Source organism: Neomonachus schauinslandi, chromosome 10 (genome assembly GCF_002201575.2).
Source record: "Neomonachus schauinslandi chromosome 10, ASM220157v2, whole genome shotgun sequence".
Lineage (NCBI taxonomy): Eukaryota > Metazoa > Chordata > Mammalia > Carnivora > Phocidae > Neomonachus > Neomonachus schauinslandi.
In genome coordinates, this window is record NC_058412.1 from 78,768,570 (window position 1) to 78,840,658 (window position 72,089).

Genomic DNA, 72,089 nt, shown 5'->3' on the forward strand with positions numbered 1-72,089 from the left:
CCCACCATGTCCAGGTAGCCACTTGGGTCATAGGAATGCAGGGCTCCACTGTGACCTGGGGATTTTCCTCCAGGCCACTGATCCCCATTTTGCAAGTTCTGATGCTGGTGCTTTCCATCAATGCCTGTCCAGGCAATGGCAACTAGGTCATGACCATTGCCAAAGAATGTAAGATGTCACTGATTGCAGGGCTAAATTTCAGAAAGGTTAAAATAAAAAAGAATGTGTGTTGTGAGAATTATGACAAATATTGATTAAGTGTGACAGGTAAATATGTTTGTACATGAATCTCTTGATATGAAAACTCTGCTCTAAGTCCAGCCCCCTCATTTTGAAATTATCATTTAATAACTCAGGAGGGCAACAGGCACACAGCCCCCACAGCATCCCCATCAAATAAGACTAGAGTCTTTTTTATCCTGAACCCGTAAGGACAAAAATAATAGTGTCCTCTCCACAAATGGAGGAGGTCATTTACACCAGTGGGGTGGGGGTGGGGATGTACAATCCTTCCTTGGATGACTGCCAATCCTAAGACAGGGAGGTCATTCTAGTCATTCATTGAAAAACAAGGCCTATATGGAAGAAACACTGAAGGTCTCTTTCAGCCATGAGGTGGCAGAATGGACATTGCATGTGCACTGAAGAGATTTGGTTGTGTCTCTGATGTGTGATACGGTTCTTCCTTGGTCTGGCAATGCTTCTGGAAAAGGTTAACCCCTTAATCCCTCCCTGTACTGCTTTCTGGATTTACTTATTGTGGGGCAGAATCATAAGTGTGCAACCTGGGACTTATCAGTCTGAATTACTCCTGAGAAGTTAGAAGGGTATGAATGAGAAGGTAGAAAGACCCAAAATGATCATGGAAACAAAGAGAAAGATCCCCGGAGAGGGAAATTCAGAAAATTCATTAGACTCACTCAAATTTTTATCTTTGTCATTCACTTAAATTTCTATAATTGGAAAATATAACACACAGAGATGAATAGAAGTGCATAAAAATAAATTTGCAGTAAACTGTAATTATAAAGCCACTTAAGTCACTAACAAGAAGGTAGTTAGCACCCTAGAGACCCACCCCTGTGTGCCCTTCCCCATTACCTTCCCTCTTATCTCATCTTGTACCTGAGGCAGCACCAGCTTCATGGGTGCAAGACCTGAGCAATCTACAGAGCCCCACATTCAAATGGGTCTCGGGCTTAGGATCTAAGGCTCTGCTCTCACCATCTTTAAATTCTTAGTAACTTTTTGAACTTGTGTTTTATAAGTGGAGTCCAATGGCACATATGCACGAGCAGAGGAGATACATGTAAGAAAGGAAAAACCTGTACGTTTAGTACCTTTAATGATACTTTTCTCCTTCTTTTCCAACAAAGGGCCCTATAATATTCAGTTTGCTTTGGGCTCCATAAATTATGTAGCTGCTTTAGGCTATAAGAATACTGCATACCTTAAAAGGAAAAGAGAGAGAGAGAACTATATTCAAATAAAAATAATTCAAATAATAAAATTAAATTAAATTAAAAAATAAAGAAATACCAAAAATCGAAAGAAAGAAAACAAATTTAAAAAGTTAACTGGCAATTCTTGGCACAAAACCTCCAGGTATTTCCTATGTGACCCAGCTAGAGGTCAGCCTCTAGCTGTTCTCACAGTAAAGGAAGGAATACACCACACCGCTCAGTAACTGACCTCCTTCACTGAACAAACACTGAGCCAACCATATGAAAAGCACTGTGACAGACTAATGAAACCTGATTCCTACCTTCAAGGAATCTAGAGTTTCCTGGGCCAAATGAAACATACATGTTCCTCCCTGACTCTAGGATTGCCTGATTCCAATCATTTATCTTCACTGCAGCAAGGGTGATCCTTCTAAAACTTAGATTTGAATATGACACTTGTCTCCTTAAAATCCTTCAGTGGCTTCCTACTCCCCTCAGAATAAAGTTCAAACTCACTGACTTGGTGATTCACTTCATACACTTCCTGCAGTAATTATTAAACAATACAACTCAGAAGGGGCCAACAATAAGAAAATGTACTACCTCACATAACCCGAAGTCCCAGGCAGAGAAGCTTTAGACCTCTGGTTAATTCATCAGCCCAATGATCTCATCATGAATGCAGGATCTCTCCATCTGGCTACTCTTGTCTTTCCAGCGTATTGATTTGTCTTCTGGAGTTGGTTTTCCTTTTGAACTAGGCTATATCCACAGGGAAAAAGGGGCAGTTATGCTTGCCTCTATGTGCCTCTCTGAATGAGCATTCTTTCCCCACTATCTCATCAGCGAGAACTGCAGTCTTGCCAATGCTAAACCAATCCTTGGAAAGGTAATGGGATTATCATGCTTAGCTTAGACCCTGGTCTATGGAGAGGCCTGGAGGGGCATTCACTCCTCTCAATCACATGCCGCCTAGTAGCTAAACAACATAGAGATTCCCACAGCAAAGAAGGATGGCTAGCGGTGAGGCAATCAGCAGTGCCCACCCACCAGACCTATGAGGCTCTTCATCATCTGGCCCTGCTTATGTATCTGGCCTTCTCTATTACCACATCTCTCTCACATTCTATTCTTCAGCTACACTAAATTTCTCAACCGACCAGACTGACTCTGTTTTGGGTATCCACTCATGTTGTTCTTTTTACCTGGAACCCTCTTTTTACTGAAGCATCTGCCCCCTGCCCCCCAATACACACACACACACACACACACAGGATTTTTCACCTGGCTAACTCTTGCTCATTCTGTGGACCAGGGTTTAGGCCAGGAGTGCAAAGCTGGTGGCAGCTGGTCTATTGACCTATTTGTTTGTTTCCCTTAGTATTTTTATATTTTTGGATTCAGTGCGGACATTGAAAAATCAAAAGCCAGCCTTTTCACTTCCCTTAAAAATTGGGAAGAGACACTAGCACCACACAGCCACAGAAGTCCCTTCCCTCGGGCTGAGGGCAATGGCGCACTGTAAACGGACACGCTCCCTCCAGCTCACGCACCTCCCACCTGGCTGCATTAACTCATCTCTGTAGCCTGCCTAGCCCTGCAGGCATTGCAGGTTGCCAACCCTGACTGAGACTGCCCCTGACGGCCCGCTTCCAATTTGGGTTTTTCTTGGCTGTTTACAAAGCAAGAAGAGAAAGAGAGAGAGAGAACTATATTCAAATATAGTCCCCTAGTCAAAACACTTATCACATTATTGTAACCACCCATTTTCTGGTCAGCTCCCTCAATACTCCCTTAGATTATAAAGTCCTTGAGGGTCATAAGTGCTTCTATCTTGTTCATGGTTCTGTCCCTATCACCTAGCCCAGGGCCTGGCATGTAGCAGGTGCTTAGTGCATGTACAGACAAAAGTGGAAAGTAAAATGTATGTTGTTTGTCTCAGAAGAGCATTTAGGCTCTATTTGTTTAACCTACAATTACATGTTCTTTGAAGCAATTATCAATTAACTGCCCATTATAGGCCTGATAGTGTGCTAGATGTTGAGGGTAAAAGGCAAATAAGTCAGCCTTAGCTCTCAGTGAGGCCATAGTCTAATGGGGAGACCAACAGAAACACAATGATTACAGTGGAGGTGATAAATGGGATCAGAGAAGAATGTGGAGGGGCACTGGAGGGTAGTTGACTGATTAATCTTGGGTGGTAAAGAGGATCTATGTCTGGGTCCCAGCAGGAAACAGAATTCATGCCAGATGGCTCAAGCAAAGAGTATGGTGAAGGGACGAGACACAGAGTTGTGGGCAAGTTAAGGAACCAAGAAGGGCTGTTGTGACACTGGGAAGCCATCCCCTCCCCTGGGGATAGAGGGCTAGAAGAAGAAATGGTGCTGTTGGAGCCAACAAGAGCTGGAATTGGGGGACCTGGCCAAAATTAGAGACCTGGCACCAATGTACAAGGTAGACAAGGAAGAACTATCCCAACCTTTCTCTCTTTCTTCCTGCCTTCCCATTTGCTGCCAGTCTCTCTCATTGGCTCAAACCAACCAGAAACCCACCAGGTAGGGAGTCAGAGTGATTTATTCTACAGAGGTCAGCCTCCTGGGGCACAGAACAGGGTAGAGGAGGGGAAAGAAGGGACCTGGGAGATGGCAGGTAAACAGAGGACAGCTAATGCAAGAGTCTTTCCAGAAGAGGTCATGCTGGAGCTGAGGCTGAAGTTGGGAGGAAAAATACTGTTTTCAAGCTTTTTCTGTTTCACTTAATTTAGGGGTTTTTTGTTGTTGTTGTTGTTGGTTTGGATTATCTGTTGGTTATTTTATATATATATATATATATATATATATATAAATATAGATATATATATATATATATATCTGTTTCTGCCTTGATTGCAGTTATTAGCACATGTAAATGTGTTTGCTGAGGCCGCTACCTTGTGTAGACCACAGCTACACGTTCGTTCACTAAGGCAGAAGATCTCCACTTAAACAATTGGTTTTGGGAATAAAAATCTAAAGAAAAGTACTCAGTAATTTTGGAGTTCTGTTTTGTTTCTTCGGGTACCAGGTACATTAGCTAGAGGGCAGGCATCAGCAATGGCATATGTAACATGTGTTGTTTTTAATACTATAGGAAAGGTTGGAAACTACTTTCATGATCAGTCTAGATTTCCCTGTAGCTCTGAATTAAGAGAAAACGTGCTTAAACGTCCTCATCTCAAAATTTAATTCCATAAAAAGTGAGATTTGGATTGATTAGGTGCTTCTAATTTGCTCATATAAAAGAAGGAACATTTGTGAAGGATGTGGTTCTCCCATCCTTGTAAGAAGAACAGAAGACTTAAGACCTTAAGGGAACGAAGATGGTAGTAGATTGGGAAGGATTCAGGTGCTTGTTATTATTCAGATAATAAGTTCAGATTCAAGTTTAGATGTAAAATTTAGAGCATATTCCTTACTGTGATTTGGTTAGAAAAATCTCAAAGCCTACGTCTACTCTACATGGACCAAAATATCTGTCTGATAATAAGACGAGACAACAGTTGTGCACTGTTTTGCCTCCCCAGTAAAAATCCAGGGGTTGGGTGATCCGTGGCTTCCCAGCCACGGCTGGACCAGCAGACATACCTGGTGACCATATCAAAAGGGCTCAGGGGGTTGCTTTCCACACTTAAAGTGCAGTGAGAAGACAAAGGCATTTAAAGGTCTTGAAGGTAGTAGCAAAGGTCCCCTTTTAAAAGGCTTTAATGGGAGCTTATGCTAAAGTGTTTTGACCTGGCAAATTGATTGATTTCCAATTTTCTGTTGGTTTGTGCTGTCAATACCAGGCAGTCTCATGGAGGATATTCTCTGTATTTTGTCATCTTTACATTTATGGAGATTTTTTTTAAATTAGTTTTTTATCCTTGCCAGGTACATTTCAAAAGGATATTCTTCAAATCACTCCGACGGGATACCTATGTCCCAGGCGTCAGGGTGAGGCCATGGAAAATCCATCAGAAAGGGCGAGAGTAACCTGTGCTCTACCGAAAGGCTTTTGACCCTGGGCAAATGGTTGAGCCTCTTTGTGGCTTGACCGCTCAGTAAATAAACTAGGATGAACATCTCTGCCTCACTTGCCTCATCTGGAGCCAATGGGGACAGAATGAGAACATGTTCAGGTGCTTAAAGAAGCACAGAACATCACACAAGGGAACAGTACCATTCGTCTGCCTGTTTGCCAGGCATACAGTGATACAACATGATTTGGTTCCTGGGGAGCAGGGGCTGGGATGGGGCTGTTGTTGCAAGGAGCACTCACTGCATGTGCCACACAGCCTGTTAGACTGGGGAGGTGAGCTGCTGGCATACTCTGCAGCTAGTGATGTCAGCATCTTCTGGGTCTGAGACGCTCCGAACTCTGCTTATCCACTAAATACAGCGCACGTGAGGAGACCTCTGGGCTACAGACAACCTGAACTGTGATGCTTTGCTTCCACTCCAGTTTTGGTGCCCTCATCTACATGGGGGGAGCTCTCAAAACCACAGCAACCTGAGGGTATCGTCAAGGGGATGTGGGTCTGCTGAACCCTTTTAGCCTGCTATTTCCTCTTCTTTCCCCCAACACACATGCAAAGTCTTTCTAGATTCTTGGCTGAGTTCTGTGGTTCCTCATATGTGCATCTTTTGGAAACTTTCACCTCTGAAGTGAGTCTTCCCAGCCCTCTTCCCTGGTCACTTTTCCCAGCCCCGTGCCTCTGCCCGATGTAGGGCCAGTGACATGGTATGGCCCTTGTTCAACTTTGGATTTTGGCACGACTTGGCCTCCCTTGTTAATGAAGCCCATATGGTCAGACCCCTGATTGCCAATGTTGGGCACACCTCCTTTACATGATCCTGGTCATACCACTGGGTAAGGCAAGGGCTCTCCATCTAACTGTGACTAATCAAAAAAAAATTTAATCATTGACCAGGAAGACTTAGAGCTTTACAGGGACCCTTGTGCTACAGCTCTCCTTCATCTTCTGTTTCAATATAGTTATCTCCTTACCTCTGCCACTTGGGACTTCCTTTTAAATCTTTAGGGGCCGAGTTCAAAATCATCCCCTCCCATCTGTGCTGACTGGATATCAAATTGGAGTTCTCAGGCCCTCAGTGGGTACTTTGTCCCCAACCTGTCTGCTCCCAGGAAAGCTGAGAGGAAGCCCTTTCTTCCCGTCCCGTAAGTGTTCAAGGATCCCAGTTCTGGGGTTGCCATGACACCCAGACTCCTATAAACCTCTCTTTCCACATGGAGAGCCTCGATACATTGCGTTGGACAAATATGCTGTCCTTTAAACTTATCCTGTAGATTTAACTTCAGACCAAGAAAAATATGGAGTTTTGAGCTCAAATGTATTAAGGGGATTTATGCGTGACTAAAAATAGAGAAAAATTCATTACATTCTTTTCTTGTAAGAAGCTGGATTTACTTTGCCAAATGTGTCTCAGAAAGTGCATGGTGGGTTTTTTTTGTTTGTTTTTTGGGTTTTTTTGCTCTTTTTCCTGTCAATAGTTGTATTTGCTGCCATTCCCAGCAGGGCAGACTGTCCATTAAATAATCACAATATAAGGGAATCCTCAATAAAACACAATTTTAGCTCAGGAGGATATAGGTATGCCTTGCTTTAAAGAATAGAGATGTTTCTCATAGTGACTTTTCGGTAAAGCAACTAAGAAATACCAGAAATGCACCAGAAGGGAAATAAAAAATGTGGCTCAGACTCCAGACAAGAGGGGGGGGGGGGTGGGCGGGAGGCCAGAGCAGCAGCCTGGGGGATGGGCACAGCTTGGCCTCAGCCAGGCCGTGAAAGGAAGTCTGCTACTCTGTCGCTGGAACTGTCTGTGGCCCCAGGAAGCCCGAGACCATGCCTGCCCAAGGCGGCCACTGCCGGCAAGGCCAGGGGCTCTCGGCTCCTTTCCCCTCCTCCCTCTCTGCCTGCTTTGCACCATTATCAGCCCAAGGCAGGAACAGCGAGAGATGGGAGTACGCCCTGCAGATGATCCTAGAGCCAATCGGAAAAGAGCCTTTGCTTCATGGACAATTTACGGCAGCTGTCTGAAGCACAGTCCCTTCTGTGATGCAAGGTACAATGGGTACAGCTCTGAGGAAGGCATTTTATGTACTAGAGATGTTCTGTGCCTAGTTTGAAAAGCACACCAATTGCTTATATAACCCACATGTCAGCTGGGGCCTCACTAACCTTGGCGTTGAGGTAAGCTTAGCTTCCCAAATCCTCAGCAGCTTGCTGCTGACTCCTGAACACCCCCAGATTTACTCAGTCTGGATCCTAAATGTCTCATCTCTTGTGTTCTCAGCCTTCATGTGGGGTCAGATGGGAGCTCCCTGTGGGCCCCCCACTGGAATCCACTTACGCAGAAGCAGCACGAGCTGCCAAGAGGGCCTGACTGGAGGTAGAGGTTGGGACACAGTCGGGGGGTTATAGCATACACTTCACTGCTCGCAATTTCAAAACCTCCCCTTACAAGATGTCCTTCGGGGGTAATGAAAATGTTTTGGAATCAGATACAGACAATGGTTGCACAACACTGTGTACTAAATGCTACTTTAAAGCAGTTCATGGTATGTTCTGTGAATGTTGCCCCACTATAAAACAAAACCCCAACACCTCGCCTCCGGGCCTCCCCTCCAGCAGAGCCCAGACTCCCTCGCCTCAGTCCGCCCTCTCCCAGGCCAGCCGGCCCTCCCCTCTGTCTCGGGTGCCCGCACTGGCCTGCACAAAAGCCTCCAGGGCTCCAGCTTTATGGGGCCTGGCCAGAAACGGATGCACCTTCCGTAAAGGTCAGTCAGAGGAAAAGTGTGGTATTTCTCGCTGTTCCATGAACTCAGGTGAGGAGGGCTGGGGAGTAGGGACGTGCATAGGAAGGTTTCTATTTTAATGGGCCAGTGGCAACTGTGGCATCTCAGCCCCTATATAACTGGGCCCCCGTGAATAGGTCTCCCTGGCCCTACCTCACTCCTCAAGCTTTCAGAGAGTAGACATAGGTCATCCACAGCCCAGTGGTCAGGTGCGGGGGCCCTGGAACCAGACTATCTTGTTCAGTAGACTGCCTTTGCCTCTTTCTTGCTCCATGGCCTTGGCTGACCTCTCAGCCTCTGTGCACTTTCGTCCCTTCACCTCTAAATGGGGATCATAATAGTATTTGCCTCATCTGGCCATTGAAAGTGCTGGGTCATGAGAAGGGGCCAGCATGCAGTGACAGTGACAGGAAATGTTAGAGATTATGGTTCATGCCACCTCAGAGTACAGCCAGCAGACTTAGTTGTGTGGAGTTTTGGCTTGGTGTTCCTATGGTATTACGAGTGTATCCACCTTTATTCTTAGCATACTCCAGGGAACCTGCCTACCGTGGGCTCAGAAATCAGGGTTTCTGGGGCTGCAAAGATGCCTGAGGAGTAGGTGGCCTGAGGCCCCGTGCCTAGGCAAAAGTGTCTTGCAACTCAACTGGAATTTGCATGCTTATATTTATATTAATTACAGTTTACAAAACATTTCCACAATAATTTTCTCACTTGTTTTCACAACCGCCACAGGAAGCAGATTTCGTCCCCATCTTTAGAGGTGAGAAAGCTGAGATTCGAAGAGATTAGGTGACTTGCCTATTGTCACACAGCAAAGAGTGGAGCCAAGAGTCAAAAGCAGGCGTTCTGATTCCTGTGTGATCTCCTAGGTGGGAGCTCTGTCCACACAACCAAGGTCTTCCTCAGCTGAGCACTCCCGCGAGGCCAGCACTGGGCTAATGGTTGGTGGGGATGATAAAAGGAAGTCACACATATCCTGCCCCAGGGAGCTTAGTTTACAGGGGACCGTCAAAGTGCTGCAGTTCCCTGTCCAAATGGCCACCGACATGTATTCCTGAAATCCCCATGGCATTTTGTAATGCATTATTTTGTTTTCTTCATTGTGATGCTGAGCTGTGCCCTCTGGTGAGCACGCATATGTCTGCATTGAGCAAAAGGCTATGGCTGACTCTCAGTGGGATGAGGGAGGGAGCCCAGTGGAGAGGACCCTCGGTCCTTGGCAGAGTCAGGAGACCAGTCTCTCTGAGCTTCAGCTCAGTTTCCTCATCTGTCAAGTGGGGATCATCAGAGTACCTACCTCACGGGTTATTTTGAAAATTAAATGACGCAGTGACCAGAATTATCATTATCATCCACTCAAGCAAGCTCTGTTCCACACTGACCATTTTCCGTAGTAGGCAAATTTGACATTAGGTGCTTCTATGTTTTGTGCAATGATTGTGTCCTATGAGATTAACTGCAATTCACTACCCAGAGCTGGATGTCCTTTATTCTCTTGTATGCATCTGCACACAGACTAGAAATCTACAGAGCACTAAAAACCCCACCATAATGAATGGCAGATATCAAAATTATACTCTGAGAGTATTTCTCAACCTCAGCCACAGAAGAAATTTAGGCGAGGAAAATTCAATCATAAGACTCTTTTTTTTTTTTTACATCTATTCTTTCACGTAAATGTCAGATTAGGGAATAGACTTTATAGTTTTTAATAAGTATGCTTGACCTCTGCTTCATACACATGTATAGGAAGTTTTATAAAAGCTACTAAAATACAATAAAATAGATTAAGAAGGTAGAATATCTCTTTTAAGAAAGAGATTTTGAAGAATATATTAGGAATGACAATCTCCCACTCTCATCATTTTGTTTATTGTCCATAAACGTTTTCTGAAAAAAACCACAACCTGAAATAAGAAGATATCCGTTAGTGGGGGCCCCCTCAAACAAACACTGCAGGTAAACTACTCTCACGTGCAATGGCAAGTTAGCTCTGTCACCGTTTTCAATAAAACTGATTCACGACTAGGTGTGAGCAAAATAGGGAAGTGAGTAATCAGGTGGGATTTATGTGATTCTAAAGCTGGAATAAAAGTCTATGGCATGGAAAAAAAAAAGCCTTCGGGGGCTCGGCCAAGTCCTTAAATAATCAGGAGGCTGAGCAGAGAGGCTGCTCTCAGTCATCAGCGTCCAGTTGCACAGACAGAGCCTATTAAAAATTAACAAAATAGTTTGAGATGACTATTTTAAGCACTCTGATTTGGCAACCTGCAAATACCTAGCCGAACAGATGACTGGTTTTGATTCTTAATAGCCAGTTGTAAAGAAAATGGACCACAACGGGCTCTCAGACACAGACGTACCAGTCAGTGCAGAGACCGAGGCCTGGGGTCCATGTAAGTGTAAGGATCAGCAGTTCCCCAGGGAGCAAACAGGAAAAGCCGAGTCTTACTTCGCATCAGTCATTGAGCATTTTCTAGCAAATTAAGGATACGTCTGGATGGAACGGGGTGGGGCAAGTGGGGGGAGATTGCATTGGAGTGGGTCTTAGGAATGGGGGAAGCCCACTAATAGGAGGAGGCTGACTATTTTTGCAGGTTTTTTAGACCATTGTATTAATCACGTTTTTTCTGTATTTCCTGATGCTTTGATACCTTGGAACCTGGATGAGTCTGGAGAGAATTCCTGGGCCTGTGAGGAAGCCTTTCATATGAAAACTAACCTGTCCAGAGCCCTCACCCCCAACCACCTCCTCTTCCAGGCTCCTACACTCAGGACCACTATCCCCTTGCCCAAAGAGTAATTCCAGGGCCAAGTACCAGGCAACTAGGGTACAGCCCCGATGGCCGAGAGCCCCTTGAAATTATTCAAACAACCAATCCACAACTTGCTTATTCTGTTTACCCAGCCTCACCTGTTCCTTTCTACAGGAACCACAATAAAGGCTCTTGCTCACCTACATTTTCCCCCCAATCCCTCTTCCTCCTGACCCACACGGGCTTCCCCATGTTGCTCTGCATAGCATGGCATGCCCCCTCCTCTCAGCAACAGTAATGAACTATCTTTTCAGTGGGTCTCCTAACATGTTGGCCTCACCATACCTGAATAATAATAAAATCTACATTTTAGAACAGTCCTGTCAAATAACCCTGGCATCAAAGGAGCCCCACAAAATGTCACATACCCAGAAAAGGCAAGGCTGAGAAAATGAGTTTGAGCTCCATAATGCAGGGCCTCACATGTCTGCATGCGTAATGATTCCATCATTTCATGGGCAGCAGGGGAACCTCAGCAAACTCCTGAGCAACGGGGAATGATCATAGCTATAGCTGAGAGAGCTCAATCTGGCCTCAGACTGTAGGAGGCACTGTGGAGGCAGGGAGACCAGTGAGGATGCTGGAGCAGCTGTCTAGGCAAGAGGGACGGCCCAGGGCCACTGGGGAGGGAATAAAAAAGGACACCATCTATCAGAAAGGGCAAGATTTGCCAGCTAGTGAAACATGGTGAGTAGAAGAAGAATAAATGACCCAGAGCTTCCAAATGCTGGCCTCTCAAAAGACAGAGAGGTAACAAAAGCAGAAGGAGGAGTGATGAAAAGATGTGAAATTTGGAAGCAGGAAATAATTGACTTTTTTTTTTTTTTTTTAAGATTTTTATTCGGGGCGCTTGGGTGGCTCAGTCGTTGAGCGTCTGCCTTCTGCTCAGGTCATGGTCCCAGGGTCCTGGGATCGAGCCCCACATTGGGCTCTCTGCTAAGCAGGAGGCCTGCTTCTCCCTCTCCCACTCCCCCTGCTTGTGTTCCCTCTCGCTATGTCTCTCTGTCAAATGGATAACTAAAATCTTAAAAAAAAAAAAAAAGATTTTATTCATTTATTTATTTGAGAGAGAGAGAGCGTGCATGAGCAGGTGGTGGGGGGAGAGAAGCAGAGGGGGAGGAAGAAGGAGGGGAAAAGAATCTCAGGCAGACTACTCTGAGCACAGAGCTTGACACGGGGCTCCAGGCGGGCCTCGATCTCACCACCCTGAGATCAGGACCTGAGCCAAAATCAAGAGTCAGATGCTTAATGGACTGAGGCACCCAGGGTGCCCAGATAATTGGCTTCTTCACTCCTGATTTTCAAACAGGGTGCTAGTAATCACCATGGGTGCCTTTACTCAACAAGTATGTATTTGCTGAGTGCCTCCCACCCCCTGTCCTAAGTGCTGAGAAAAAAGGAGCAAACAAGACCCACACAGAGCTTATACTCTAGCGGGGAACATGTTTCAAATCCCATGACTTTTTCTTTAAAGAGCATCATAACTCAGGACTTGCAAGCCAAAGACTCCCACACAAGCCCTTCTCCAGGCACTTGCTGTTCATTTCACCCCAGAAGACACGCTCATCTTCCTCACCCACGTCATTCACGCGGACACGAAGCTGACATCAGGGCTTTTAGCGGACGAGCCAGAGTCAGTTAGGACTAACTTAGAAATCCGTATTTATTTATTTTTCCTTTCGGTTAATCAAATAAGTGTTAAGAAAAAGAGAGGGATACCAGATGCATGTGAGGGAGTCGCTTGGCAGAGGGAGAGCAAGGCCTCGGTGGTTGTCCCTTCCTGGCCCGGGGCCATCTCACCTGACCCTGACCGGAGGACCTCCCTCATTCACCCGGTGCACACTGTTGCTTTTGTTGTCCTTCTGCCGGTGGAATAATCATTTTGTTTCCCATTCCTTCTCTGCCCCAGAGCCTAGCAGTCACAGATCAACCACAGCAAGACCACAGATTAGGAGCAAGGAGAAACGCCCCAATGGGCAAACCACGCAAAGCACGCTGACAACAGCATGAGGGCTCTTCCAGTTGTCCATCTCACCGCGACCTTTGCACTCTTTCTACGGGCTGTACTCCCATCTGCCTTAGTCAGCCTGGGCAGCTATGACTAACAGCAACTTAAACAACAGACATTCATTTCTCGCAGTTGGGGAAGCTGGCAAGTCCGAGATCAAAGTGCCTGCCGGCCAGTTTCCTTCCTGGTGAAAACCTATTTCCTGGCTTGCTGACGGCTGCCTTCTTGTTGTGTCCTCAAAGGGCAGAGAGGGAAATCGCCTCTCTCCTTCGTCTTCTTATAAAACACTAATCCCATCATGACGGCTCCACCCTCGTGACCTACTCACCTCCCAAAGGTCCGACCCCCTAATACCATCACAGTGGAGATTAGGGCTCTGACATATGAATTTTGGAAGGACATGAACACTCAGTCCATAGCACCCTCGCTGGCCAAAATGACATAAATGGGTCTTACAGGTTCTCTCATTAGAAATGAATTTGGGTAGATTAGAGATGAAAAAAAAAAAAGCCAAGGAGAACGTAAAAGGTTTTCATCACTTAATAATGCCAATTTTATCATCACTTAGCATAACTCCTTTCTGACAATTTTATCATCACTTACAATAACTTCCATTAGGGTAATAAGGCATTAAGTAGATGTTGATTGCAAGTAATCTGGTTACATTCACTAATTATATGGAAACTGATTTTTTTTCCCTGTTTATAACATTGCTATTTCCTAAAAACAAGACATATCAAAGTAAGGAGACACACAGGCTGTAGAGATAGAAAATGAGATTTTTGTGCATTTGGCAAGTGCCTGATGATACGATGAAGATAAATGAAGGGTTCCTCTTCAGAAATAAAGAATGTAAAGGGCTCGCTCTAGTTTACTCTCACCTTCTTTCCCTTGGGGTCAAATTAATATGTTTACAATGGATAAACCATTTTATACAGCTGAACATGATGCTCAAATGCCATCTCATGGAGTGGGGATCTCCCCTGAACACAGAATCTTTATAGAGATTAAGTATAAATTGCCAGGCTCTGAATTTTATGAGTCTTCCATAGCTGTGGAGTGCTAGTTTAAGTAAGGAGTAGAGAGGCTTTGGATATATTGTATTATTATTTAAGGCAGCTATAACGTTTTGTAAGGCTGTCCATTATAACTCTGGCTTTCAGGGGGCTGTCATAACTCAGTAGAAATACTGAAACTACTATTATTTCTACTGCTACTCCTACTACAACTACTGGCAAAATGTTAGTTACTTCAATATTGGCATGTATGAACTTCAATTGATAAAGCATTCTTTGGTTATTTTCAAGTTTATAACATTATTAATTTCCTGAGCATCCTAACAAGAGCTGGATTGTCATCAGAGCTGTGCATTTTGGTTCTTCTGGAATTGAACATGATTTTCTTCACAGATATTGTTTATAACCTATTTTTCAAATAATACGTTCAGGTCTTTTTACCTTGGAGTAAGAAATAACTCAGATTTCAATTTAAAAAAATGGCATAGTTTGCACTGCGTAGTGTTTTCAACTGTTTAAAAACAACTTCATTTTCTTACTCCCTCTTTAAGATTAGGAGACCATGTGTTGTTACACTTTGTAGATTAGGCAGCTATTTGCCCTATTTTACATATAAGGAAGTGAGGCTTAGAAAGACCACGAGGCTTGTTCAAGGTCATGCAAGTGTCTACAATAAGATTAGAAGGATCCAGGTCCTAAACAACAACCTTTCAACCATAGCATGAAATGACTATGATGGAAAGTGTACATAATTCTATTCACTAACTTTTTAAAAAATATACACTTTCATCACAATCTCCCTGATGAATGTGCAGACATGTCTGAGGCAGGCAAACTGCACTCCCCAGTGCTTGGGGAGTGAGACAGCAGCGGTAGCCCCGCCCTCCCAGGGCCTTGAAGGCCATCTACTCACTGAGTCTGAGCTAAGAGGCACCTTTCGAGGAGTTCAGTCACTCTGGTTTTCTTTCCTAAAAGCAATTAAAGGTGGGCATAAGTTCTGCCCCCCGAAGGTTTCCAAAAAGCAAGTAAATATTTTAGAATAATTCAAAATCTAAATACACTAAGATCTGAGCTCATATATTCTGGTTACAAACTGCTACCCTGAGGACATATTCATTCCCACCAACATGCTGCTCCTACACTTGATATTTTATTCGGGGAAGAAAAGGTCAAGAAAATTTAGGTCAAAAAGTTTCTAGTCCAAGAAATGAAATATAAGAGTTTTTCTTTTATTGCACTCTCTCCCATCTATGCACAAACCTTACAATTAGAATCGTAGAATCCTAAGTTCCCTGGCAGATCCAGAGTCAAAGGAAGCAAAATTTCTTTATATATTGCTGGGAAGAATGCTCTCAAGCTGAATTTTAAGATGCTTTCTGCCATAATATTCTCCTCCTTTAGACTACAATTCTCATTTCTTAAACTATAGACAGGAGCTGCTTGGCTTCCTTAAGGGTAAAATCACTGAGGTGAGTTCTGTTTTTTTGGTTTTTTTGGTTTTCTTGCCATATGTTGTCTTTGGTGGTTTAAAAGTTGTGGCCCCCACCATCACCCTATCCTATTTATTGGGCAGGCTTTGCAAGGGTTCTAATGAACTGATATACGGATCCTGCAGTCCCAACACCGAAAATCTTTATCTTAACAAGAACATGGGTCTAATTATTCCAAATTCCGCTAAAATAAAGCCCAAATGTTCAATTTCCCATGTGTTCCTCTTAATTAGAAATGAAATGAAAGAGAAAAAGAAGCCATCAAAATTATATAAATAAAAGCAGATGGAATGCAGTATTGGAAGCTCTCTTCTATAATAACATTCCCTTTAATAAAATTCATTGGTTAATTTGGTTGATAAAAGCAGTGTTAAAGTTAAATAAGAATTAACATACACTCGGGTAAATATTTGTAGTTTCCTTCGTGTGCTACCATGATAAAGGTAATTTAGCTTAAAAGCAGTCATCATCTTTCTTCATAACTGATAAAGCATTACTAATTGTGTGTGTTAATATGGTACAATATGGAATTGAATAGAGATTTTATCTTAATAACATCTCCATTAAATTAAAGACAGTGTTGTATGACAGGAAAGATAAGTCTGTTTATTCTGAACTAGCACATCAAAAGAACAACTGTGGAGAGCTGGTGCAGTAGCTCATATTTTCTATACAATTCAGGCTGGCAACGTTACATTTATAGTCACTGTTGTGAACATGGTTTTTTATGTGTTTTTTTTTTTTTTGAGGAATAATCTATAGATAATGTTTCATTGAGAAAAGTGATAAATTATGGTGCAAAAGATACCAATCTTTTCCTTCCTGTGTCTGATAGGATATGTCTATAAACAAGATGCTGGGTGGGAAATGATCCAACTCTGTTGCAATGAAATAGTCAGCCTTTTCGGCTATTTCTCCAATCCTCAGCCTCTGTTAGCATGACATGAGTGGCCAGGGTTTGCCACGAAGAGAACTGTCAAGCTCGTAAGGAGTGAATAGTAATGATGTAACTATGAGAATGCTGGCGTCATGTTTCTAGTTCTTTCCTCCAGACCCGTAGAGGGCTGTCACTGATGTGGCTGGAATGCGCAGGACTGCACTCTCATCCCACGGTATGCTCAGCTGTGTCCCTGCCAGGCTGGAAGGGCAGGATGCCCTGGAGAACACTAGCCAGCTGAAGGCCCCAGGCCTGAGAAGCCAGGCATCCTTTTCCACATGGGCCTAGGCAGCTTCGCCCTGATAAACACATCCTTGCCACATACTGGCTGCCCTGGAGGGCCAGTAGACATTTTGAATGTCGGTTCTTTTGTCTACTAATGTGTTTGTTTTCAAAAGTACATGTCACAAACTGCCTACTCGGAGGCTATGAATTTGCTGTGGATGTGAGACCCTGCACTCTGCTACGTGGACAGGATCCCATGTCACCTTGTGGCTTCCATGGGCAGACAACCCAGCCTGGAACACCTGTGCATAGCCTTGGACGGCATATCCCTTAACTGCTGACTTCGAGCACACACACGTCACACAGACGAGTCTCATACGAGGCAGCAAGAGTGTGAACAGCCAGAGTAGATATCAAGTACTGGCTAAGAAAGTAAGCAGTTTGGGAATAATTACAAACCTCCTCCAAAATATGCTGTTCAAAAAATCAGTCTGCAAAGTAGATGCCAACCCTATTTTTAAACCAACTGGGCTGAATTCTTGAAGCCCAGCAAAAAAGAAAATCATAGTTTCACATAAAGTGGGAGATGTAATAAATAATGAACTGCACGAACAGCTTAGCATCATAAGGAGACAGATGGAAAACTTCTCTCCCGAGATCACTGCTTCCAAAATTAGAGAAAAGGGCTTCTGGGCGTGTTCAGGGTGGATAGTTCAAGCTGGAATTTCAATGAGGTGAGAATACTTTTTAGTATAAATGCAAGGTTTTCATGTCTCCCTTTCAGAAAACACACAAATTATGTCATTCATCTGCGTTGCCCAGAACATGAAAGGCAAAACAGTGAATCTCAGGCTTTTCCAGAATGTTGGATTCAATTAAACACGGGAAGATGCTGCTGGGCTTTGTTTCCTACATAAGTGTTACAATGCCATCATCTGTCCAGGAAAAGAAAGGAATACCCATCCATGTGTAAAAGTTATCAGAAAACTGGAGCATTGGGAATAAAGGAATTATTTCCATGAGAAAAGCACAGCCAGCCATTGGCACATAATGGGCTAAAAGGCCAATGACCCTTTCTCAGAGACTCCCGAGCCCTGGTGTCCAGGATCCACAGCTGCGGCTGAGTCAGCATGGTGCAGATCAAAGAGCAGGGGTGAGGCTGGGCAATGTTGACCAGCTATTTCTGCCCTGCAACACCTGCGAGTGCCACAAATTCTATTCATTTTCATTGCCTTCCTAGGAAACGGGACCATACACATATAGACCAGTCAATGCACAGGTAATCTTGGGGAAGCTCATTTACCACAAATCCTGGTCTATCTAGCTCTCTGAAGACCCTCCTTCCCTAGATACCATCTTCACTGAAGTTATTTGACTATACTTCTTTTTGAAACGTGCACGAGTGCCTATGGCATTCTGTCTACTGGTCAGGAAACTCCCCATCTGGGCTCAGCTCCCTTTGCCTCAATTTCAACGACCAAGGGGGTTCTTCTTTAGACTTTCCTTTCTCAGCTGTTTCAAATGACCTCTGCTGGTATCATCATCATCTTGCCAGTAAGGCTTTCCTATTAGAATGGTTCTAAGAAGTCTTCAGGAGCAAATTTTGCATAAATAGTGTGTCAAAAAGACTCTGATTGGTGTTTGAGGACCTTTCAGAGCAAGTCTGGCAGATGATGGTTTTCCCTGGGAGACCTGAGCCAGTAGGTGGCCTGAACCTTCCCCACAATTACAGGCCATTGCATTAAATAGCCCAGTTGGGCAAAACCCAACTGACTACAAAAATCATGCATTTAAAAACAATGAATGCATGCTCTCTTCTCTTCGAAACACTGAAAAAAATGGGGTGTTCCAGTTTCACCACAATGCTTCAGATGAACTTTTCAACCCATGACCTTAAACACAAATGGACAGTAGGTAGCATGGACAGTCAAGGCGAACTCAGGTTCAAAATGTCAGAAAACAGGAAATCAAGATAAGATTAATTTACCTCTTAATTACAGGAAAGGATAGGAATGATGAAATCAAAGGAATGTTTTTCAAAACCACAGCAGCTTGCTTCTTCAAAACCAGCAAGGGAGTGAGAGACTCCAGCAAGGTGGGGCTACAGTCCTATGTAATGCAACCATCTAATGACGGACATGTAATCATGTACCTCCAGTCACTTTTGTCATAAGCCGGTGGTTAGAAATAGGTCATAGGTCCTGCTCAGTCTCAAGGGGAGAAGATCATACAAGGCAAGAACATAAGAAGTAAGGATCATGGGGGCCACCTTATGTGTCCGTCTGCCATAACATACCATTACCAAATTCAGGACATTTAATATTGATACTGTCCTTCTCCAGGTATCAGCACCTGCTGTCAGTTTGTCCCATTAGCAGTGATATGAATTCTGATCATTTGTTGAAGAAAGCATCTACTAGATTTCTCATCTGTAGTAAGTTTACCAATGTTCCCTTGGTAATTATTAAGTCATAGCCTGCTATTCATCACATTTTCACCCAATAATTTTAACAAAATTGACAATTCTTTGCCTGCATCAATAATTACCATGATTTTTGCAAAATGGTGGCTTTGTAAATTCCATCATTCTTTCCACCTTTATTAGTTGGCATTATTCTGCTGTAAGAAAGGACTTTCCCTCTTCCCTGTATATAAATATGTATGTTACATTAAAATATATTTATTTTTTTAATATACATTTATAGTCACTGTTGTGAACTTACTTATTCTGATGCTCAAACTGTCCCACATTTAGTCAGTAGGAACACTTTCAAGGTGGCTCCTGACTCCTGAGTCCTTTTAAAATGTCCCCTTACTTTTTGGCCTAACAAGATGATCCAGGTCCATTGTTTACCTCCCTGCCTCAGCCCAGGAATCAGTCATTTTTCCAAGGAGCCCTGGTTCCTTGTATCAGAGAATGGCACTTAGAAACCAAGATCAGCGTGCATGAGAGGGTTTCAAGCAAAGATGTGGGCAACAGAACATGGAGAGGCCACTGCAGTGGATGGGACAATGGATAGCCCCTCTACTGTAGATTCTTTAGAGGCTGAGAGGCCAACTGTAGGCGGTATTTCTCTGGAATGCCTGAAGTATTTAAAACCACACTAGGCCCTTAATAGTTCCTCTATAAATACCTAGTTGGTTGATTCATTCATTCATTGACGTATTTATTGTTCAATAATAAAGCCAAAGTTAGCTTATTAGATGCCTTTTCACGGGCTTTCCAAATAGGTAAAATAAAGTGCATGAGCAGCTTGGAGATCATACAGGCCACCCCTTCATTTGGTTAATGAGGTCTCTTGGACCTCAGTGAGGGCATGCCATCTCGAGGTCACATACTTGGCCAGCAGCAGAGCCAGGCCTGGACTCCAGCCCTCCCAGCTCAGAGCCCTCCACATCATATACTTTTCACTAGGACCATTTGTAATAAGATGCCAAAAAGAATCCTTGCCTTTTAACAGAAGAGATTTTCCAAAGCCTTACCTATGACTTCCCCGGTGTGGCTTGGCCCCGGGGGCCATGCGTTCTGTCCAGGCCCACACTGGCACGCTTTCCCAGTACCATGGCTCACAGGTTTTACTACAAGCCTTTCAGCATCACGTTGCCAGATGGCGGCTCTAGGTTAGCATCATACCCTGCTACAGGCTCTGCGAGGTCTGAGCATGCACACTACTGACTCTAAGCCAATCTGTAAAAGTTTCTTGATCATTAAGCCTATCGGCAGGGCACTAGGTTCTAGAGGCAGCCGTGATTCAGGGAGGGGCAAGGTCCCCATCTCTGCCCTGAAGTCCTCAGTGTCTATTTCACAGTAAGGTAAGCACACTTACCTTTACTCGTTAAAAAATAATAAATACAGTTGCCTAAGGAGCTAGTTGCAAGTGTAGCTGCGGGTTGGTTACTGAGACCTTGCTCAGTGCCCAATCTCTTGCATACTTCCTCTATAATCATCACAACCACCCTGCAAAGAAGCTATAGTTACCTTCCATTTTTCAGTGGAAAAACGTGGGGCAAAAGAAATAAGCAGTCTCACCTAAAATCTCACTCAGGGTGTGGAAGGGAGAGAGCTGAGAGCTGCACCCTGACCCACAGACTCTGAGGCAGGAATCTCTCCTCTGCAGGGAGGCAAAGGACATTTACAGACCAAAAGGCTGAGGGGAAGGGGGTTGTGCTCTCATTCTCCTGCTCCCAGTACCTGGGTTGGCCTGTGTTCTCAGGGCAGGGGCATTCTCCTGGCCCTGCCCCCCTTGTCCCTCTACAGGCTTCTCTCCTCCCCCATCAGCCGGCCCTGTGAGGGCTCCTCAGGCAGGGCCCCGAGCTCCCCACTGGCCAGCAGAGGCATCTTCACTGGCTTCTTGCCTCCCTAAAAGGACTTAGTTCCAGTTCTCAGCTTTTAAATCCCAGAAAATCTTCTGGCAGGGCTAGCTCATAAATGTCCCTAACTTGGCTGGAGGCAACAGTCAGCCACACCAGAGGTTTCCCTCTGCACGCCTGGCTTTGGAGTTTTGCCTGGGGCCGCTTTCTCAGGGAGGGCTTTAGAGTGTAGACATGAGCTTTGCGCTGTAGCAGATGTTTTCTGGCATCTTTCCTGGGAAACACCTCTGGGATGGTACTTAGGGTGGAAACAGAAACTACAACTCAGGACTCGACTCAGGGACGTTCATCTGAAACACTGTGAACAAGCAATAATTTCCACTTGTGGGACCAACATTCAAATAAGAATATTTCAATGATTCAAAATAGGGCAGACACCAGTGTTTCCAATAGTGATTACGAGCTTGTGGAGTTAGACCTGGATTGCAACGCCAGTTCTACTCATTACTAGACCTAAGACCTTGGGCAGTTATTTAACCTGATGAGAAACTAGATGTATGTTATCCCCTCCCAAGGGCTAGTCTATCCTAAATTAGTGAAGCTTAAGGTCTTTGTAGTTGTAATTTTGCATCATTTGTTTGAGAGGGCATCCTCAAACTGCCTAAGGTCCAAAGATGTGGATTCATTTCTGCTCTTTTCTGTGGACTAGTTTCCTGTTTGAAGGGACAGTCCTTCCTCCCTAAGGAATGAGTGCTAATAGTGGAATTGAAAGCACTCAGGAGCGGGGAGCCTAAGGCGTAGCCCCAGATTCTTTGGAATGGAAACCCCACTGCCATACTGGCCTTCAGGCCTTTGCTCCAGCCCCTCCCTTTCTGTCCACTTGTCTGGGTCTCTTGAAACCATGTAGATGAGAGTGCTTGCAATGGGAAAGTGCTGTTCAAATGTCAGAGGTAGGTAAGTCCTGCCTTTTCCAGACCTTGTTCTTTAGCACAGCAGATCCCCACCTGGCACACACTGGAATCAACAGAGAGGTTTGGAGAAATTCAAATGTCTGGGCTCTCCCCCAAGCCAATTAAATCAGAGTCCCTGGGAGTGAGGCTCTGGCATTGGCACTCTTTTTAGGTTCCTCAGATGATGTTACTGTGGGAACCACTGCCTTAGAAAGCCATCCTGGGCCTCTCAGGTCTCATGCTTCTAGAATATTAATCCTGGAATACTAATCTTTGCCATTCATTTGATGCTAAGCATTTGCTTTCCTGTACTGTCGTTTGGCGTTTTGTTTCTCCTTCCCAAGGTAGGTGGTGCGTACCTTCATACCCTCTCTATCTACCCTCAACTAGCACTCCTCTGGCTCTGGGCATTTAAGCCAATTGTGGGCAGGAGCAGGTAGCTAACTGCCTACTCTGCGCCCAGGTACAGCGAATCCCACTGGAAGATAGAATAGCAACCGCTTGTGCAGCATTTTATGTGCTAGCAACTTCCATGCCAGGAGCCCCATAAGGAATCTGCCAGGGGAAGAGTTTTTAAGCCCCATTTTTTTATAGACAAGGGGGGTGAGACTCAGAGAGGGGCAGCATCTTGCCCGAGGTCACAAGGCTACCCAGTGCTGGACCCTGATGCCTGTACTGGTCTGTGTGCTCTGAAGCACATGCTTGTCTCTGAGCATGCTGCCCTGACTATAGCTTCGTTGAAGTAAGCACTGATCAGAGAGATGTTTGGGTGCAAGCCTGCAGGCCAGCTCAAGAGGTGGCTAAGAGAACTGTAAAACTGACATTTGAATTTTTCACTGCTCGAGTTCCTGATATGATTCATACTCATTTTGCGTGGCCAGGCTTAGAACTGAATGACTAGCTCAGCTATAAAATTTGGGTGCTTTCCTGAGTTCCTGCTGAAATAAATTAATAATAAGGTGACCTATAAATATTTAATAGTCGATTAGAGGTTTTTCCGTTTTGGGATCGGAATCAACATCCTCTGATAATTGCATTTGAATGTTGCAAATAATCTCTGACCCTCATGCTTTTCAATATAACCTGTATAAATTACCTCTTCAAAAAAATCTATTTGGAGTAAAAGGCCTGGCAGGAAATATGAACAGCAAAACCATTCAAACCTGGAGGTCATTTCATTCTGATGATGTGAGGACAGCCTGTTGGGTCAAAAAGAGGTAAGCTGTGGGTGCTGACATTCTTTTAAATGAGGGTTGAATTTGTGAAAGACTTATGTCCAGGCTGGTCCCTGTCATTTTCCTTTATGCTTGGAAAGGCAACTGCCAAATCCCACACTGCTCTTAGACGACTCAGAACTTTCTGCCTTTTTGTACCTGTTGCTGGAGCCAAGAGCACACGGTCCACCTTCTAAGGCAGTTGTTCTCCTTCAGTGGTTGGAAGGATAATCCTGTAGCTTGTTAAAAATGCAGGCCAGTGGGGGCACCTGGGTGGCTCAGTTGGTTAAGCGACTGCCTTTGGCTCAGGTCATGATCCTGGAGTCCCGGGATCGAGTCCCATGTCGGGCTCCTTGCTTAGCGGGGGGTCTGCTTCTCCCTCTGACCCTCCCCCCTCTCATGTGCTCTCTCTCTCTCATTCTCTCTCTCAAATAAATAAATAAAATCTTTAAAAAAAAAAATGCAGGCCAGTGGGTCTGGGCTCAGAACCCTGCCATATTAGTGAGCATCCCACACTACTCAGGGCTGTGAATCATGTTTTGTGAAATGCAAACTTAACCATCACAGGTATAGGACACCTCAAAAATCAGTCAGTCCAGCTTCCTCCTTTTGTCTGATTCCCACATCCCAGCCCCACTATCAAGGATCCCCTGTGCTCTTCTCTGGGCTCCCAGGATCAACACCTGTGGAAGGGCAGGGCAGGGCAGGGCAGGGAAGAGGACTGGGCAGGGTCAGAAGCTGGGCTGCAATGCAGTCTCAGTGAAGGCCTTAGCCAACCCCACAGGGAGCCCTGGAGCGGGGATGGCCCTGTAGGGTGTCCCCAGCCCAGTGAGTGAACAGACCTGGCCTTTGCAGCCCTGCACTAATTAGCTGTTATTCCTGAAGAGGGCTGACAGCCAAGGGCTGTCTTCCAGCAGCACTCTGGCACTTGGGGGAGTAAGTCCTTTACTCCTGAAGGGAATCTGCTTGGCCCCTCACAGGATCCACCAAAGTTCTCATGACCCCCAGCTCTCATCCCCTTCCACAACTCTTCACAACTAAATACTATAACCTCTTCCATGTTCAAGGGACCATTCAGCTGAGGAAACCTCTAGCCCTTCCTCTAGGGTCATATTCTGCCACTGAAGACATACAGACGTCCAGGCTGATCCCTGTCATTTTCCTTTATGCCCACAAAGCAAGCTCCAAATCCCACACTGGCCTCAGCACTTTCTGCCTTGTTGTACCTGGTGCGGGAGCCAAGAGCACAAAGGCCACCATTAAGATTCTCCCATGTAATGGTCATGCAGATGTTTGAAGGCAGTGACCTTCCTACGGGCCCAAAGCTACAATGTGCCAGATATAGTCCTGTGGGCTTCTCTGAAGTCACTGTTATGACTACCATTCATTGAAAAAATTTCTGTATACCAGGGCGCCTGCTTATTTCACCCTCACAACAAACTCATGAAGTAGAATCTACAAAATCTTTATTCCCATTTTACAGATAAAGAGATTTAGAGCTGCTCAGAGAAATGAAGTAAGTTGCCCCATGTCCCCATGCAGCTGGTAGTCGAGCCTGAATGCAAACTCGGGCCCATCTACCCTGCTGCTCACCAGCGTTAGAAATATTCACTTTGAAAGCTGGGTCTTGGGTCCCATCTATGAAAGGGAGACCAGGTGCAGAGAACCAAGTACTCCTTCTGGAACTGGCATTAGAGGAACCCTGTCTCAGCCATCCAGGATGTCAGACAGCCCTCTAACACGCAGAGTCCTCTCTGTAATCTTACGTACAGCCTCAGTGTAAGGGCTTAGCCATTCTCCCCCTGACATCCTCACACTCCAGCCTTTCCTAAGCAGAAGAGGGTCTTTAGGGAATCCTCCAGATATTACATCGACCAGCCTAAATCTTCCTCATTTTACTGATGAAGAAATTGAGGAAATGATGTCACATAGCCAAGGTTATTTTACATGATTTGTTTTTTTCCACTCCTTGGAAGTCTGACTCTTTTAAGGTATATGTTTAAAAAAACACCCAGATGCTTCAATAAAAACACAATGTCACACACATCCCTTTGTTTTCCAGAATGGCTTTTCTCTAACTTGAATGTTTTAATAAAGGCAGACAGGAAACCCCAAGATCACAGAAAACCTAATTAGCAGGCATGGAGGTGACATCCTTCCCCTCCATCTGTTGTCCTCATCACCAGAGTCCTAACTAGGGTGGAGGATCCCAGGTTTCACCTCGGGGCTCCAATGTACAGAGGTACAGAGATTCAAAATTGCATTGCTAAATGATCACAGTGCCCAGTTCATCCCTTAATAGCTCCCCCCAAACTCAATGTACTCCTCTCTAGGTTCAATGGGCCCCCCTTGCCAGCCAAAGGAAAAGGATGGAAGTGACCAGGGACTCCTGAAATGGGGGTGTGGTTTGTAGTTGCTCATGAAGCCTTGGGAGGTTCTGTTTTATCGAAGTGTCCTATGCTGGGGACTGTGTGTCTCTCAAGGTTGCTGCTTATCAGGAGGAGGACCTGGGACAGGCATGCACTTCCTTATTTCTCCCATCCTAATCCACCGCACCCCACCCCTTACAACAAATGCAGCCGCTTGTTCAGCCACCAAACCCCTGTGTAGCAGAAGCACACACAATTCTGATTCTAGCAGCTTCAGTATCAACTGAGCCCTTAGGTAGGCAATGACCTACATAGTGTTTAATATGGAAATATAAGAAAGTTTATCTTAAAAATATCCCTGACCCACTTTCAGGCCACCAACACAGGTACTCCTGGGTAAGGCAGATTCCTGTTGACTCTGAACAGCACAGATGCTAATATCATTACCATTTCTCCTAGGACTGATAGTAATTCAATCAAAGCCCCTCCTAGCAAGAGCCAGTTCTGAAACATGCCTTAACTCACTTGTCAGAACATGGCTGCTGCATCTAGGGCCTGAATTAAAACCACAAATTCTCAAACACAGGCTCATGGCATAACAATTTTATACATCTTCTAGAGGATGTGGCCTTTGGGGGCAAAAAATGGCTGAAGCATCCTAGTGATGAATTTATAAAGGAGTGCTTTCATTTTTCTTCCCTTCATTTTCCAGTTAATCTAAGAAACTCCTTTAAAATTATTTTTTTAAAGAATTATTGAATTGTATTAAAGAGTACTAGCTATAACTTAAAATCTTTGGGGGGAAAGTAGATAGAGTAGATTCTTTCCACATCAGTGTAGTTGAAAGAACACATGATCTCAAGTTCGGAGACCTGGGCTTAAGTTTTAATGACAGGGTGGCCTTGGGTGGCCATTACCTTTTATGTTCTACTTTCCTCCCCTGAAAATGGGAATCACATTCATGCTTACTTCACTGGCTTATTTATAAAGACCAAATAAGATCATGCACATACTTTATCAACTATAAAACTTTATCTAAGGAGAAGAGATACTCCTTTATTTTTTATTCACTAGTAAAAAGGTCAAAGTCAACACTGAAAATCAGGTTTATTTTTATCATACTTTGATTCCCAGTTTATCTTTTGGTCCTCAGAGATAGCCAATCTCTTCCCATTTTCATCTGTGCATACAACATGTGGATCATAAATTCATTCATACTAAGGTATAAATGTCTCTTGCAAAAACATTTTTCTTAGTCACAAGAATCAAGACTTTATAGTGCTAAAATTCTCTGAGTGAGAGACTGTGGGGAAGGAGCCATACTGGATTCCCAAATTCTACCTGCTTGTGGATATTTAAGGACATCCCTATGGGTGACAAGGGTATGATCTGAAAGTTTTTCACAAGAACACAGAGTAACTCTCACCATGCTTTGAACCTGTTCCACCTCACACCTGCTGAGAATATCACCTTACTGGGCCACTTGCAGCTCTGGTCTTGACTGAGGCTCCTCTCCCTAATGTTAACATCCAAATTCTGAGAAGACAGTGGGAAGCTTTTCTTTTTGATGTTACTGTAAATTGAATTATTTTCAGAATTTTAGTTTTAGGTTGTTTAGTGAAAGTGTATAGATACAACAACTGATTTTTACAGATTGATCTTTTATCCTGCAACCTTGCTGAACTCCTTTATTAGCTCTCATGGTCTTTTAGTGGACTCCTTAGGGTTTTCTATATACAAGATCATGTCACCTACAAATAGATATGTTTTACTTCTTTCTTTACAATCTGATGCCTTTTATTTCTTTTTCTTGCCCAATTGCCTTGACTAGAATCTCTAGTACAATGTTGAATAGAAGTAGTATAAGTGGGCATCCTTGTCTTTCTTCCTGACCTTAGGGGAGATCATTCAGTCTTTTACCATTAAGTATGATGTTTGTGGGGGTTTCTCATGGATATCCTTCATCAGGTTGAAGAAGTTCCCCTCTTATTCTAGTTTGTCAAATGTTTATACAATAAAAGTGTGCTGAATTTTGTCAAGTGTATTCCTCACCTCCACTGATTTTTGTCCTTTATTCTATTAATACGATGTATGACATGGATCAAATTTTGGATGATAAATCAACCTTGGATTCCTGTGATAAGTCATGGTATATAATCCTTTTTATATGTTGCTTGATTTGATCAGCTAGTATTTCGTTGAAGATTTTTGCATCCGTATTCATAAGACATAATGATCTGTAACTTTCTTGTGATATCTTGGTCTGTTTTTGATGTTAGGATTATACAGGCCTCATAGAATGAGTTGGGAAGTGTTCCTTCCTTTTCTGCTCTTTGGAAGAGTTTGTTAAGAATTGGCATTAATTCTTCTTCAAATGTTTGTTTGGTAGAATTTACCAGGGAAGCCATTTGGGCATGGGCCATTCTCAGTGGGTAGCTTTCTATTTACTAATTCAATCCTTCTGCTTGTTATAGGTCTGAATATTCATATTTTCCTGTTCTTTTTTTCTTAATTGGGAAGCTCTTTAAAAAATCAAGTCACCCCACAGAGTTGATACTTACAACTGAGTCCTTTTCCTTCTTCAAAGTAACCAGATTGTAGTCTCTTTGACCTTTTTCTAATACCTGCCTCAGGGCCTTTGAATCTGCTATACCCTCTGTGTGGAAAACTTTCTGCCAGACATCTGCCTGGCTGCTCCCCTACTTCTTTCTGTCTCACTAGTCAGATCTTCTCTGAACACTCCGTAAAATAGCATAGATTCCACCTACCTAACCCCCTTCTATTCCCTTTACCCTGTTTACTTTTCTTCACAACACTTTGGTCCTGCTGACATATCATATGCTTACCTGTTTAGAGTCTCTCTTACCCACCTGCAGGGGAATGTAAGCTCCTTGAAAGTAATCCCTTTGTCTGACTGGTGTACTGCTATATAAACAGTGACTAACACGTAGAAGCCACCTTTTTAACATCTTCTGTATGAATAAAATAATTAATTTATAATAGAATTCATAAACAACTTGTGTCCAACAGCAGAAAAATGATTAAGTAAATTACAGTTTCACTTCTCAATGGAATTTTACATAGTCAATAAAATTGATGGAATCACTCATTGGTATTACTCAAAGGACATGAACAATTTTCAGAAAGACTCCAAATTGTTAACAGACACACAGGGGAAAAGTATTACCCACCTAGCAAGCAAGGAAAAGCAATTTAAAAGAACTACGGGATACCATTTTCCCATTACTAAATTAACACATGTTTCTCTTTAAACGAACACCACCAGATTCTGGAAAGGCTTTCTGGTGCTGAGCTCTCTTCTAGGGAATGTAAATTTAAAGAACACCTTTGGAAAAAAAATTGTACAAAAAATGCATAATATTACATCACGATGTTCATTCTTTTTCATCTGGTAATTCTGCTGGGAGTATCACATAAGAACATGATAAATACTATGGAAATGTATGTATTTATCAGATCATATATATCAGATAATATGTCAGATAATATACCAGATATGTATGTATCAGATAATCTGTATGTCTCATGGTTAAGAAAATGATGATGTATCATTTGAACTTTATAAAGCTGCTAAAATTATGTTTATTAAAGGCTTTATGACTTGGATAAATGTTTACAAAATATGATACTAAATTTTAAAATATCAGCCCTGGAGAAGGCACTAGGTTATCTAGATAAAGAGTGAAATCATCCAGAGATCCTATAGGAACCTGGAGAATTTTTACTTTTGCTCAAAATTACTGACTTGATGTTTTCTCTTTGTGTTTCCAAAAGTTCAATTAAGTGTATATTCACATGTTTTGGCTGAGCTCTTTTCAGTTACAAATAAGAGATAAAGATTCCACTATGCACTCCCTACTGCTATCCTTCTCCATTAGGACTATATATACTATTTAAGTTAATCATGTCAGAGGTTTTATGTTTAATTTTTAAACTATAAAGAATTATTAGCATTTTAGTAAGTAATAATATTTCACATCTATAAATGAGTATTAAAATATATAAACTTTGTTTTATAATAATGCATCAATTTTTCTCATTAAAGCAAACAACAACAGAAAAGCATTACCTACAGGAAAAGCCTCACTTAGAACAAGTTCTCTCTTTTTAGGATTGATAACTGATTGCTGTGTGTATGGATGGTTAGAATCAATGGTATTTGGAAGAGAAGTGACAAAGATGTTTCATCATTATGTTCTCATTTCCTACCACTTAGAATCCAGTAGGAACTGAAGGGACAACAGAGTTGCCAGGTAGGAAGGAAGGAATTCCAAAATCATAAATACTAAACATGAGGCTTTGTTCTCTGTTGCACACATATGCACCCATACACAGAGCCCAGCTTCAGTTTACCCAAAAAACTGAATGGCTCACTGACCTTTTAAAAAACAATTTTAAAATTTTGACATAATTTTATTTTTTATTTTTTTTACAAATGTTTCTTTTAATTTATTTAGAAAAGTATGCTTGTATTACATAAATGCACAATTTTATTAATTTATCTATTTTAAGTTCCTTTTTTGTTTATTTCCTCCTGGTCATATTTCTGTCTTTTTCCCCATGGAGCATTTAATAACAGGGCAATCAACCAGATTTTCCTCATTGACATATATGCTAATATCATATACTCATATAGACATCAAGTTTTTCAATTTTACATTTTTTAGTTTTACAACAGTTGCACTGTATTATTTACAGTACACTACTTTTTTCACTGAAAAATAATTTTTGGAAATTCTATTATCAGCTGAGTAGGTCTTTTACCTTTATCTTCTACTTTTTTTTTATTATGTTATGTTAATCACCATATATTACATCATTAGTTTTTGATGTAGTGTTCCACGATTCATTGTTTGCCTATAACACCCAGCGTTCCATGCAGAACATGCCCTCCTTAATACCCATCACCAGGCTAACCCATCCCCCCACCCCCCTCCCCTTTAGAACCCTCAGTTTGTTTTTCAGAGTCCATAGTCTCTTATGGTTCGTCTCCAAAAGACAACTGACAGAATGGGAGAAGATATTTGCAAATGACATATCAGATAAAGGGCTAGTATCCAAAATCTATAAAGAACTTATCAAACTCAACACCCAAAAAACAAATGATCCAATCAAGAAATGGGCAGAAGACATGAACAGACATTTTTCCAAAGAAGACATACGAATGGCCAACAGACACATGAAAAAGTGCTCAGCATCGCTCAGCATCGCTCAGCATCAGGGAAATCAAAATCAAAATCTCAATGAGATACCACCTCACACCAGTCAGAATGGCTAAAATTAACAAGTTAGGAAACGACAGATGTTGGCGGGGATCCGGAGAAAGGGGAACCCTCCTACACTGTTGGTGGGAATGCAAGCAGGTGCAGCCATTCTGCAAAACAGTATGGAGGTTCCTCAAAAAGTTGAAAATAGAGCTACCATACGATCCAGCAATTGCACTACTGGGTATTTACCCCAAAGATACAAATGTAGGGATCCAAAGGGGTACGTGCACCCCGATGTTTATAGCAGCAATGTCCACAATAGCCAAACTGTGGAAAGAGACAAGATGTCCATATGTCCATCGACAGATGAATGGATAAAGAAGAGGTGGTATATATATACAATGGAATATTATGCAGCCATCAAAAGGAATGAGATCTTACTATTTGCAACTACGTGGACGGAACTGGAGGGTGTTATGCTGAGCGAAATAAGTCAAACAGAGAAAGACATATATCATATGACCTCACTGATATGAGGAATTCTTAATCTCAGGAAACAAACTGAGGGTTGCTGGAGTAGTGGGGGTGGGAGGGATGGGGTGGCTGGGTGATAGACATTGGGGAGGGTATGTGCTATGGTGAGCACTGTGAATTGTGTAAGACTGTTGAATCACAGACCTGTACCTCTGAAACAAATAATACATTATATGTTAAAAAAAAAAAAAGAAGAAGAAGAAGAAGATAGCAAGAGGCAAAGAATGAAAGGGGAGAAATCGGAGGGGTTGACATAATTTTAGATTCACATTCAGAATAACACAGAGAGATGCCTTCATTCAGTTTCCTCCAGTGGTAACATTCTACAATACTATAGTACAATGCCACAATCAGGATATTGATGTTGATACAATCTGATCTTATTCAGATTGCCCAGTTTTACATGTACATGCACGTGTGTGTGTATTGTATTGAGTTCTACGCAATTTTATCACACATGTAGGTTCATGCTTCCACCACCACAGTCAAGACACAGAACAGCTCCCTCACCACAAAGATCCCATTACTGACCTTTTATAGATACACCCACTTCCTTCCTCTGATCCAACTGTCCCTAACCTCTAGCAACCACTAGTCTGTTTTCCATTTCTAATTTTTTTTACTTCAACAAAATTATATAAATGGAATTATATAATGTGTAACCTTTTGGGATTTCCTTTTTTTCACTCAGATCCAAGGAATTCATCTGAGTTGTTACATGTATCAATATTTGGTTCCTATTTATTGCTGAGTAGTATTTTATGGCATGGATGCACCACAATTTGTTTAACCACTCACCCACTGAATGACACTGGGTTATTTCCAGTTCTTGGCTATTGTAACGAAAGCTGCTACAAACATCCATGAGAATGTTCCTCTATGAGCATAAATTTTCATTTTGCTGGGATAAATGTCCGAGTACAATTGCTAGGTCATATGGTAACTGCATGTTTAATTTTGTAAGAAACTGCCAAACTACTTTCTAGAATGGCTGGACCATTTTATATTCCCACCAGTAATGTATGAGTGATCCAGTTTCTCCACATCCTTACCAGAATTTGGTGGTGTCACTATTTTTTATTTTAGCCATTTGGATAGGTTTATAGTGGTTTTAATTTGCATTTTCCTAAAAGTCAATGATGTTGAACATCTTTTCATGTGTTTATCTGCCACCTGTATACCTTTTGGTGTAATGTCTATTCAGGTCTTTTATCATTTTCTGATTGAATTTATTTATTTATTTATTTATTTATTACTATTGAGGGTTTTTTTTTTTTTTTAGTATACTTATTTTTTCAGAGCAGTTTTAGGTTCATAGAAAATTTGAGCAGAAAGTACAGAGTTCCCCCATTATCAACACCCTTCACTAGAGTGGTACATTTGTTACAATTCATGAACCTACATTGACACATCATCATCCAAAGTCCATGGCTTACATTAGGGTTCACTATTGGTGTTGTACATTCTATGGATTTCAATAAACGTATACTGACCTGTGTCTACCACTGTAGTATCATACAGAAAAGTTTCACTGCTCTAAAATCTTCTGAGCTCTGCTATCCTTCCCTCATCTCCCTTAACTTCTGGCAACTACTGATCTTTCTACTATCTCCATAGTTATACCTTTTTAGAATGTCATATAGTTGGAATCATTCAGTATGTAGCCTTTCCAAGTTGGCTTCTTGCACTTAGTCATATGCATCTAGAGGTTCCTCCATCTTTTCATGATTTGATAACTCATTTCTTTTTAGTGCTGAATACTATTCCATTGTCTGGTTGTGCCGCAGTTTATTTATCTATTCACCTACTAAGGAAGAATTAGGTTGCTCCCAAGTTTTGGCAATTATAAATAAAGTTGCTATAAACATCCATGTGTAAGTTTTTGCATGGACATAAGTTTCCAATTCATTTGGGAATACCAAGGAGTAGGATTGTTGGAACATATAGTTAAGAGTATGTTTAGTTTTCTAAGAAGTTGCCAAACTATCTTCCAAGGTGGCTCTCCCATTTTGCATTCCCACCAACAATGAAGGATAGTTCTGTCATTCTACCTCCTCACCAGCATTTGGTGTGGTCAATGATTTAGATTTTGGCCATTCTATAGGTGTGTGATAATATCTCATTGTTGTTTTAATTTGCAATTCCCTGATGACATACGATGTAGAGCATCTTTTCATATGCTTACTTGCCATCTGTATATTTTCTCTGGTGAGGTGTCTGTTCAGGTCTTTGCCCATTTTTTTATTCAGTTTGCTTGTTTTCTTATTGTTAGGTTTTAAGAGTTCTTTGTATATTTTGGATAATGGTCATTTATCAAATGTGATATTGAATTTTGAGATACTTGCTTCATTGGATATGTGGTTTGGAAATATTTTCTCCCAGCCTATAGCTTGTTTTTTCATCCTCTTCACATGGTCTTTCATAGAACAAAAGTTTTTAATTTTCATGAAGTCCACCTTATCAATTGGACTATACTTTTGGTGTCAAGCCTAAGAACTCTGCTTGGCCAAGGTCCCAAATAATATCTCTTTAATGTCAGAGGCAACCAAAGAAGAGCATGGAAAAAGGAAAGGTAGAAAGAGAAAGATGAACTGATTAGAGACTGAGAACTGAAAGAACAACAGGCTATGTGTTTTGTTTTGTTTTTTTTCCACAATCCTCCACCCACTAGGAGAAAGTGACTCAGGTCCCATGTTTCAGGTCCCAACTCTAAAACAGAAAATGGCCCACTCTTCCCCTGGATGGAAGAAGAGACCCACCCAAATGTGCTGAGAGGGATGGGTCAGGAGCCCTGCTGACAAAAAGTGGCCAGAAGAAGTGTCTTGTTTTGTTTCGCTACAGGCTTGAGAACATCCTCCATTATTGAAAGACACCAGGAAGTTTAACTGTACTGGCAAGGGGAATCTTGCCATAGGAAAGCCTGAGTCCAGGAAGTCTCTCTGTCTCCAAGGTCTGAGAATCCTTTCTCCCACCCAGAAACACCAGGTGGAAAGGTGGCATCAGCGAGGGACATCCTGCCCAAGAAGCACTCTTTATTTCCAGGGTTTGGAGGTCCCTTCTCTCATCTAGAGGCACCTGTCTAGTAAAAATGTCCCTGTGGCTGCACCAAGAGGAACCACTGGGAGCCTCAGCAGCACCAGAGAAACCAAGCAGATCAAAATAGCACCATGAGGCTGCATAAATTAAATTGTCTTTGTAACCACAGACCACAAAAAGTAGGCTAGATGCTAAACCTGAAATGCTAATAATACCTAAAAGGTCCAGGATACAGTAAAAAAAAATTACCAGGATACCACAAGCCAGGAAAATCACAACTTGAGTGAAAAAAGACAATCAACTGATGCCAATACTAAGATGAATCAGATGTTGGAATTATTTAACAAGGATTTTAAAGCACTCATTATAAAAATGCTTCAACAATCAATTACAAAGTCTGTTGACACAAATGAAAAAATAAAAGTATCACAGCAAAGAAATAGAAGTTATGAAAAAGAACCAATGGGAAATTACAGAACTGAAAAATCCAATATTTAATCCAAATGTATATAAATAAATATAAATCTAAAATTTTTAAAAAGTATTAGATGGGCTTAATAGTAGAGAGGAGATGCAAGAGGATATATTCAGTCAACTTGAGGAAATATTAATAGATTTTACCCAATCTGAACAACAGAGAAAATAAGCTGAGAAAGAACGAACGAAGTTTCAAAGACCTGTATGACAATGACAAAAGATCCAAAAATTTGTAACATCAGAGTCCCAGAGAAGAGGAGAAAGACCATGACTGAAAGACAATTCAAAGAAATAATGGATGAAAATTTCCCAAATTTGGCAAAGGACATCAACCTACAAATTCAAGAAGCTGAGCGAATTTCCAAACAGGACAAATCCAAAAAAAAAACATGCTAAGACATATTACAATGAAGCTTTTGAAAAATAAAGACAAAAAAAAATCTTGAAAGCAGCCAGAGAAATGACACATTACTTACAGGGAAACATCAATTTGTATGACAAATTGTGGATTTGTCTTCATCTGAAACCATAGATGCTAGAATGAAGTGGCATATTTTTCAAGTGCTGAAAAAAAAAAAGAATTGCCAACCACAAATTCTATATCTGGCAAACTATCCTTCAGGAATAAAGAGGAAATAAACATAATGTCAGACACTGGAACACAAAAAGTATTTGCAGTTAGCATACCTACCCTTAAAGAATGGTTTAAGCAGGGCATCTGGGTGGTTCAGTCTGCTAAGTGTCCAGCTCCTGATTTTGGCTCAGGTCATGATCTCAGGGTAGTGAGATCAAGCCCTGCATCACGCTCCATGCTCAGTGCGGAGCCTGCTTAGGATTCTCTCTCCTTCCCCCCCTACCCCCAGCTTTCACATGTTCTCTCTCTCTCACTCTAAAATAAATAAATCTTAAAAAAAATGGTTGAAGCAATTTCTTCAAACAGAAAGGTAATAATAAAAGAAAGAATCTTGGAATATCAGGAAGGAAGAAAAAGCAATGGAAAGAGAATATATAAGGGTACATAAAATAGACATCCTTCTCTGTATGGGTTTCATAAATCATATTTGATTATGGAAATTAAAAAAAAAGAAGAAGAAGATAGCAGGAGGGGAAGAATGAAGGTGGGGAAATTGGAGGGGGAGATGAACCATGAGAGACGATGGACTCTGAAAAACAAACTGAGGGTTCTAGAGGGGAGGGGGGTGGGAGGATGGGTTAGCCTGGTGATGGGTATTAAGGAGGGCACGTTCTGCATGGAGCACTGGGTGTTATACGCAAACAATGGATCATGGAACACTACATCAAAAAGTAATGATGTAATGTATGGTGATTAACATAACAATAAAAAATTTAAAAATTTAAAAAATAAAAATGACACCATCTGATACTTAGGTCAATGTGGGGGAGATAAAGGGACCTCTATGGAAGTAGGGTTTCCACACTGCACTTTAAGTGGTAAAATGTTGATAATAGTACACTGTAATAAGTCACATATGCATAAATAGCGCTCTCTGCAAAATTACAAATTCAAAATCACTTCAAAGTCAATGATAAAGGTAGGTTGAAAGCAAAACTATGGAAATATATATAACATATAAACAATATTATGGAAACAGTGTAGCTATAGTAATATCTGATTAAAAAAAAAAAAAAGATTCCAGAGCAAAGAAAATCACCAGAAGCAAAGAGGGACCTTACACTATAATAAAAGGGTCAATCTTCTGAGAAAAAATAATGATACTAAAGAGTATACACACACCAAATAACAGAGACTAAAAATCCATGAAGCAAAACTAATAGAGCTGAAAGGAAAAATAGACAAATCCACAGCTATAGTTGGACACTTCAACACTTTCCTCTCAGCAACTGATGGAATTTCTAGAATGCAAATCAGCAAGAATAGAGAAGATCTAAACCATGCAGTTAACTAACCTAACTGACACATATAGAATACTCCATTCCATGACAGCAGAAGGACTTTTTTTTTTTTTTCAAGTGCTCATAGAACATTTACTAAGACCTACCATATCCTGGGTCATAAAATAAATCTCAAAAAATTTAAAGGTATTAAAATCACACAAGTTATGTTCTCTGACCATAATGGAATCAAATTAGAACTCATAAGATAAAGAAAACAGGAGAAATATCTAAACAGTTGAAAATTAAACAACATACTTTTAAACAATTTATTGGTCAAAAAGGAGGCTTCACAGGAAATTTTAAAATATACACAGAACTGCATGAATATGCTCACCAACTTTAAAAGCACCTCTTAAAAATAAAATGTTTTTATTATGTAGTTATAAAATAATTTCAATATATTTTTTATGTAATTTAAATACTAGATTGTCAATACCTACCCCATCATCTTTTTAAATCAAAATTGTAGAATACTGCTTTGACTCCCACACTTTTAAGAGGTTCTAGAATGGTTTTGTAACATATTTCTTCATTAAAAAAAATAAGATAACTGCTTTATAAGGGAGCCTATCTCCTATTCCACATATCCCCCAGTCTGTCAGTAGGGGCCAAGGAGCATGTGGTTGGAAAAAGAAGCAAGAAGCTCCTCCTTTTCTGCTCAGTTTCTAAAAGTTAGGGTATCTTCTTACAGGGCCTTTCTCTTCTCCATTCATATTCTTTCCCCAAGTGACCTCATCTAGTTCCACAGCTATAAATATTGTCCCTGTGGCAATAATTTTCAATTAAACAACTCTGGCTCTAGACTCCAGACTCATGCATCAAACTGCAAACCTGACATGTCCACCTGGATGTCTAATTGTACCTTGCCCATCTCCAAAAGGACTTGATTTTATCTCAAATCTGCTTCTCCTCAGGTCTTCTCCTGACACTGGCACCCTCATTCACCCAGCTATTCAAGCCAGAACCCTAGCAGCCAATCTGGGCTCTTCCTTTTGCCTTACACCCATAATACATCCATGACACACATCAGCAAGCTCTACAGACCTAACTGTCTAAACATTCCTCTCCTCTCCATCTCTGCCACCATCTTGCTCATCTAGATGACATCTAGTAACAACTTCTAACTGCTCTCCTTGTTTCTGGTCCTCCCTCGCTATGATCCATTCTCCATGTGGAAGGAAATCATTTTTAAAAATATAAATCAGATTATGCTACTCCTGCTCACAAATTTTTAGTGACCTCCCATCACCCTTAACATTTGTTTGCTCATCTACTGCATCTCCTCCAAGTAGAATATGTATTTTACGAGACAGAAAAATCTTTATGTCTTGTTCACTCCAGTATTCTCAAGACTTGGCCCTTAACGAGGGACTCCATAAATATCTGCTGAATGAATGAATAAATGAATAGGGTTTAAGGGGGCAACTGCAGCCATAATACAAAAAAAAAAAAGCAAACTGTCTTGGGAACCCAGATAGAATACACTGATATGACTCTGTTATACATGTATATTATCTGATCACAACAATGTAAAAAATACGTGTTTACAGAAGAAAAATGTTAAAATGTCATCTTTAGGTGGTGGTTCATGGATACTTTTCTTCTTTCCTTCTAAATTTTCTTCTCTAAAATTAGCATGAATAATTATATAATGGAGGAAACTTAAATGAGCTTTATTTGTTTAAGTCACTCACTGGGGCCTTTCTTCCTCAGGCTGAATTACTCATTGTCTCATCATTTTATCTTCTTACCCCTCAATCATCTTTTGGGCCCTTTGCACCACAATCTCTCCTCACCAATCACAACCCTCAACAAGTTCTCATTCATATTATAGTCCACGATATTTTTTCTGTAGGCATGAAAATTTAAGGAAAGGAATTTTTCCTTTCTTAGAAGGTGTCATAGAGCAAGTGTGCTCAAAAATGTTAATAAAGTCCTCATTTTAGGAATGGCTTCTAAGAGAGCTGGAACGATTCTAATGGGGTATAAAATCTGGCAATTAATTCCTGAAAGAATGCCTGAGAAACTCTAATGAGCTTTGCATATGTTTCCTCTTTTTATAAGTGGGATCGAATGAGTTATGTTATTCACACTTTTCAAGTATGAGTCTTAGCTAAAGTAGGTTTAATTATGCTTAGGCCAAGTACTATGAAAGCAACATGGAACTTAAAAACTAATCTTCAGAAATTAAAGAAATGTATGTGGTGATACAAATGTGAACATTTTTCTTTTTAAAAAAATCAGATACAGTTGCAGGTACATGAGAATATACAGTTTTGTCTTCCATCAGGCAGTGACCCCAATGAGGGTGATGACATGCTAATTTCAGGAATATGTGTCTGAGAGGAGAAACATAGAACATGTTTTATAAAAAGTTTCACTTGGGGGCAGAGGTCCAAGCTGGCTTTGGGGGTGGTCTTGTGGCCACCTGGACCAGTCAGGTTTCTTGCCATTTCTGGAATTGGCTCATTTCCAGACCTCATTAGATGAGGTTAAGTTAGAGCCAGTTAGAGGAAAGGCAGGTCAAACTGTCTGGGGAATCTGGGCAGAGTGGGCTCCTGTGCACATCACAGCCCTCAGATCCAAAGTAGAGTTAGAACTCATCCACCCCACAACTTCTCATCACCACTGGCACCCACCATAGGTGAGGTTTGCTGGGGTTGGCTAGGTGCTGAATAAAGATAAGACCTGGTCTCTGCCCTCAAGAATTTTAGCCTTCTTGGGCATGTATACCCACAGCTGACAAAGGAAACAATGAGCCAGCACATGCCTTGTGCTGAGCTGAGAAGTCATTCCATAGGTCAGAGGGGGCAAACAGACTGGAAAGGACATGTGGCAGCAGTCTAGCAGAGCTAAGTCTCCATGGCCATGCTCCTCCGCCCACCAGTTTGACTTGATATGGGACATCACACTCTGAATGCTTATTGGAATGGCTGCCTGACTGGCTGGAGAAAAGACACCTTCATATGAAACAGAACCACCCTTAGTGCTCCCATCCCCTCTACTGTCATTCCCATTTGTGTCAAGGCACCAGAAAGGGACTCAGTGAGGAGCTATAAAGATGGTTTCCTGTCTCTTAGCTGGAATAACAGAAGCAGGAGGGGGTACCTCTAGTCTGAGAGTCACTTAATCTCTGCTTTGGACTGCAGCGTATGAATTTGTGGGGTTTTTTATTATGTTCAGTTAGCCAACGTATAGTACATCATTAGTTTTTGATGTAGTGTTCAACGATTCATTAGTTGCGTGTAACACCCAGTGCTCATCACAACATGTGCCCTCCTTAGTACCCATCACCCGGTTACCCCATCCCCCCACCCTTCTCCCTTCTGCAACCCTCAGTTTGGTTCTCAGGGTCCAGAGTCTCTCATGGTTTGTCTCCCTCTTTGATTTCTTCCCATTCAGTTTTTCCTCCCTTCCCCGGTGGTCCTCCGCACTATTCCTCGTGTTCCACATATGAGTGAAATCATATGATAATTGTCTGCTTGACTTATTTTGCTTAGCATAATCTCCTCCAGTTCCATCCATGCCAATGCAAATGGTAAGTACTCATCCTTTCTGATGGTTGAGTAATATTCCATTGTATATATTATTCCTGGGATGCAAGGGTGGTTCAACATTTGGAAATCAATCAAAATGATAGACCTCATCAATAAAAGAACCATATGATCCTCTCAATTGATGCAGAAAAAGCATTTGACAAAATAGAGCACCCTTTCCTGATTAAAACTCTTCAAAGTATAGGGATAGAGAGAACATACCTCAATATCATAAAACCATCTTTGAGGGCGCCTGGGTGGCTCAGTTGGTTAAGCGACTGCCTTTGGCTCAGGTCATGATCCTGGAGTCCCGGGATCGAGTCCCATATCGGGCTCCTTGCTCAGCAGGGGGTCTGCTTCTCCCTCTGACCCTCCCCCCTCTCATGTGCTCTCTCTCTCTCATTCTCTCTCTCAAATAAATAAATAAAATCTTTAAAAAAAAACAAAAAACAAAAACCATCTTTGAAAAGCCCACGGTGAATATCATTCTCAATGGAGAAAAACTGAGAGCTTTTCCCTTAAGGTCAGGAACATGACAGGGATGCCCACTCTCACTATTATTGTTCAACATAGTACTAGAAGTCCTGGCCTCAGCAATCAGACAACAAAAAGAAATAGAAGGCATTCAAATTGGCAAAGAAGAAGTCAAATTCTCTCTCTTCACAGATGACATGATACTTTATGTGGAAAACCCAAAAGACTCTGCCCCCAAATTACCAGAACTCATACAGCAATTCAGCAACATGGCAGGATACAAAATCAATGCACAGAAATCAGTTGCATTTCTATACACTAACCATGTAACTGAAGAAAGAGAAATTAAGGAATTGATTCCATTTACAATAGTATGGTATTATAAATTGTACAATAGATACCTAGGAATAAACCTAACCAAAAAGGTAAAGGATCTACACTCTAGAAACTACAGAACACTTATGAAACAAATTGAGGAATACACAAAGAGATGGAAAAACATTCCATGGTCATGGACTGGAAGAATAAACATTGTTAAAATGTCTATGCTGCCCAGAGCAATCTACACTTTCAATGCAATCCCTATCAAAATACCATCGACATTTTTCACAGAGCTGGAACAAACAATCCTAAAATTTGTATGATACCAGAAAAGACCCCGAATCACCAGGGGAATGTTGAAAAAGAAAACCAAAGCTGGGGGCATCACAATGCCTGACTTCAAGCTATATTACAAAGCTGTGATCATCAAGACAGCATGGTATTGGCACAAAAACAGACACAAAGATCAATGGAACAGAATAGAGACCTCAGAAATGGACCCTCAACTCTATGGTCAACTAATCTTCGACAAATTAGGAAAGAATATCCAATGGAAAAAAGTCTCTTCAATAAATGGTGCTGGGAAAATTGGACAGCCACATGCAGAAGAATGAAACTAGACCATTCTCTTACACCATACACAAAGATAAATGCAAAATGGATGAAATACCTCAATGTGAGACAGGAATCCATCAAAATCCTAGAGGAGAACGTAGACTGTAGGGTATGAATTTGAATCAGATTTGCCTTTCTGATTAGGCTTTGCTGAGGCATCTATTAAAAATTCACAGGCACTTCCCATATATATCCCCAACATTCACATATATGTTAAGGGACAAGAAAAGAATCAAGAAGCAGGTACTGGCCACGAGGAAGAAACCAACCCTTGCCCAGGAAGCCCCAGTGACCGTTTCCTGAGGAGATAATCAGGATATGCAAATTAAACTATAATGATGTATTGTTCCACTTATCAGACTGACACAGCTAAATATGGGCTGATGAAGTTCAGCAGTGGTGAGGGTGTAGGAAATAAATGGGTGCTCTGGGTACTTTGGTGGTACAACTGTAAATCCATATACCTTTTTGGCTTACAACTTAGCAGTATCTACTGAAATGTTTAAAGTTAGTACTTTTTCAACCAGTTTTTGTCCTTTTCAGATTTATGCCTCCAAAACCCTTCTATAAGTGCTCAAAGACTCAAATATGTTCCTTGTGGCTTTGTTTAAAAACTTAAAAGTATTACAAACATATAATTAACCCAAAAGAACTCTGAAGAAGATTAAATAAATGTTGGGACATCCACACAGTGGAATACTATATGTGACTTAATGCGTTGGACTTCTTTGTACTGATGTGGAAAGTGAAACGTGCAAACTCAGGGCAGCATTAATGGTATGAGTTCCTATCCAAAATAACCAACAGCAAGAGTTAATATCAGTGTAAAAAAGATGGAGAATTTTGCACCAATTTTTGGCAGCGTGTCTCTAGAAGTGAGATTATATACATTCCTGTACAGTTTGGAATTTTACATAAATTTGCAGCATTTAATCAGAAAATAAAGAGGTAAAGCCCATCTTAGGGTAGTTCTGAAACATAAATCCATCCAATGAATATTTGCAGGACTTATGCATGATATCTGTAAATATGTGGGCACATGGAGAGATACTTCATAGAGGCTTTAGGACACTAATTTCCAGTGTGAATAAACAAGGAGAGATACGGGCAAGTCTATGTGGCAAGGTTTATTTAGATCCCCCACATCAAGAATTGCACTTGTTGTGGGTCTTTGAACAAATAATTTTTAAGTCTCTTGAAGTCTTAGTTTCCTTATCTCCAACTTGCAGATGGGCCTTTTAAGGTCTAGCTTGGAGGGGCTCGGCAGACAGGTAAGTGGAGGGTGGGCAAATGATTTCTCCTAGCAATGGCAGCTGCGTGCTGCTCACATCATCTTGGACCAGAGCCACGAGAGCTGACAGACCGCCTCTGAGTTAGCTAAACACAGAGATTTCTAGAATAACCTACGTGGCCTTTCCCACTCCAGTACTTACTCTCTCATTCATCCCAGACCTTCTGCTTCCCCATCTATTCTGACTAAAGAAAATTGGAGAGACAGAGAGAGAGACACACAGAGACAAAGAGAGAGAAATGTTAGGAAAAACAAAATGTAAATGGAGAAGAGAACTGAGTCATTAGGAGGGAGGGCAGTTAAGATGAGTTACTAGAGGCATAAATCACACAAACAAAAGTTTATAAAACAAACCAAGCCCCAACGAGGTGTTGACTGACATACAGCTCCAGAGACCCATGTTCCAGGCCACCCCGGAGGGCCTACTCCACAACGTGGCCATTGATGCAGTGCAGGTGTGCACAGCCTTGGCCACTCTCATTTCCCCTTCCTGCCCATAGCCCCCCTGTTGCTCAGGAAGCTGTGCGGTCCTGGTGGTGCATGCAGAACTCCACGGCAGGTCATGAGAACTGGGAGCAGGGGGCTCCAGGCCCATGCTCATTCTAAGAACAGCTTTTGTAGCAAAGACAAGTTCACAGGCATTGAGTGAACCTGTGACAGTCTTGCGGAGCTTACACTTTTACCGCCAGCCAGGGCTGGGCCCAGAGAGAATGATGTAGTCAATGACGTTAGAGCCGTTGTAGTGGAAGTTGTGGACATTCTGGGCCAGCTTGACCCTCATCACAACTCCATGGGGCAGGCATTACAGTGTGCATTGAATGGATGAGGAGGTCACGGCTGGTCAGAGACGTCAGATGTCCAAAGTCATCCAGCCAGAAAGAAGCTGGGTCAGGGTTCAAACCCAGGTTCACCTGGCTACTCTTGCTCTGATATTGCTGCCTTTGATTTTTGGCTTTTTCCAGGCATGTCTCCCATTCCTTCCTATGCCCCACAACATTCTCTCACACTTGTGAGCCGACCACTAGGAAAGCTGTACCTGCCAAAAGCAGGCTTTCTCCATATATTTCTGTTTGTGATGTCCTTTTGCATACATTAGAAGGTTAATCTTAATTGATATTCAAAAATCAATTAGAAACCTCAGCAGTAATTACAAAGCAATCACTCCTACAATGTCACACTGTTTCCCAGAGCCTAAAAAACATCTCTGGTCATTTCAGCTTCAGCCCTACATCCCTGTGTGAGTGGGGCCATCCACACTCCAAGCTCCTGCTGTCCACACTGAGAAAGTGGAGTGTGCCTAACTCATTGCAGATTATGCCGGCTCTCACCACAGCTCACGGTCCCACCAACCCAACACCCCTTTTGAGAGACAGCAGGGTGATAGAACGAATGCATAGTTTTATAAAAATCCACACACTGGGGGTGCCTGGGTGGCTCAGTTGGTTAAGCATCTGCCTTCACTCATGTCATGATCCCAGGTCCTGGGATCAAGCCTAGCATCGGGCTCCCTGCTCAGCTGGGAGGGAGTCTGCTTCTCCCTCTCCCTCTTCCTCTCCCCCCTGCTTCTGTTCTCTCCCTCTCTTGCTCACTCTCTCTCCCTCAAATTAATAAAAATAATCTTAAAAAAAAAACCCACACTGATCAGAATTTGGCAGTGAAGTTTCGAGGCACACAGTTTGAGAGCCAATGTGCTAAAGACTTAAATGAAAATGACTTCTTCTATCTCTCCTAGGCATAACTACAATCTGGGTGAAATCCCTGAAGATGAAGTCATCTTCAAGATGCAAACAGACAAGTCTCTAAGAGTGCTTCAGACATCTATGGGGAAAGACGTTGGGAACAAGCAGGGAGGGGACATGGAGAAGAAGAGCAGGGGGGTGGAGGGGCCTTCTCAGTCACTTAAATCATGTAGCATCAGCAGAACTCTTCATACCCATTACAGGTTGAAGTGTGCCTCCCCCATTCATGGTAAAGCCCCCAGTACCTAAGAATGTGACCTTATTTGGAAATAGAGTCCTTGCTGACATACATACTTAAGATGAAGTCATCCCGGAGTACAATGGCCTTAATTCAATATGACTATTAAAAAGAAAAGGGGGGGGCAATTTTAACACAGACACAGATACAAGGAGAACGTCATGTGAACATGAAGACGATCACCTACAAGACAAGGAGAGGCCTGGAGTAGATCCTTCCCTCTATAGCCTCAGACAGTATCAACCCTGCAGACACCTATATTTCAGACTTACAGCCTCCAAAACTGTGAGAGAATATGTTTCTCATTTGAGCAGCCTAGTTTGGGGTACTTTGTTATGGCAGCCCCGCAAACTAAAGCACAACAGCTCAATTTCAAACTTCTGCAAAGAGAAACCTAGATAGACAGTAAACCACAGTTGTCAGGTATAAGGCTACACATTATATAACACAGCAAAGGCAGGGGCAGCTGGGTGGCTCAAGAGTCTCTGACTCTTGATTTCAGCTCAGGTCATGATCGCAGGGTTGTGATATTGAGCCCCACATCAGGCTCCACACTCAGTGGGGAATCTGCTTGATATTCTCTCTCCCCTCTCCCTCTGTTGCCCCCCCTGCTCATGCTCTCTCTCTCTCAAATAAATAAATCTTTAAAATACAGTAAAGGCAGACTTATGTGCTTTCAACCCAAAATAGGACCATGGGCCTTCCATGACATTTCCCTCACTTCTTAGGAAGGCTTTTAAGAACCATCTATACACTGAGGGCAGCATTGTGTCACCTACAGGAGAGATTTGAGTCTTAAGTGGTAAACTGTAAATAAGAACAAAAAGACAGGGAGCTGATACCTGAAGCATACAGTCCCAAATATTAGATAATAATTAGATTCAATGCATATTTGTTACCTTTAGCCATGTTCCAGTCCTCCATATAACGGCCAATTGAAAAGCTATACATCTGGCAAAATGATCTAATTTTTCCACTTACCATTCTTACATTTTTATGCCATCCTGAAAAAATAATTCTGTAGAATACGGGCTTCAAAACAAGTGGAATCAAACCAAGATGTTCTTTGTTTAAGGAATGTATCCTGAATTAGGGCCATGAGAACATTCACAATTTTGTGGCAATTTTGCAAAATAGGATTTACCTTGATGACTTCATAAAACTTTGCGCTGTAATTTTACCCACAGACATTTTAATTCTTCTGCAATTTGATATGCATGTTGCTGGTTGAAAGGATAAACATGAATTCCTTTTTGTATTTTTTCCATCACTGGTACACGTTATCCAACACCTGACAGGCTGTCAGGACACGAGCTCACTAAAAGGTGAGGCGGTGTTTAATTTGCTTCGTGAAGCAAAAGCATGGCACAGAGCCACACACGTGGATACTGCATATTTCATTCATTCATTCCACACACACACACACACACACACACACACACATGCTGCTTTCTGTTACCGTGCTGGGCACACTACATGTGAAGAATCGTGCAGGACAGAATAAACAAACCCCAGGAGTAAAGCGATGCAGAGCTATTTTTCTATCTATGCACATGTCGTCTACATATGTGTAGATTCACCACCTTGTTTAACATTATTTGGGCCAGTTTTCCTTTTGTTCTTTGAGGGCCCTAGAAGGTCTGGTATGGTGGCCATGGTACACAATCAGGTCTTGTCGGCTCTTTCATCAGGCTCCTGACCTTAGGACAGAGAGAACTGTCATAAAGAATGTCTTTCCTAGTTTACTGCTTTTGACTAAAATAATAACATTCGCTCTGACATAATGACTGCACCAATTAAACTTAGGCAAAGAAGAAAACTCGGATGGAATAAATTTAGATGTGGGAATGGAAACCTCTCCAGAGGTCCCAGCAGTAATTATCTGTCTTCTTCCAGGGGCTGGGAGACAGGCCTGCTACAGGCCTGAAGTCCACAGGGAGGCCCCAGCCCCCAAACTCCTCACTGGGCCCTCCACCTCCCTTCCTGTGTTGCACCCCCAGCACAACCTGCTGGGGAGGGCAGGTTAACAGGGGCTCCTGAACACCAGAGCCTGGGCAGCAAGAAGTGCCCAAATGATCTTCAGGCTGAAGTTTCCAGACTCTTGCCTTGAATGGAAGCCGTGAGGGTGAGGGCAGGGTCTCAATCCATCCAGGTGTGCACACAGCAAATATATACTGAATGAAAGAGTGGCTAGATCTAATTTCATGGACATTAAAATAAAACCAATCTTACCACAGCTCAGGTCCTTTCTCCAGGTGTTTGCACACAATGGAGTTTCCTCTAGTGCGGGGCCCTTTGTCTATGAGACCTAGGGTATGGTACAGGGCTGTTGTCACAGTCTCTTAGGGCACTAAGTTACAAATCAATAGAGGTCAGGCATTTTCTGGAGTGACTTTAAAAGCAAACAAAATAAACTTGAGATTCCATAGAAAGTAATTTTCTATTGCTTAAAATTACAAATTTTTACAAAATTTTACAAAATTACAAATGCTTGCTTAAAAATTGCTTAAAAATACAAATGTATTTTTGTATGTGTCCACTGTGTCCAACAGAAACAAGTGCTTATTCTGTTTTGTTTTTCCAAATGAGACTGCCAGCCACTTTGAAAAATGCTTTTTATGCCTGGCTGCTGCCTATGAGGACGAGTAGGGCAAGCTGTGCATCCGTGGTGGACACTTGGAAAACTGCAGCCCCTCCTTGGGGATGCTATTAGTGTCTGGGGCTCTTGTAAAGACAGGGAGACATGAGAATCTGATTACTATTCAGATCAGCAGCGAGGCCCAGGCTGTCTGGAACCGACATCTCCAGGTAAATAAAAGGGCATTCACTGTAGACTGTGCATGTTCTTATGTCCTGCCTTGGAAAAAGTGTATGCCTCCACCCACAGCATCCATAGCCATCTTGTGGAAAATGTCTCCGGCCCCCTAGATGCAGGGGTACACTTCATGCACAATGTAATTTATTATTTTGTGTCACTTAGCACTTCTTCTACCCCCAACACCATAGTCAAATACCTGGCCCATTTGGACTCTAGCATTAGGTGGGAGTTGGTAACAGCCTGGGGTTTCTTTCTTGGTTCCCCTACTCATATCCCAGTATATGACACTGTCCACTTGTCAAAAACGACCTGTATCAAACAACAATAGTAAAGCCACTGGCTCTGTGGCTTAAATGAGTTAATGACTTCATAATGAAAGCTAACATTTATTGACATCTTTCTCTGTGCCATGGACTGTGCTTAACATTCACTAGGTTACGACAACCTCTTGACATTATTATCCTCATCTTCCAGGTAAGGAAACTGAGCACAGGGAGAGTATGTCACCTACCCCAGGTCACACAGCCAGTAACTGAGGTAGCCAGGACTCCGGTCTGGCTTGTTTCTGACTCCAAGCCCAAGCTTGTCAGTCCTCCAGCATCGGGGAGGACAAAGCATCTTAAACTGCAGTTTGCAGGTTGGGTTCTTTCATCTCTCCTCCACCCCCTCTCCGCCCATAAGGGTTCGAGCAATCCATCAAATGGTTTCTCAATCACACACACATTCGATTTTCCTTAAGTATTAACCCAACTTTATCTAAAAACCCATCTTAAAGTTAACTTGCAGGGAGTTGAGGGGCTGGGGTAACGCGGGTGTTCAGGGCCTCTCTTGGGAATGTCTGTGGTAAGACTACACCGGCCATATAAATCTTGTCCCGGAAAAGAAAAGAAGCCAGGTTGTGTAGGGTAGAGTTACTCCAGCTGCCTGGACCCCCTGCTCACAGACTGCGGAGATCAGAGAGGAGCCAGGCCAATTTGATTCCAGGCCCAGAAAGCCATGTTTGAAGCGAACGCTCTCAGGTTTCCAAGGAGGGAAGGTTTTGCTGGGGAGCTGGGAGCGTGGACTGAAGGAGGAATTCCGGGCTATGTGGTTCCTTAGTGAAGCCGAGGGCAGCAGACTGCATAAGGAACCAGACTCCCTTCTACCTCAGATAAGATTGAGGCCTCTGTCTCTGAAGGTGTTATTAATACTCTGTTTGGTTCAAAAGGAGCTAGTGCTGTTCTTTTCCTGCAGAGTGAGAGTCAGAAGAGACAGGGACTTCCCCAAGGCAGGATGACCCCGAAGTTATAAACCCAAGAAGGGGGGTCCCACCCGGGCCTCTGGGGAGCTCAGTCCAGCTCCAGCTTCCCTGCAAGGCTGCTACAGCGGCTCTCTCTTACTCGCTACGTTGATCACATTTAATAAAACATGAATATTGTACAATAAAGACTGCATTTTCATAAATCTGTTTGTGAGATCAAGTGGCAGGCTTGAAAATATGAAATATGCATCAAAATCTATTACAGCCTCCTCTGGGCATTTTATATAAATCTTTACCTGTGAGAATATTTCAGAGATAGAATCTAGACTCCACAGAACACCCAAAGCTTTTCTTCTGCTGCAATGAGATATCAGCATAACATTTTAAAAAATTCAAGTTAATCTCTGGGATTAACAGGCTCTGCACCATCACCCTAAGAAATATGTTTCCATTCACATGAGCAATTACTGCTCTTGCCCTGCATCCCAAATCCCGCTAGCCCCATCTGGCAGGCACCAGCCAAGCTCTCCTGGGTCCGCGCCCCCTAGGAGTAGCTCCTGCAGTGGGCTCCCCACTGCTTCCCTGCTTCCTTCTGAGAGGAGGGCCCATATACAGCACCCGCCTCTCCCCAGCCCTCATTCTCCACACTGGGGTCCTTGGGTCTTTAAGTATACAGTGAACAATTATCTAAAACTAGTCAATTCCCCATGGACATTGTCCCTCTCATATGCCCATCCATATTCTCTCGAACCTCTTCCTCCTCATTCTCTTGCAACTCATTGGGGTTTCTTGTATTAGAAAAATCTCTATCCACTTTCTAATCCTCTCTCCCTTCCATTTGGGAACCAAATGTTAACCGAAATTAGGGGTGAATGACATAAAAGTAGTGTTGATAATCCAAGTGCCTCCAGGAAAGGGACATGCCGGCATTTGCCTTGGAGGTAAATACGATGACGGTCTAGTGCTGTTTCTAAAGCTCTGAAAAGTACCCAGAAGCACCTTTCCATCCCCAGGAGTCTCTAACTACCTCATTCTATTTCACCAAGGAAACCTGCTTTCCTCAAGCACTAGCATTCAAGATGAACTCTAAAAATACTATTTTACTCACTATGATTGTTTTTCTGTTGTCTTCCATCCTAAAAGCCTTGATGTTTGTTGTATTTCCCTGTGCAATCAATTCATCCAGGTTGCAGCTTGTTTGTGAGCTGGCCCACAGGGTAAGCTAGCCACCACTTATTTGGAATGCTCTCCATGGAGAAGTGTGGTCTGAACACCAACTGATCACCCTGCACAGCTTAGGCCCATGCCTGTGAGGGGGCCACCTTTTGTCCATCACCTCCCCTCCTGTCAGCCTCACCTCTGACAGCCACTGCTGTAGAAACCAGGTCACTGCAGGTTGCAACCAGCTTCCCACAGGTGTGAACTTCCAGCTTCTTCCCTCACCACACCTGCTTCAGGTCTTCTCTCTGCTGCTGGGTTGCGGGCCACCTGTGGGAACTATCTCATACTTATCACCTACAAGTGCAGAGGGTTAATGCCCTGTGAGGGGCCCTCTGACCCGTGAGGCACTGGAGGGGGAGGCTGTACTCCTCCTTCATTGTTCAAGTGAACAGTTCTGAGTCTTGCTCCAGAAGATTCTTCAGAGTTCCAAAGAGCAAGCATCTGGTGACCTTCTGTAGTGCCCCTCTCCCCTCTTTGTTCCCCTGTCCTTCACTCTTGCTCCCCAGGACCACATCCCTGCATATCAACCCTTGTTGCAGGATGTATTTTGGGGGGACAACAAGAAGAGACAGGCTGTTTCTAAATGTTCCCTACTATACACGTGGATTACCTAAAGAACCAGATACAAATGTGGCTTCTTAGAGCGACATTCTATAAGCGACTGTTGGCTCAGTTTGCTCCTTTGGACACCTGAACCAAAAATATATTTGTGACAAATCCCAGAAGAGCTTCAGTGAACATGGGCTCCATAAGGACTCTAAAAGAATAGCTGCCCCTTGCTCTAGAATGAGGACAAAAGATAGTTTTATTACACAGTTAACTTAAGCATAATTACATAAAACTATCTCTAGGTAATGTAAAAAGATTCTGTTATTAATTTTCAATTCCTCACACATGAGAACCTCTTTAACCTCATGTGGAGAAAATACTATATCTGCTCTGGGCTGATCCAGATTTCTTGGCTTTTTTCATTGGCCAGTCCTGCATTTTCTCTTCTCTGGATTTTGCTTGTCCTACAAAATTTGTGCTAGGATGTCATTTCTAGGATCAAGTTCAAAGCTGAGCCCCAGTGGTTTTATTGGCAGGACTGCAGAAAAGGCTTGGTTCCCTCCAGAACTCTCTACAAAGTGCCTTCCTCTGTTTGGAGCACCCATGGTGGTACCCCCTGCAGCCTGTGTAGCTCCGGGCTTGCCCTGGGTCTGATGATCTCTGGTCCCTGCTCTGGGCACTGACCTGCTGAGAGCACAGGGGAGATCCATCCTTTGCCTCTGCAGAGAAGAGGCGCTTCCTGACTGGGTCTGAGCTGAAAAGGGGTTCACAGAGCAGAGAGTGTCCTCTCTCTCTTCCTGAACTCAAAACACCCTTGCTTCAGGCAGCACTGTGGGCTCATTAACTACTTCCTGTCTGAAGCAGCGTGAGCTACAAGAAGGTGGAGGCAGCCATCCTGGCTGTGTGGTTGGGCATTCAGACCTCTGGGAAGCAGGTAAGTGTGACCTGTTGGAAAGATGTGAGGTGCTGATAGAAGGGAATAAAAAAGGGGTGGGGGGGGGGTATCTGGCAATCCCTCCTGGCTCTGGAAAGAGCCTTTTGCCCGGGTGTTAGAAAATGTGACAGGGTGGGAAAAGGAAAGCAGATGCCAGACATTGGCTAGAAAGAGTCTAAGATGTGAATTACGTAACTTCAGGAAGAGAAAACCCCAAGGTTTAGTCGGGAGCCCCTCCTGGAGGAGGCAGGATGCCTTCCTACCCTCCTCTCCCCTCCCCACTTCTGGAAAGCACTGCATGGAATTTCCTAATTGCCACAGGACTGGCTTAGCCCCCAGGTTCTCTGGGAGACACTGTCTGAGGCCTGACGGGGGTCACCAGGCTGGTGCTCATGTAGAAGCAGTAGGTGGCTACAGAGTGCCACCTAGAGGCAGAAGTGGCTAAATATTCAGAGAGCCTCTGGCCAAAACAAGCAGCATAGCCAGATCCTGTCCATTATTCCCACCTTCATTCGTTCACTTTCGTGAGGCCTAGGAGGCCCAGCCTCCTGCCCCCAGCCCTTAGCCCCCAGCCCTGGACAGGCTCAGGCACAGCCAGAGCCCCTCACTCCCAAGGCCCCAAGTGCAATCTGGACACAGGGAGAGGCCAGCAGACCTCAGAGTTCTGTCAGCTTCCTCTGGATTTTTGTTTTTTGTTCTTTTCTTCCCGTTTGGTTTTACCAAATGTATTTTAACCCTACAGACTGTTAGAACTCAAAGAGGGAATGTTTATTTTTATAAACTAATTCAACACAGAATAAGTGTAAAACACATACTTGCTGGCCCAAACGCTATTGCTTCCCTTGATTCTTTTGTAAAGAATGTATTTTGTATCCAGCTAGGAGCGTGTCTTACTAGTTCCCACCGTAATTGTGGCTGCTGCCTTAGAAAACACTGTTTTAAAAATCTAAAACACCACCCCTGGTTCTTAGAGTTCCCAGACTCCTTGTAAATCTGGTGGGCCCTCTGCCCAGAAGAAATTTAATGCACCCGTACCCAAGCTAATTTAGCCCTAGTCTCAAGGGGTGTGTGAATCATTCCTCTCCTCAGTCCATCCATGGATGGATTAAAAATCCCTCTGTATCTGTCCTATGCAAACTGGAATTGGCCCTGCAGAGCTGGTTCTAAGATGTTTTTAGATGTCTTATTCTCTACAAAAAGTCTAAGGGCGGGGCACCTGGGTGGCTCAGTTGGTTAAGCGACTGGCTTCGGCTCAGGTCATGATCCCAGAGTCCCAGGATTGAGTCGCGCATCGGGCTCCCTGCTCAGCAGGGAGTCTGCTTCTCCCTCTGACCCTCCCCCCTCTCATGCTCTCTCTCTCATTCTCTCTCTCTCAAATAAATAAATAAAATCTTTAAAAAAAAAGTCTAAGGGCACAGAGTCTTGGCCTTTGCACATGCTATTCCTCTGCCTGGAACTCTCCACCACCCCTAGTATCCAGCTATCCATAGCTGCATAACGAATCACCCCAAAACCCAATGGGTTAAGTCAATAGCTTGTTACTATTTTTCACAGTTCTGTGGGCTGACTGGGCTCATGTGAACAGTTCTTACTCCATTACAGTCAGATAATAGCTGGGGCTGGAATCATCAAAAGGCTTCTTTATTCCCATGCCTAGGGCTGCTGGGATGTCTAGAAAAGCCAGGGGCTGATTGGTTATCTCCTTCCATGCTGTTCTTCTATGAGGCTAACTGGGCTTCCTCACAGCAGGGTGGTCTCAGAGTAACTGTACTTCTTACATGGCATCTGCCTTCCCCCTGGACAAGTGTTCTAAAAGGTCTAGGCAGAAACTGAAGGCTTCTTATGACCTAGCCTCAGAAGATCCAGAGCATCACTTCTGCCACATTCTATAGATCAAGCTAAGGCCAGCCCAGATTCAAGGACAGAAGAATTAGATTCCATATTTCAGTGGGAGGAGAAGCAAAGAATTTGTGACCATCTTTAAAGCGCACACCCTGTTTGTCTGGCCAAGCACTACCAGCTGCTTTCAGTTCCATATTAATGCCGTTTTCTTAGGGAGGCAAGGGTAATTACTCCCTAGACGAGGGTAATCATATTTTTGTATATGCTTGTATAGTGCTCTCGCTTTCTCTCTTTCTCCCTCACACACACTTTTCATATTTCCACATTTGTTTAATACTTATGTTCCCCACAGACAATTCCTCAAGGGCACAGGTCACGTCTTTTATTCACTACTGGTCCCAGGCACTTATACATGATGGTCCCTGGCATCATGTTCAAATTCAGAATTGAACTAAATTGATGCTGGGTTTTCAGCTGATCAAGGGAAAGAACATGGAAAGATTTGCAGGAAGGTTGAAACTAATTTAGGTGTGTCTTCATGCAGCTCCCTCTCCGTGTAGCCTTGCTTGTCATCAGTTTGATCGTGCCCCTCCCTGAGCTCTCTGAAAGGCCTTCATGTTTTAGGAGGCTGCCAGTCGTGTAGTTGAGCCCCGGAATATGGGGGGGTACTCAGAACCTGGGGATGGAGCAGACCCTAGGGGTGGATCTATGCCTAGAAGGCATCTGGTCTCCCAGGCAGCATGTGGCAGTTGCTGTGTGGGCACAGCACAGAGGTGGCCGGTCATTTGGCCCAGCTGTCAGGTCAGCAGGCTCTGCACAGTCGCAGGTGTCCTGACAGCTGGGCGGAGCCCAAGAACAGGGAGTTCAGAGCAGATCCTCATCAGAAATTGCATCTCACACTTCTCTGAAGAAGACATACAAATGGCTAACAGACACATGGAAAAATGTTCATCATCATTAGCCATCAGGGAAATCCAAATCAAAACCACACTGAGATACCACCTTACACCAGTTAGAATGGCAAAAATAGACAGGGAAAGAACCAACAAATGTTGGAGAGGTTGTGGAGAAAGGGGAACCCTCTTACACTGTTGGTGGGAATGCAAGTTGGTACAGCATTCCAGTGTGAAGGCTCCTCAAAAATTTAAAAATAGAGCTACCCTATGACCCAGCAACTGCACTACTGGGTATTTACCCCAAAGACACAGATGTAGTGAAAAGAAGGGCCATATGCACCCCAATATTCATAGCAGCAATGTCCGCAATAGCCAAACTGTGGAAAGAGCTGAGATGCCCTTCAACAGATGAATGGATAAAGAAGATGTGGTCCATATATACAATGGAATATTACTCAGCCATCAGAAAGGATGAATACCCAACTTTTACGTCAACATGGATGGGACTGGAGGACATTATGCTAGGTGAAATAAGTCAAGCAGAGAAAGTCCATTATCATATGGTTTCACTTATTTGTGGAACATAAGGAACAGCATGGAGGACATTAGGAGAAGGAAGGGAAAAATGGGCGGGGGGGAATTGGAGGGAGAAATGAACCATGAGAGACTATGGACTCTGAGAAACAAACAGGGCTTTAGAGGGGAGGGGGAGGGCGGATTGGTTAGCCCGGTGATGAGTATTAAGGAAGGCACGTACTGCATGGAGCACTGGGTGTTATACGAAAACAATGGATCGTGGATCACTACATCAAAAACTAATGATGTATTGTGTGGTGACTAACATAACATAATAAAATTTAAAAAAAAAGAAATTACTAAAGGAAAAAGAAAAAAAAGAAAAAATTGCGTCTCAAGGGGCCTCAGGGTCAGCAGATGGTGAGACCTCATGCCCCAGTTGCTGGGCCAGGGGATGGTTCTGTGGGACTCCAGGCTGTGGGAGTCCCTACTCTGAGAGAGACTGGAGCTCTAAATAGGGCACTGAGACAGAGACAGGGGCACAGGATACAGGACAGGCAGCCATTTTCCACCACCACCAAGGTATGAGGTAGGGCTTGGGCATGAGGGCCTGAGATCCAGGCCCTCAGTCAATACCGCACATCAGGAAGAACAACTTTCCTGTTTAGATCCCTCCTGCCAAGTTCTGGCTGCACATTTGTGGTAGCCACTGCAGCATTTGCCGAATATTTTTGCTCTCTACCTTCTGAGGACATGGTAGGGTTGTATTTCCTGCCCCCCTTGTCGTTGGATGGGGTCATGTGACTCGTCTGGCTAATGAGTCGTGAGAGCCAGTGGCATGCGTCCCCTCTGCCAGAGCCTGGAATTACTGCTGCAAGACCCGGAGATTTCCTTTCCCAGCACTGGAGATGGCTGCCCCGACCAGGCTGGGTCTCTGAGTCACTTATGATGAACAGCACGCCCTTGCCTCCCATAACACCTGGGTAACTGGAGAGGCATGAAAATCTGTGTTGTTTTAAGTACCTGAGACTTCACAGTTGTTTGTGGCTGTAGCACTAACTGGCCTGAAGGTTCTCCCTTTGGCTGCAAGTCAAAATCATCCAGGGGCTTTAAAAAGCCCTGATGCCCACTCCCACACCAGAAACTCTGGATTCATTGGTATGAGTATGCTGGGAATCAGAATTTTTTAAAACTGAACTTTTTGTTTTAGAGTACTTTTACATTTACGGAAAGTTGAGAAAGTAGTACAGAGAGTTCCCATGTGCTCCTCACCAATTTTCCCCTATTTGCCTACTGTTGACATCTCACATTACTGTGGTCCCCTGTCCTACCGATGAACCAGTATTGACACATTACTACTAATGAAGGTTCATTCATTATACAGAGGCCCTTAGTTTCTACCTAGTGTCCTTTTGCTGTCCCAGGATACCACCTAGGATGCCACATTCCATTTCATCATCATGTCTCCTTAGGCTTCTCTAGACTGTGACAGAGTCTTAGACTTCCCTTGTTTTGTATCAGCTTGACAGTTTTGAGGAATACTGGTCTGGTGTCTCATAGACTGTCCTTCAACATGGGTTTGTTTGATGTTTTTCTCATGGTTAGACTGGGTTAATGTATCAAATTTACATGACTTATCACTGTTGATGTTGACTCTGATCACCTGGCTGAGGTTCAGTTTGTCAGGTTTCTCCAATGTAAAGTTACTCTTTTCCCCCCGTTTTCATATTATACTCTCTGGAAGTCATTATGCATAGCCCACACTTAAGGGGTAGGAGTTATGTTCCACCTCCTTGTAGGAGGAGTACCTACATAAATTATTTGGAATTCTTCTGTATGAGAGATTTGTCTACCCCCCCCCACTGATTTATTCAATTATTTATTTGTATCAGTATGGACTCATGGATATTTATTTTATACACTGCTTATGGTCCAATATCTCATTGCCCAAATTGTTCCATCTCTGGCCACTGGGAGCTCTATCAGTTGGTTCCTATGTCCCTTTGACATATTCCCATCATTGTAGTGAACACTTCCTTATTCTTTGGTACTACAAGATGCTCCAGGCTTGAATTTTTCCTGCCCCAAACCCAGAATCAATCATTTCTTCAACAAGCCATGGTTCCTTCTATTGGAGGACGATATTAGAAACCAACAACCAGGTGCTTGGTTGGACATCAGGATTTGTTATTCTAATGTGCAATAAAGTTGGGGAGCTACCGGCTAAGCTCACAGTGGTTCTCAACCCTGACCGCACATAAGACACTCTTTGAATGTTGACTACAGCCTGGTAGACGGTTCCTCATAGGTTCATGAAGCTCCACGGCATACAGCACTTACCACATATCACAAATTATTTACCACATAAGATACCCATTCAAGGGACACCTGGGTGGCTTAGTCAGTTAAGTGTCTGCCTTTGGCCCAGGTCATGATCCCAGAGTCCTGGGATCGAGTCCCACATTGGGCTCCTTGCTCATCGGGAAGCCTGCTCCTCCCTCTGCCTGCCACTCCCCCTGCTTGTGTGCGCACTCTCTCTCTCTCTCTCTGACAAATAAAATCTTTTTTTAAAAAAAAGATACCCATTCAGTTGAAGGTTTTTGTTTTTTAATGTTTGTGCAGCAATTTGTAAGTACTATTATACCAACGTTTCCTGGAGTTTAAGTATCTCAGCAGAATTTACATCTGGTAGGAACACAGCAGGGATGTCCACTATCACCACTGCTATTCAACATAGTATTAGAAGTCCTAGCCACAGAAATCAGACAACAAAAAGAAATAAAAGGCATCCAAATTGGCAAAGAAGTCAAACTCTCACTCTTTGCAGATGATATGATACTTTATGTGGAAAACCCAAAAGACTCCACCCCAAAACTGCTAGAACTCATACAGGAATTCAGTAAAGTGGAAGGATATAAAATCAATGCACAGAAATCAGTGGCATTCCCATACACCAACAACAAGACAGAAGAAAGAGAAATTAAGGAGTCGATCCCATTTACAATTGCACCCAAAACCATAAGATACCTAGGAATAAATCTAACCAAAGAGGCAAAGAATCTGTACTCAGAAAACTATAAAATACTCATGAAAGAAATTGAGGAAGACACAAAGAAATGGAAAAATGTCCCATGCTCATGGATTGGAAGAATAAATATTGTGAAGATGTTCTACCTAGAGCAATCTACACATTTAATGCAATCCCCATCAAAATACCACCAACTTATTTCAAGGAAATGGAACAAATAATCCTAAAATTTGTATGGAACCAGAAAAGACCCCGAATAGCCAGAGGAATGTTGAAAAAGAAAAGCAAAGCTGGCGGCATCACAATTCCGGACTTCCAGCTCTATTACAAAGCTGTCATCATCAAGACAGTATGGTACTGGCACAAAAACAGACACATAGATCAATGGAACAGAATAGAGAGCCCAGAAATGGACCCTCAACTCTATGGTCAACTAATCTTCGACAAAGCAGGAAAGAATGTCCAATGGCAAAAAGACAGTCTCTTCAACAAATGGTGGGAAAATTGGATAGCCACATGCAGAAGAATGACACTGGACCATTTCCTTACACCACACACAAAAATAGACTCCAAATGGTTGAAAGACCTCAATGTGAGACAGGAGTCCTTCAAAATCCTAAAGGAGAACACAGGCAGAAACCTCTTCGACTTCAGCCGCACCAACTTCTTCCTAGAAACATCGCCAAAGGCAAGGGAAGCAAGGGCAAAAATGAACTACTGGGACTTCATTAAGATAAAAAGCTTTTGCACAGCGAAAGAAACAGTCAACAAAACCAAAAGACAACCGAGAGAATGGGAGAAGATATTTGCAAATGACATATCAGATAAAGGGCTAGTATCCAAAATCTATAAAGAACTTATCAAACTCAACACCCAAAGAACAAATGATCCAATCAAGAAATGGGCAGAAGACATGAACAGACATTTTTCCAAAGAAGACATCCAAATGGCCAACAGACACATGAAAAAGTGCTCAACATCGCTCAGCATCAGGGAAATCCAAATCAAAATCTCAATGAGATACCACCTCACACCAGTCAGAATGGCTAAAATTAACAAGTCAGGAAACGACAGATGTTGGCAAGGATGCGGAGAAAGGAGAACCCTCCTACACTATTGGTGGGAATGCAAGCTGGTGCAGCCACTCTGGAAAACAGTATGGAGGTTCCTCAAAAAGTTGAAAATAGAGCTACCATATGATCCAGCAATTGCACTACTGGGTATTTACCCCAAAGATACAAATGTAGGGATCCAAAGGGGTACGTGCACCCCGATGTTTATAGCAGCAATGTCCACAATAGCCAAACTGTGGAAAGAGCCAAGATGTCCATTGACAGATGAATGGATAAAGAAGATCTATACAATGGAATATTAGGCAGCCATCAAAAGGAATGAAATCTTGCCATTTGCAATGACATGGATGGAACTGGAGGGTGTTATGCTGAGCGAAATAAGTCAATCAGAGAAAGACATGTATCATATGACCTCACTGATATGAGGAATTCTTAATCTCAGGAAACAAACTGAGGGTTGCTGGAGTGGGGATGGAGTGGGAGGGATAGGGTGACTGGGTGATAGACATTGGGGAGGGTATGTGCTATGGTGAGCGCTGTGAATTGTGCAAAACTGTTGAATCACAGATCTCTACCTTGGAAACAAATAATACATTATATGTTAAAAAAAGAAGAAGAAGAAGATAGCAGGAGGGGAAGAATGGGGGGGAATCAGAGGGGGAGACGAACCATGAGAGACTATGGACTCTGAGAAACAAACTGAGGGTTCTAGAGGGGAGGGGGGTGGGAGGATGGGTTAGCCTGGTGATGGGTATTAAGAGGGCACGTTCTGCATGGAGCACTGGGTGTTATACGCAAACAATGAATCATGGATCACTATATCAAAAAATAAATAAATAAATAAAGCTAGAACTAGAAAATGGGGAAAAAAAGAATTTACATCTGGTGCTGCTGCTAGAATTCTTTCTGCCCCTCCCCCATTCCCCCACCCTTCCAGCCCATCCTGGCCCTGGAGCTCAGTCCTTCTCTCAACACCCAGAGAATATGAAAGATGGAGAAATTTTTCTCAAGGCACCAAGGTCAGCTCCAGATCTAACCTCAAGGCATGCGTGAGCCCAATACACTGAGGTGATGACCATTTTCTTTCCAGGACCAGAAAGAGAACTCTAATCTGATTTGAAGTATATGTGAGAGAGAGAGAGAGAAAGAGAATACATGAGCACCTGTGGGCATGTGAAAGTATGTGTGAGTGTGTGAACTGTGAGGGTGTGTAAGTCCAGGTGCATGTGTGTGGTTGAGAGTAAGTGTGCAAGTGTGTGTGAATGAGGTGTATAAACTTGAGGTTGTGTGTGAGTGTGAACAAATGTGAGTGTGCATGAGACACCATGAACATTTGGGGTGGGGACAACTTCCAGTGACACAAGCCCCTCAACCACCCTCATTTCTCACACCACCTCCCAGCCGACTCTCCCTGCTCCAAAGGCCCAGGACACGGAGGGGACCAGGGTGCCATGTGTGACGCAGTGCCAAGCCTCGTCTGTCGCTCCCTCCTGAGAACCTGGGTGCAGCACAAAACAGTCAAATATTTTCCTCTTCTGTCATGACTAACTATAGCTCCACAAGTTCTCAGATCGCCGTGCCGTAATTAGCAATTTTCTGATATCATACTAACACTAGTTAATTATTCCCTCTGAGACAAAGCGAATTCATGGGATGCCAAGGGTAAGTGGATAAATTCTCCTCCGAAGAGAAGCTCAAGCACTTGTTGTGTGTTAATCATACTGCAGTGTGGTCTCAGAAAGGGCTCAGGGACATGGAGCGGGGCCATGGGTGAGGAAGGCCTCGGTCCTTACACTGGTGTCCACCGGCCCTGCTCCCCCTCCACCTCACAAACCCTGGAAAATTTGGGAACCTCTTTCCTCCTGGCCTTCACTGATGTTGTGACTGAGCCCAGCACAGTCTGGCCTGGGGCCCTGGTGTGAGGAAGGAAGTTTGTCATCTCCACCCTCCTCAAGCTGCCTCTGCACCCCAGTGTCACCCAACCCTTCTGTGTTCCAGCAAAACTCACTTGTCCTCATCCTGTCCTCAGGGCCCTGCTTTGTGTCTGCTTCTCCCCTCAGGGACACACAAGTACTTAACAACAAGGTTGCTTGCAATCCCCTTCTGCAGGCAGGGCCTCCTGGAGGGGCGTGAGCTGCTGAGGGGGGACAAGAAGAGAAGGGTGTAGGCACAGCTGTGGTTCCTGGGGCACAGGAGCAGTGCCACTTCTCTTCTCCAGAGACACTGAAAAAGAGAACTGAGAGTGCTCAGGGCACAACACTACGTGGGACACACCACAAACCTCTCAAAGGCCCGTTGAGTGAAAAGAAATAAAGCAACCCACAAGGCTATTTTTGTCTGTTATTCTATTGACTGAGGCAGACATTGGGTTTTCTTGCCTCTATTACTCAAATAACAACCCCAGTGGTGTCTTCCTTTCACAAGTGAGAAAGTCCCTTGCTGGTGGAAAGTTTGGGCTTGAGACCTTATCCTGGGGCTTCTTCTCAATTCCCGAACACAGAGGGGCTGCAGGGTGTTATTACAGTGTATCCAGGGTGGTGAGGCACCTTCCCTCCTCCCTGGCTGCCCCCCGCCAAGGACTTTGTGAGATCCTCTTGCCAGCCACCTCCTGTTTGGTTTGGACACCTTCCCCAGTGGGCCCTGCCACCCTGAACCTGAGCACACAGTCTTTTTTTTTTTTTTTAATATTTTATTTATTTGAGAGAGAGAGAGCACAAGAGGGGGGTGCGGGAGAGGGAGAAGCAGACTCCCTGCTGAGCAGGGAGCCCAATGCGGGACTCGATCCCGGGACTCCAGGATCATGACCTGAGCCGAAGGCAGCCGCTTAACCGACTGAGCCACCCAGGCGCCCCATGAACCTGAGCACACAGTCTTGAGGGGCTGTGTTGGGCTGTGGTCCATTATGTTGTATAGGCCCTGGCACCTGGCTGCTCAGGGACAGTGTGACTCTACGGCCTGGTTTGCTGGGACAGTCTCCAATGGCACCTCTTGTCCTGGACTAATGACCTAATAACTCCTCAGTCTTGATTTGGACAATAATATAATGATGGTCACCCTACTTGGTAAAAAAGATTTGAGGGCCAGCACCATCTCCTTGGCCTCTGAAATCTGCCCAGTCTAAAGCATCTCCAGCCCTGTTGAAGAGGGGTAAGCTTGCTTCCTGAAGCTCTAGAAAAGTCAGGGTGAGATGAGGTAGAGTGAAAAGAGGTACTGCTAGAGAGAACGAGCCGCCCTGTCCATGTGCAGAGACTTAAGAGGCTCGTGCTGTACACCCATGTCTGTTAAAATTCAGCCCAGCTCTTTAAATGCCACCAGTGTCCTGGAGCCTTTCTGCATGTCTTCGACCAGAGCTATCTTCTCGCTGTGAACCGTCAAATCCACCCGAGCATTTTTTACCTCCTTTTAACATGTTCCTTCTGCAATGTTGGAGCAAGGCTCAGGAGTATAATGTTGGAGCAAGGCTCAGGAGTGTATGAGCCTCAGCTCAAGTCCCAGCTCTAACATAGAGTAGCTCTGTGACCTTTGGCAAGTCACTTCACTGCCATAAGCCTCATTTTCCCCATCTGTAAAATGAGAGTAACAGAGGCAGCCTCATTGAAAGGAGTAAATGAGTGAATACATGTGATGCACTTGGAACAGAGTCTAACACCTCTAATTAGGTATTAGCCATTAAGTACTACATCTTACCTTCCTTTAAACAGCAAAATTCAAAGTGCTTTGTTGAGTCATGGCTACATGCCAGGTGCTTTCACAACCACTGTCTCACCAATTCTGGAGCCAACTCTGAGAGCTGGGGGTCACTGGCCCCCTTTTATAGGTGGAGAAGAAGAGGTTCAGAGGGGTTAATTAATTAGCCCAGGGCACACAGCTCAGTAATTAAAAGATCAGAGATGATTTAGAACACAGGTCCTTCCTCCAGCTTGTCAAACAACCTCCCTACCTCCCTCCACAAAAATCTCACGATGACAAATAAGCCTTTGTTCTGACACACACCACAGTTTAGCTATAGAGGTTTACAACACATGACATTTTAAATCAGTTGTGCTCTTCAAGAAAAATCAAATGGATTCCGGGCGTCAATTTAAGAGAAGGACAGTCATTTACACAGTCCAAGAAGCATTAAGAGCTTCAGCCAAAATCAATATGTTTACTGCTCCCAATACTCTGCCATGAATAGGTACCACTGAGTCTGCTCATGGCCTTGACTTTTGGATTGAAGAAAAGATGTTCAAACAAGGTTTGCCATTTGCAGACAGAGCAAGTGAATGTTATTTCCAGGTATAAGATTTATTTCTGAAAAGAGGAACTATCATCAGCCTCTCCTGGGCTCTGCCACTTCCCCTCTTGGGGCCTCAACATTCTCCTCTGTACAATGGGACTGTATGGGGTTGTCTCTAGGACCCCAACAGCTCTTGCTCTGCAGGGGACCCTGAGTCACATATCTTAGATGCTTCAGGTTACATCTGGTTTCTAGAAGGTTTGCCTGAGCAAGTAGTATAGTGGGTTGAATGGTGGCCCACCAAAAGATATGTCCACGTCCTTATCCCCAGAACCTGTGAATGGGAACTTATTTAAAAAAAAAAAAAAAAAAGTCTTTGCAGATGAAATTAACTTAAGGATCTTGAGATGAGATCATTCTGGATTACCTGAGTGGGTCCTAAATCTAATAACAAGTATCTTCGAGGAGACACACAGAGGAGAGACACAGACACATAGCAGAGAAGCCCATGTGAAGACAGAGACAGAGACTGGAGTGAGATGTGGCCATAAGTCAAGGAAGGCCAACAACCACCAGAAGCTAGGAGAGGCCGAGAACAGATTCTCTCCTATTGCCTCCAGAGGAGCCCAGCCACACAAGCCCTAGAATTTTCACTCCTGGCATCCAGAACTGTGAGAGAATAAATTCCTGTTGTTTTAAGCCACCTATTTTGTGGTAATTTGTCCTGGTAGCCATTCAGGAAACAAATATAAATAGTTTTATATGAACACATGCTTACTTTTAAAACACAAGTTGGCTTCATCTGTAAATGTTCCTAAAAGGAACTATTCAGTGGAATTACCATGACTGAAATCAAGATTAGCCCCAGTCTGTTAGAACACCTGAAAATTATTTCCAGTGAAAGCAAGAGGTGCCTGGGAACCAACTGGACAAATTTCCTCACACCTTTACTGAATGTTTCTGGGGCCATTCTGCTGATAAGACATTTCCATTTGAAGATCCTTGAATATCTCTTTATTATGTCAGGGACAGATAGGTGCCACGGAGCCTAAAACCAACCCATCCCATGTCCTAGCTGGTACCCACAGCATAATGGGGTCTCCTTGGCAGCTGGATCTGGAGTCTGGATGCTGCTCTGTAAAGACCTTTAATTAAATCTTTTTTTTTTTTTTTTGAGACAAACAAAACCACAGTTATCTGCTCTATGAATAGCTGAGAGCCCTATTATAACAACAACCTCTCACCCCAGGGCAGATGTCATATGCCCCAGGAGGACATACTGGCTTTAACGTTGCTCCACACCAAACAGTCAACGGGCCCTTCAAAGCCTGCCCGATCCTTCTCTTATGCAGTCTGGTTAGTTTTTCCCACTGTGTTCCCCAGAGGGTCTTTCTCCAGTCCCGCAGACTGCCTCACATCCAGCCACAACTAGATAAATGGAGATAATGGAGGCCCAGCGTGAGTGTCCTCAATTTCCCATCAGGGGCCTCCACCTGGTGAACAGTCATTTCTTTCTCCCTTCCTGGCAGAGGAATGTTCCTCTCTCCAATCCAAGTCTAATCTTCCTCCCAGGTTCTGGGTCCCATCTGTGCCTGCCTCCTCAGGACCTCTGTTTCACCCTTAGCCAGTATCTGCCATCTCGCCCCCTTTATAGTGCCTTCCTCTGGGATAGAAACACGAGGGACAGACACTCTCTTACATGAAGGAACTGTCCGTACCAAGGGCATACAAGCAGTTCGTAGAAGAAAGTAATATGATCAATAGCACACAAAATGATCCTCAACCTCACCAGGAGCAGGGAAATGTAAATTAAAACCACAGTGAGGCACATCGGATCACCTGAAATTAAAAACAAGGCCCAGGGCTAGTAAACAATGTTAATTGTAGCTTTGTTTAGTACAGTAAATGGTAAAAAACTAAATGTACACCAGAGGAGGATAGATCTATATATTGAGGTACAATCACACAACACGAATTCCCCACAAAGTTGAGCATGGCAGCATGTTGCAGAGGGAAATGGACAGGGCAATGTGGAAGGTGGCCGAGGTTTGAAAAGGCATAGTTGGTTAAGGTTACTTTCTTTTGTTTTACTGAAGAACGGCAGACAGTGCAAAGGATGTACCCAAGTTTAAGGACAAAGTGAGTGGCTGAGATTCCTTTTTATCTGTTTAGTTCTTCAAAAGAGCCCCATTTTCAATGGTCTCGGTACCCTGCACAGAAGGAAGAGTTGACCAGGCTAGAGAAAGAGGTCAGATCCTAGCACTCACTGCCTGGTGGGGAGAGAGAGAGCGCGCGTGCCTGCACCCAGGGCCACACAGGTGCATACCTTCATGGCCCCACATGGCTTGTGGAAGATACACCAGCACACCTGTTATCATTTTTCATTTCTTAGAAATAAATACAAATCATATATGGAAACCTGTTAGAATCTGATTGAGTTGATAATGGAGCCAATGGTGTGGAATATAGTCTCAGCACTTTTCTGTATTATGCAATATTTCACTTAAAAAATCTGTCCTTGGATCCTGTCCACCTGGCACCTCTCCATTTGTTAACGCAAGTAGAAGTTAACCCTGTGTCTCATTACAGGGATTACCAAAGCAGTTTTGGACACAGAGGAGTCCAGTCTATATGCTTTGGGGGTCAGAAGAAGGGAGAGAGTGCCAGGGAGCCCACACTGGCTCTGCAACCAGGCTTGCAGAAGAAGACCGCTCCCAGAGGTGGGGGAGGGAAACTGAATCCCCCAGACCTGCAGTGACAGAACAAGGAAAGAGAGAGACACAGAGACACCCATGCCCGCCCTGCACCCACCCTAGCCAGGGAGCCAGCCTAGAGCTGCAACAGTGGAAACTCCTCAGTTGCTGCAGCGTCCGGTGACAGAACAAGGCATGGCCCTGTGTTTCTTCTTCTTTCCGGCCAGCCTCTGTTCCTCCTGGCCAACTCTTCACCCCAGTCAGGCTCTGCCCACCACCTCATGAAGGCTGCTCTGACTCAAGCCCTTCTGTGACTTTCTGTGGCAACAGTCCACAGACCCTCTCCAGTCCTGCCTGACCTGGATCCTCTTGATACAGTTGACCCCTCCCCGTTCCTGAAACCCTCTTGAGGTTTTGAGGCTGCAACCCTCCTCACGGTCTCTGCTTGCCCTTCTTCAATATCCCCTTTTTTAAATAAGATTTTATTTATTTACTTGAGAGAGAGAATGAGATAGAGAGAGAAAGCATGAGAAGGGGGAGGGTCAGAGGGAGAAGCAGACTCCCTGCCGAGCAGGGAGCCCGATGCGGGACTCGATCCCGGGACTCCAGGATCATGACCTGAGCCGAAGGCAGTGGCTTAACCAACTGAGCCACCCAGGCGCCCTCTTCAATATCCTTCTTAATTTCTCTCTCTCTTCTCTTCTCCCAGGGTGGTCCTCTCAGACTCAGACTGCCCAGCCTCAGACTTGCCTGTAGTGTGATGGTGAGTTGTGTGTGTTCACCTGACTAGGACACTGGGTGTCCAGACATTTGGTCAAACATTATTCTCAGTGTGGGTGTGAGGGTGTTTCTGGACGAGATTAGCATTTGAATTGGTAGACTGAGTAAAGCAGATGGCCATCCCCAGTGTGGGTGGGCATTATCCAAACATTTGAAGGCCTGTATAAAACAGAAAGCAGAGGAAGGGAAAATTGTCCCTACTCTAAGTGACTGCTTAAGCTGAGACATCAGTCTTCTTCTGCTCTTGAACTGAGACTTACACCATCAACTCCCCTAGTTCTCAGGTCATTGAACTTGGATTTCATCAAATCACCAGCTATCTTGGGCCTCCAGCTTGCAAACAGCAGATTAGGGGACTTCTCAGCTTCCATAAGCCAATTCCTTACAACACATTTTTTACACATATATATTTCTCTGGAGAACACTGACTAATACAGGTAGTCAGTAAAATGTGGATTCTTCAGCCCTGTCCCGGATGTAAGGAACCAGAATTTTTGGAGGATCCCACGAATCTGCACCTTATGGGCACCACGGGTGTGTGTGGGGGGCGGAGGGGGGGTGGATCTTGTTCTCATGTGAATGAGAACACCTGTTCTTCTCTGTGATTTGTGGCCAGTGGAGAGCTTTCATGGATTGGTAGTATCTTCCTTTTTTGGCCAGCAGGATCTTAAGTCCCCCATTCCTTCCTCTTCCCCAGACAGTGGAATGAGAGCCTTTAGGAAAACAGCCTCTGAATTTGGTCTGGGCAAGGCAGCTCCCAGTCTGGGTCTGCAGAGCAGGCTCTACATTCAAGTGGAAGGTAACAGAAGGCTTATCTCTGAAAATAAAGTACTGCAGCAGGTCCCAGAAAGACTGCTTTCTTATTGTTTAATAGAATCTGTAGTAATTAAAATCAGCATTCCAGGAATGCTCAACCAAGTAATAACATATCAAGATGTGAGGAATATCCCTCCATGTTGGTTCTTAGTGTTTGGTTTACCGAAGGTAAATGTTGTCACTTCTCCTGAAGGATTTCACATGCTCACAGGTGAGACCACCACCCACAGGTTTATGATACCCACATCCAGACCGACAGACAAGGTTTTCCTCCTAATGTCCAGGCCATATTTCTGATGCCTCCTAGATACTCTCTACCTGGATGCCTTTCACTCAACATATCCAAAACCACCTCATCATCTCCCTCCCCACTTCCTCGACTCACTTCCTCTCCCCTATTCCTTACCTTGGTTAATGGCAACAGTGCTCACCTAGCTATTCAAGTTAAAAATTCTGCTGTCATACTCCCTCCTGCTCTCTCTTACTTCCCACAGCCAGTTAGTTACGGATTTTGCCTGAGGCTATTTCCTCATTACTGCTTCCCTCCTCCCTATCTCCTCATCACAGCCTGCCTTGGTTCAGGCCCCATCACTTTCTGCCTGGATTTCTGTAAGAGAGAGGTCTTTCAGAGGACGTAGGGAAATTCAGAGTTCTAGAGTCAGACTAACCTAGGTTCAAACCCAAGCTCTGCCATTTACTAGCTGAGTGACTTTAGGTAAGTCATTCATCTGCTCTAAATCACAACAGTTTCCTTGTGTGCAAAAAGGGGTAACAAAACTGTCTATCTCATAGGGTTCTAATGAGGACCAAATGAGATCATGCTCAGCAGAGTGACTGGTAGAGTGTACTCTTTCAGTGAATATTAGCTCTTAATTACTATCAATTCTGGTGGGTAGACAAGGGCTACCAGGTGCTGGACACAGCCTTTCATGCTCCGTCTGTGCCCCATACATTTTCTCATGCTTTTCTCTCTGCCTGGAACGCAACCCCTTCTTTATCCATCAAGTTAACCCACGCTTGGGGCACCTGGGTGGCTCAGTTGGTTAAGCGACTGCCTTCGGCTCAGGTCATGATCCTGGAGTCCCTGGATCGAGTCCCGCATCGGGCTCCCTGCTCAGCAAGGAGCCTGCTTCTCCCTCTGACCCTCCCCCCTCTCATGTGCTCTCTCTCTCATTCTGTCTCAAATAAATAAATAAAAAATCTTTCAAAAAAAAAAAAAGTTAACCCACGCTTAACGCTTTGAAAGTGAGCTTAGGTGTCACTTCTTTGTGACATGTCAGTATCTTGAAATCAGCGATGATGGGAGTGTTCACACCGAGGAAATTGGCAACTAATGTGAACCAAAGGTGGGTTTATTATTCTGATGATTGTCTAGACTTGAAAAAGTGATGGAGAAAAAGTTAATAATGAAGATTAAATGTGTGCCTTGACTATTACAATTGCAAAACCGTTCCTCTAGTATTTGAAAACTCTTATCCAGTTTAGCAAAGAAATTGCTCACATTGACAAGTGAGTGAATTTCCAATATACATCTTTGTTGTTTCACCTTCCTCTTGTTAATATGAACAAAAATAGGGGCACCTGGGTGGCGCAGTAGGTGAAGCATCTGACTCTTGATTTTGGCTCAGGTCATGATCTCAGGGTTGTGAGACCAAGCGCTGAGTCAGGCTACGTGCTCAGTGTGGAGTCCGCTCAAGATTCTCTCTCACTCTGCTCCTCCCCTCCTCCTCCCAGCCCCTCACTCACGCTTGTTCTCTCTCGCTCTTTCTCTCTCTCTTAAAAAAAAATCTTAATATAAACAAAAATATCGGCCAACATTTACAGTGAAACTTCACTCATTTACAATGACATGAGTGACTACTTTGCCAAATCAGATAGTATCAAGCATTTATTTGTAGTCTGATTTTGTTACACTATTGTAGCAGTAGATTTTGCAAGAAATAGCAAGTCACACTGCAGTTATATACATAAACTGGAAAATAAGGCATTTAGCTTAAAATTCTATCCTTTCTAAACTTAAATAACAATGTCACTAATAGAATATTTTTTGTTAATCCTCAAGGAGTATGAATTTCATTGTAAATGTAAAATTCTTTTCCAGAGGCTGACCCCTAAAATACCAAAGTGGAGAGTAATCTGTTAAATTTTCAAAATATAAGGTGAAAACGATACAGAAAATAAAAACAAACATCATGGGAGGTACCAAAGCAACTCCACTTGTCAGCTCGTGGTTGAAATGCAACCACGGGATGGCTGAGGATACAGGGGTCAAGAAAAAATGTTTTTTAAAGTCTGTGAGAATCAATCAGCTATGAGGAATTTACAATAAAGAGTATGTTTTATAATGATTTGTAAGTTGTGTGCTATATGTCCTTTATATATCAGTAAAATGTGTAATCAACTTATTTACATGTATTTATTTACGCTTATTTTGGAGAGTCAGTAATCCATCATTTACCAGCACACCACTGATACTAACCGTCTAAGCCTCCTGCCCTTTAGGATCTCACAGTACAGCATGGAAGACATGCAGAAATAACTCTAAACAACGAGGGGAAACCAATAGGTTACACAGACATGGAGAGATTGTTTGCTGCGAGAATTCAAATGAGCGAGACAGCATTTCAGCCGGGGGCAACGGCTGGCCTTTACTCCTAGTGGTGCACCTTCCCCACGTGCCTTTTTAAACTTTGTCAATTGAGGGAAAACGCAGGAACAGTGGGGCACAAAGAGTTCACCGATCTTAAGCGAAGGCCTCAATGGGTATGTCTATCATACAGCGGAATACTGTGAAGCAATAGGAATAGGAATGAACCCTTGGTACAAGGGCCCACGGAGGAATCTCACAGATACTGTAGTGAGTGACAGAAACCAAACCCAGAAGAGCAGATCCTCTGTGATTGTTTGATCGCGTGATAATTTGAACCTTACCTGTCTATCTCATAGGGTTCTCTCTTCTTAAGGGTTCTCACTGAAGAATATAAGGTCCTCTCCCGGGTGCAGGGCAGCAGGCAGTTTGAAGCGGCTTCCAGGGCTGTCCGCACAGGTGAGGACAAAGGGGACCTGGAAGGGTAAAGGGGGAAGGGGGGAGGAGGAGAAGGGGGGGGGGGGGGGGGGGGGGGAGGAGGAGGAGGAGGAGGAGGAATCCACTGAGGTGGGCTGGGCTGGAGCTCAGGCTTTACTCCTCGTCGGCAGCGGCCACGGCCAGGAGGTGAGGGCAAGCTTCCTGGCCCCTCAAGGTGCAATGTCCAGGTGGGCCCCTCGGGCTCCCGCTCTGCTCCTGCCCCCATCCACATTTTGGAAGGAGATTCCCAGGCCAGGTCAGGGTTTGTGGGGTCCCCACCACGGCCAGAAAGATGGCCACAGGAGCACACTCGGGCCCTCCCTTTCCACGGCTCTTCAGGGCGGGACGGCAGAGGACTGCAGGGCCGAGGTGTCACGGATGACCCTAGACTGTCTCTTGGGAGCCAGCGGGTGGTCCCGCCAAGGCCCCCCGCCGACCCCTCGCTGCCCAGGACGTGAGGCTTGGGGGCCGCGGGCCGGGTGCCCCACGGGGTCAGGTCTCTCTTCCAGCCATAAACAAAGCTTGCTGCTTCTTCTGGCCACGAAGAGGGGCTGAGGTCCGCACGAGGTATGGCGGCCCCGCGGCCATGCTGGGGACACGCGGCTCCTTCTTGTGCAACCACGGATCTCAGGACCTGTGACAGCGCTTTCCCGGGGCTGACCCCAAGACGGGTTCTTTTACCAAAACCAAGCAGTGTAGGCTTTAAAGAACCATGCCACCAAAGAAACAGCAGGGAGGCAGTGGTGGGGAGACGAGCACCCACCTTGACCCTTGACCCGCCTCCCCGACTTCCTCTTCCACCCCCTCGGCTGCAAGTGGAATCATGCCTTGTGATTAAGGGGTGCTGGGTGACAGTGGGGGAAGCACCTCTTCCCTCAGCATCTCCTCTCCACCTTCCGAAGGCCCGCATTCCACTCGTGCTGTAGAAAAATGCAGGATTTGCACCCCCGGGGCTGGTGGCGGCAGGTAGTTAATCCTGGAGCTAAATGACACGTGCACGCCGACTGGGGAGCAGTCCTATTAAAAAAATAAAAAGCAAACAAAACATCGCCAAGCGACTACCATGTCCTGAGCGGACACCTCTCTGTAGACTCACTTTCTCACCGGGTCGGGGCTCTCAGGCTGTGCCCTCCCGCGGGGCAGCCACTCCGCACCTGGCTCCCGAGCACGTGAAGGGCGGAGCGGGAACTGAGACAGGTGCACTGGATTTCCAAGAGAGGGAAAAAAAGGAAAATAGCCCCCGTTAATCAGTTCATATGGATTACATATTGAATTAACATACTAAGTTAAATAAAATATATTGTTAACATTTATACCTCAGCCGTTTCTTTTCATTTCTGAAAAAAGGACTGCTAGATTACCCGTGTGACTTTGCC